Here is a 60,948-nt window from a genome sequence, read left to right as displayed (position 1 = left end):
GAGAGAGCAGGCTTCTGTTGGGGCTTTGTCTGTGTATTGGCATTTCCAGGTTGCTGGCTTCTCCAGCAGCCAGCCCAGGAGATGTGACGCAGGAGGAACGTCTAAGGAATGCCCTGCAGTGGTGTTCTCCAGGTCCTGAGGATCCTAGCCAGTCTGCCTTTTTCTCTCCACCTTTCAGAGTCTTCTTATGTTTGTTTTATATATAATGTCCAAGGTTTTGGCTGTACTCAGTGGGAGGAATAGGGAGAAGCGCATGTGCTCTATCTTTCCGGAAGCAGAAGTCAGGGGTGGAGGCAGAGCTTATCTTTTTGATGCTTAAATTGTCCCATCTTTGGCCAGCGAGACAAGCTGGCTCCTTTGGACATGACTCTTATTCTTTGCTAGCTTCCCTGCACCCCAAGATGTTCCAGGCTCACTGTGTGCTCTCCCCGCCCCAGCCCTGGAATCCGTCTCTTCTACAAGGAGCCCTGGCTGACCTAAGCCAGTGCTAGGCGGCCACTTGTCTTAGTCAGCCCGGGCTGCTATAACAAAATACCATAGACTGGGTGGCTTAAACAACAGACCTTTATTTCTCATAGTTCCAGAGGCTGGGAAGTCCAAGGTCAAGAAGCCGGCAGATTCAGTTCTGGTGAGGGCCCTCTCCTGCCTTGTAGACAGTCGTCTTCCTGCCATGTTCTCATGTGGCCTTTTCTTGGTACATGCTTATGCAGAGTCTCTCCATCTTTCTCTTCTTATAAGGGCACTAATCCAGTCATGACAATACCACTCTCATGACCTCATCTAAACCTAATTACTTCCAAAGGTTCCACCACCTAAAACCATCTCACTGGGGGGTTAGGGCTTCCAACATATGAATTCTGGGGGGCACAGAAACACTCCATCCATAACCCTATTCCTCTTGCCAATGACTGGTTCAGGCATAGGCCCTTCTCTCTTCCTAAAGGTGATGACAGGAAGACAAGGGCGCTCCCCTTTCTCTACTTGGGGCATCTAGCACTGAGGCCACCCACTTGCTGCCAGCCTAAGGACAAGGCCAGTACAGAGAGGGCAGAGCCAAGAGCATCAGAGGACAGGAAGCTAGAACCCTGATTTTCCTGTCTACAGACAAGCTGTTTCACTTTGGTCCTCAGTCTGCCTCACCCCTGACCTGCCTCAATCAGCAGCTGAGAAAATGAGTAGATGGGGCAGGGAGGTCCATGTGTCATTTCATCTCTCTCACAAAAACCTTTGATCTAAACCCAAAAAGAAACCCATGCACACACTCCTCTACACTTCTGTTTATTCTTCCTGCTTGTTAAAATCACTGACAAGTGCCCTTCATGGGGAAGGGAAGGCAATACTGGGCAAGTCGTCAGGATCCCGATGCTGAGTTCTTAAGTGGGAACCTAGGAAGCCAGAGGTCTGAGGCCAGGCCCTTAGGGTCCTGGAGCTGGGGCCACCACCTGAAGAGAAGTTCGGAGGGCAGCGACAGGGATAGGGCAGCTCCACATGGGCCCCAAACACTCTCCTCCTCAGCCCAGGGAGCTCATCAGGGTCTGGGCCTGCTTCAGTTCTGCAGGGGGAGAGGTAGGCAGTCAAGTATAATCTGGGAGGGCCCCTTACACCTCTAGGGACAGCTCAGCCTCACCTGCCAGCAGGACTTGGAACTTGTCTGCTGAGAGAGACATGGCAACAGGCTGGGCCGGGGCACCCGGGACAGCTGCCACCTCCAGCCGCAGGTGGACCATGGGCTCATCCACGGACTGCAGCAGGCTGGAGCTCAGGGTGTAGTCCACCCGCCAGCCCACACCTGCCAGCCTGTTCACTGCGAGACAAGCCAGGGAGGTCCTCTCAGAATCACAGCAGGAGAGCCAGGCAGCCTTGGCCCCCACCCTGGCTCAGCCCTCAGCCCTTCAAGGCTGCGTGGCCTTTGAGAAGCTCTCATCTCTCTGACCCAGGGCAGGTGGCAATAATCGGGTGGTCAGGCTATCCAGAGCAGATCTCAGAGGAAAGAAACCTGGCTGGAGTCAGGAGCCCCCACTCTGCGACTGCTTGCCATGTGACCATGGCCAAGTCTCCTGAGGACAAGCACCTCCCATGCTGCATGTACCTTCTAGGATGGAGCCCAGACCCAACCCTGGCCCGCCACTCACTCACCACGCAGGCTGCTGGCCCGCAGGTGCTCCTGCAGGGGGCTTTGCTTCTCCTCATAACAGCGACACAGGCTGGCTGCATGCTCTGGGGGCAGAATGGAGGTGCCCTGAGGCAGCAGGTTGGGACTGGGGCTGGGGCTGCTCAGAAGGCGGGTCTCAGACTCCTGGCCCAGAAAGGGCAGGGCGCATCTTAGGGTCACACGTGTGTGGCCTGGCCTGCTGTCCAGCAGCTGCTTGGCCCACAGGTTACCCAGCGGCCACCCACATGCCCATACCTTTGGGCAGCCCTAGCTGCTGCAGTTCGCTGGACAAGGACTCGCCATCCACACTGTGCTTGGCCGCGCTCGAGAGGATGAAGCTCAACACTGCCACCGTGGCCTTCACATCGCCCGACTCTGGAGGGAGCCATGGGTGGGGTAGGGGGGGCGTCAGTGTGGCCCCAGCCACCTCCTTGTTGCCCCACTATCTTCAGCTCAGGGGCCCCAGGCCTCCTTGAGCCAAGAGCACTGCTGCTGCTGGCAGAGGACACGGGGTGGGACTGTGGATGTCTTTCTTCCCCTCATGTTCCTCCACTGAGGAAGGCAGAGTAGGGCAGGCTGCTGCGAGGGAGGGCCTCTGTGCCAGGCCTCAGGATGAGTACTCAGGGTCATCCCAAGATCTGTGGGTCAGTGAGGTACTCACCAAACCTGGCGTCAGCAGTGAGCTTCAGGATCTTTTCGTACTATGGGGAAAGGAGGCCTCAGGGGGTGCCAGGCCCTTGCCCACCAGCCCCCCGCCTCCCAGCCTGGATGCTGTGGTAAGGATGGGAGGGATCCAGGGAGTGTGGGAAGCAGATCCCCCACCTCCCTGGGCCTGGTGCAGTTTCAGGGCAGTGGGGTCACAGTTTCGTGGGACAGTGGGGAGCTGTGCCCTGCACTCACATCAATCCCCTGTCCCAGAAGCTCCTTCAGCACCTGGCTACACAGCAGCCGCAGCTTCACCGAAGACTGGAGGGAGAGGCCTCACATCAGCCAGACTGGCCCACCCCCCACGCCAGGGGGTGGGGGGTGCTGGCTCAGAGAGGGCTGGCCATGTGATCAAAGTCACACAGCATGCTAGGACAGGCTGAGAGCACTGAGGCCCCAACACCAGTAATCTCACCATCCTCCACCACCACAGCCCCCCTCCCCAGCCCCTCCCTTCCCCCTCCCCCCAAGTAGACCCTGTGCACTCAACAATCTTGGCCAGCGTGCTGATCTCTGCCAGGACCCAGTCGGGACAGTCCAGATCACCACAGAACCGGAACCTCTGCACAGGAGTGAGGCAGGCAGTCAGGCTGGAGGACGGAGGTGTGGCCAGGATCTGTCTATGTCTCCCTACTATTGCTCCTCAGGGAGCAAGAAGGATGCCCTCTGGCCACCTGTTCTCCCCTATTACCAGGCTGATAGAGGATAGAAATCCCTCTCCCTGACCCACCCTGCCACCACCCTCGTTCTGATGGCAGGCATTCATCTGCTCAGCAAACATCGCCTGGGCACCTTCTCTGTGGGAGATCCCATTCCAAGTGCTGTGGGTACAGCACAGAACTAAACAAAGTCCCTGGTCTCATGACACATGTCACCTCTCTCATGGGCTCCAGCCACACTGGCCCCCTTGCTGTTCCTCAGTTACATCAGTACACTCTCACTGGTGTCCTTGCTGTCCCCTCTGTGGATTGCTCTCTCTCACTTCATTCAGGTCTCTGCTCAAGTGACAACTCTTCCAATGGGCCTTCCCTGACTACATCTTTTTTTTCTTGGTGAGGAAGATTGGCCCTGAGCTAACACCTGTGCCAATCCTCCTCTTTTTGCTTGAGGAAGATTAGCCCTGTGCTAACATCTGTGCCAATCTTCCTCTATTTTATATGTGGGACACCGCCACAACATGGCTTGATGTCTGCAATCAGGATCCGAACCTGCAAACCCAGGCCGCCGAAGCAGAGTGCATGAACTTAACTACTATGCCACCAGGCCGGCCCCACCACACTTTCTAAAATAGCCCCTTGCACAAGGAAATTTTGGGAACCAGTGGATACATTCACTACCTTGATCATGGTGATGTTTTCATGAATATATACATGTCAAAACTTATTGAATGTTGATTATATTTCAATAAAGCTGGTTTTTTACTATTATTATTATTATTTTTCCTTCTTCTCCCCAAAGCCCCCCAGTAAATAGCTCTATATTTTAGTTGTGGCACATGGGACGCTGCCTCAGCATGGCCTGATGAGTGGTGCTAGGTCTGCGCCCAGGATCTGAACTGGCAAAACCCTGGGCCACTGAAGTGGAGCATGTGAACTTAACCACTTGGCCATGAGGCCGGCCCTTCAATAAAGGTGTTTAAAAAAATAAAGCAGCTCTTTACCATCATGCTCTAGCCCCTGGGCCTTCCTTCTTGATCTCCTTAGCACTGGTCACAGCATACATCATGTTTCATCATTTATTCAAGGTCTGTTTCCTCTGTTTGAGTGCAAACCCCCCGTCAACAATGTCTTACCAAAATCCTCCATTCCCCTGATCAACTGTCCTTTGTCCTGTTTGCCTGGAAAAGCTCCAACCCACAGCAATACACACGTCCATTTTCCCACACCTCAATCTGGGCTGCTTACAGATGCTGGGAAGAAAACCCCACAAACCGAGGACATGGCACATCCAGGTTCTCCCGATCCTGCCCTCACTGCAGCCTGGCAATGCCAGCCCTCTACTCGGCCCCACATTCACCGTATCAGCCACTTCAGACCCGCCCCAGGACCAACCCTCATGCTCCTTTTCACCTGCCACTCCCCACACCCCCTGATCACATCCGACCCCACTGCACTGGGGCTTCTACGTGGGCCTCCAATGAAGTCCTCTAGCCATGGTCACAAATGGCTCTCTTGTCACTAAATCCAGTTTTCCTCTTCCTTAACTCCTCAGCAGCATCTGACACAAACCCATTCTTTTTCTTGAAGCACCATACTCTTCTTGACTTCTCCCTCTGGCCTGGCCTTGGTCTCATTTGCTGGCTCACTCTCCTTTCTTCAATCCCCAAACGGTCGTCTCTGCAGACCACCTGCTGTCACGACTCTGGGCCAGGGGACTGAGGTGACGGCGGTGTTAAGGACAGTCTTGCACTTCTTTCTCTATTTCAGGAGGTTTTAACTTTTTTGTGCCATGAACTCATTTGACATCTGGTCAAGTATATAGGCCTTTCTTAAAACAATGTTCTTAAATGCATAAAATATATAGGATTGCAAAGGAAACTAATTAAAAGTTATCAAAATATTCAATACAAATTGGTGATATGGTATACGTTTCAAGTCTAATAACCATAATTTAGAAATGATGAGCATAAACAATGCCAACAGCTGTCATGTGATATGAAATATCTCTGATTTCTATTAGTGACACAGTTGGAGGTGCTGCTAATAATACTGGGGTTTGTTGCCAATATCCATGATGGAAGGAAATTCTAAATTTCAGTTAGAAGTCAGAGAAATTTAAGATGTCAGATGTTTCCTAAGTTTATGGGCCCCTTCTCCCCCATGGAAGTCTTCTACCATCTGTATTATTTACATATTTTACCACAAGAATGTGTTCCTTGTGTAATTTCTTAAAACACTAGCATTTTCTCTAGGCTCTGTTCTAGGCCCTCTCTTCCCAACTCACACTGTCACGGAAGAGGTCACACATTTTTAGGGTTCACTGATCATCTTTGTGCTGATGACTCTCAAATTTTTAACTGCCACTGTAGAGTCTCTTCCGAGCTCCAGACCCTTAAATCTCGACTGTCTTGCAGCCAGCTGCACCGGCGGCTCCCACACACCTCACTCAGGCTGTATCACAGCAGCTGGTGCTCTTCCCACTGAAACCTGCTCCCCGTCCTGGGCTTCCCACCCTCTGAGCACCACCACCTGGGAACCGAGCCCAGACGCCTGCCTCGCCTTTTTCCCTCCCGCATTTAGCCCCTGAGCCTTGCGGATTTCCCTCACTTCTACCTCCACTCTCTCTACCCTAACTCAGGTGACACCATCTGCTGGGAGTCTGCTGCCCCAGCCTGGGCTCTCGGCTCCCCTCTTGCTCCCTCTACAAGTCAGCCGGAAGGATCTTTCTAGCTTCCCAGTGCCCTTTTCCTAAAGTCCAAACGCCTTTATGTGCCTCTCAACACCCAGCAAGATTTGCTCTTTGCTTACCTGTTCAGCCTCATCTTTCACTAACCTCCAGTCTATACTCTTCCAGCTAGGTGAAACGCATTCCTTCCCAGGCAGCCCTGCTCTCTCTCATCTGAAGTCTGTGAATATGCTGTTCCCTGTCTGAAGATACGGCATCCCTCACCCGGCCCCCATGCCTCCCGACCCCTGGTACACAAACTGCGCTGCACCCAGCCAGCTTTCTTCCCCGCCCCAGGCCCTCCGGTTGATGCCGTCCTCAGGAAGCCTTCCTAAGCTATGCACAAGGTGCAGTCAGGTCCTTCCCCTCAAGTCTGGACTAGGACCGCCAGTCCAAGCCTCCAGCTTTGCCCTTCCCTCCTGCCACTGCAGTCCCAGCGCGTGGCACAGTGCACAGTATGTAGAGAGACACTCAAATCTGCTGAAGGAATGAACGGATGGGTGAATTGGAAAGTCCCAATCCAAAAACTCCTCCTTTCCGGCTCTGAGAAGAGCGAAGGGGCTTCCTAAGAGTGCGGAAGGCTGGACCGAATTCTAAGCCAGTTCTTCTCCCAGTCCCGCAGGAGGGCTGGGAAGTGGGCACCCTCGGGAGGTCCTCTTGGGGCAGGGGAAGGCCCGGCAGGGCTCCTGCTCCCGACCAGCCCCGCTTCCTGCGTCAGGGGACGGGGGCCCTTCTTTCCTGCCAAGGAAGCACCGGGACTCCAAGCCGGCGGGCCGGCCTGCACTGCCTGCAGGGGAGGCCGGGAGGGGGCTCTTCTCTACCGGACCCCCGGCCCTCGGGACGGCACCCAAGGCGTTTGCTGAAGGGACAGCGCAGGCTCTCCACCTCCTCGCACCCGGCGCCCCGCGCTTCCTGCAGCGGCAGCAGGGAGATTTGGGGGATCCTACCCTGCCCGCCCAGCATCCCCCGCCTCGCATCGCCCAGCATCCCTCACCATCGCGCCAGGAGGCCCGGACCAGGGAGCCGCTCCTTCCGGTCGCGCCTGGTCAGCTGACCCCGCGGGTACGTGACGCCGGGCGGGGCCGCCTCGGCGTGGGGGCGTGGCCGGCGGCGGCCTCCCGAGCCGCCAGGGGCGGAAGGCGGGGGTCGTGCGTCGTCCTCAGAGCGCTTCCCCGGGCGCGACCGGCGCCGACCCCCAGGTAACGGAGCACACATCCAAAGCGGGAGGAAAGAAGGAGTGGAAGCCATTTAACTTGTTCAACTTAAGGGAGCAGGAGCTCTGGCGCCCTGACTGGCCTTTAAAGTAATTCCCTTGTGAGAGGGTGTTGGGGTCATTTCCGTGTTTTCCACCAGTAAGCGATGGCATTGTTTATAGCTGTGGGCTGTGGCAAAAGACCTATTTTTAAAACTCTATTAAAAGATAATACGCATACAGAAAACTGTACGTATTGTAAATAGGAAGCTGAATGAATTTTCATAAACTGTACATACACCCTATGTAACCAGCACCCATATAAGGAAACAATGTTACCAGCACCCCAGATGTTTCCTTCAAGGGTATTTGATTTCATTTTGATGAATCTCCTTAGTTGCCCAGCAAAAAGGACTATTAAAATTGACGTGCACGTTCAGAACTGTTTCCCTATGGCTTTGCCAACGTTAGATGTTTATCTTAATTTTTCCCAGTCTAATGTGAGAAAAATAGGTTGTCTTAAATTGCATTAGTTTGCTTACTGCTAAGTTGAGCAAGTGGATGGTCTAGAAAAACGAAATTTCCACTATTCACGTGAAGAGGTAAAAACAAACACAAAACAGCAACAACAAAAATACACTAGAGAAGAGACTAATAAACGAAGACGACATTGAGCAGTTTGAGATGGTTCCTCGGTTCTCTCCCCTCCTCCCCGTACACCAGGCCCAGCTGGTTTTGTTGTTGTGGCCTTGCAAGCTTTGAAGGACAGATAGAGCCTATGACAATTAAAGTCCTCCATAAATAGAGCTGGAAAACTTCCCAATTCGTGCTAAAATTGATCTCATGTGTAAAGAGCTTTTTAAAAATGGTAAATGTCAGCGTGTTGAAGTCAATAGTGTGTTAAAATACTACACTGTGTCAAAGAAAAATTTTATTTTAGGAATATAAGAGGGCCGGCTCCGTGGCAGAATGGTTAAGTTCGCGCGCTCCGCTGACCTGGGAGCGGACATGGCACCGCTCGTCAGACCACGTTGAGGCAGCGTCCCACGTCCCCCAACTAGCAGGACCTGCAACTAAGATATACAACTGTGTACAGGCGGGGTTTGGGGAGATAAGGCAGAAGAAAAAAAAAAAAAGATTGGCAACAGTTGTTAGCCCAGGTGCCAATCTTTAAGAAAGAAAGAAAAAAAAGAATATAAGAATGATTCAACTTGTATTTCATCATATCACTAGGTTAAAGAAGAAAAAAATTGATAGATTTGGAAAACCACTTTTTATTAAAAGGGAGAAAAAAGAAAAATTAGGAATAGATGAAAACTGCCTTAAGTTGGTAGAGTATTTGAAAAACAAAATAGTAACCAACAAACTTAACAGGCACATTATTTAAATTTGGAAATAAGGAAAAAGGTGGGTGGCATGTCTGTTTAATGTCATTCTGGAGCGTTGTCTCACTGATTTGTTCCATAAATACAGGTTATTTAGAGTGGTGGTTCTCAAACTTTAGAGAGCATCAGCGTCGCCTGCAGGGCTTGTTAAAGCAGAGTGCTGCCCCCACCCCGGCCCCGAGGCTTCTCATAACATGGACCTGGGATAGGACCTGAAAATTGGCATTTTCAACAAGTTCCAGGTGAAGCTGATGCTTTCAGTTTGGGGACTATACTTTGAAAACCAGTAATGTAAGAAAATGTACCTGAGAAGTTGTATGTTAACGTATAGACTTCTGTCCAGTAGAAAAGATCACCCGAAAGATTGCAGTTTTATTGCAGTATAGGGCATGAACAGGTTCGTCTCTAACTCAGCACGTGCTTCAGAATGTCTTTCCTGCTTCACTAGAAATACTCTTTCTCAAAATGTTCCTTGAACGAGCTTTATCATCTTACTGAGTCCCTCATTAATTAAAATATTTGACACACATTCCTTCATTATTTGTGTGAAAATCATGTTTTTCATTTTTTGTGAATTAAACTTGGACACAGTATACAAGTGTACTAGCCAGGACAGGAGCACACAGATCCTAGCATACTTTCATACTAGGCGTATTCCCAGTCAAGTCAGGAGCAGGAGTAATGTGCTATCATTACTGTGACCCAATACTGTTCTGTGTTAAGGCCAGCAGTTCTCAACTGAGGGGGATTCTGCCACCGAGGGGATATTTGGCCGTGTCTGAGATGTTTTTAGCCGTCATGACTAGGAAGTGCTACTAGCACCTCGAGGGCAGAGGCCAGCGGTGCTGCTAAGCATCCTGCGATGCACAGGACAGTCCTCCATGACAAAGAATTATAGCCAAAAATGTCAATAGTGCTGCTTTTGAGAAACTCTATTCTAGATAAATAAGACATGGGAAAACTTTTAGCATGAATGTTGAAAAATAATAAACTAGTATTTGTAGATGACAGTCTATCTAGAAAATCTAAGAGAACCACCTGAAGAACAATTAGAAGTCACAGAATGCCAGGAGGCCAGTGGGGACTGTACTTTGGAGTGGAGTGGAGCACTGCGCGTAGACCAGGCTCTCCAGGTTCCCCTGGGGCAGAGGTATCAGAGACCCGCAGGTGAGCACCTGCTTGTCCTCGTCTCACAGGGGGAGACGGGGAGGCTTCACAAGGAGGTGGAGGCAAGCAGGGGAGGCCAGGCCACGTCTGTTGGATCCCCTGCCAGCCTGAGAGAAAGCCAGAGGTCAGAGCTGGGAGGTCTTGAGAGCCCTGGCCCAGCCCTGGTTTCACTGATGGAAGTGAGGCTCAGGGAGGGGAAGGGTTAACCCAAGTCACCGAGCCTGTAAGGGGAGGGCCCAGACGACAACCCAAGAACCCTGGGCTAGTTGAAGACCCTATCATTTTGCCCTGCAGATCGTGGCTGGAGTCCAGTCCATCCTCTGGTCAGGATGTGATTTTTTGGCCTCTGACACCAAGGCCCACCTCACCTGTCCCTCTTCTCACTTGCAGATGGCTGCCACACTCGGGCAGCCCCACATCGCAGTCGAGCATCTCCTGAGGGGGTCTGAGGGGCTGGGTCCCAGGGTCAGTTCCTCAGGCAGGACCAGGTGGCCGGTCCCAAACAAGTCCCTGTGCACCTTCCCCATCAGCTGGGCCTTCCTGCACTGCACAGCCCTGGGGGATGGATGTGGGGGGATTCTAAGGACGAGCCCTCCCTGAGACTGGCCACCTCCTTGCAGCCCCCACAGCAACACTGCCACCCCTAGACCTACCCACAAGTCCCATGTCCATCTAGTCTGCCTCCCCAGGCTTCAGAAACACTGGGCTTTGTACCCACCCCACTCCTCACACTTGGTTCCCGGCCTAGCAGGCTGCTCAAAGGGGGACTGGTTCCACCTGTTGGAGAAAGGTCTTCAGAAATCACCTTTTTCAGGATTATTTTCTCCTTCATTCATTCCTTTACTCACCAAATACCCACTGCCCACATCTCTATGCCACGCTCCGCGGGGTGATAGGTCAAGCAGAGTGCTCGTCCCAAGGAGTTCCCCTGTTTAGACACAGACAGACAGGCAGGCGCTCAGACCATGGTGTCCTCTGGTCGAGTGGGCACCCGGAGCTGGGGGGAAAGGGAAGGCCTCACTCATAGGAAGTGATGGTGGGTGTGAATGTGGAGGGGGTGGGCGCGGGTATCCAGGCAGAGGTCCCAGCTTGTGAAACGGGGGTGGGGGCATGGCCTGCTCTGTCTGGAAGGCTTCCTGACCCTGCCACTGTAGGCCCTGGCTGGACAGGTCAAGGCTTCATGTTGACTTTTTAAATGATATTTAACACATTTTAATTGTATAACTAAACATGATTATTGTACTAAAAATCACAAAATACAGAGAAGTTAAAAAATATCAGTAAACCCCTTCTGTCCCCAAATAACTTCTCCAACAGCTCTTTCTGATTTTTTTCCATGCATATGCAGCTGTGACATAATAAACATGTATTTGGTCTCTGCCCTCAGTTCCTGAAATGGAGCTCCTAAATCTGTTGGAGTTCCCTGGGTGATAGGAGTGTCTTTTGTTCTAATGAGGTGACTCTGAGTGGGCTCCTGCATGGCTCCTGGATGGGAGCCGGTCACCAGGAAGACCAAGCCATGATTAGATCTTGGGAGGGGCTGCAGATTGAATTAGCAATCCATCACGCCTACAGGATGAAGCCTCCATAAAAATCCCTGATCCTCAGAGAGCTTCGGGGTCAGCGACTACATCCGTGTACTGGGAGGGTGCTGCGCCCTACTCCATGGGACAGAAGCTCCTGCATTCAAGACCCCACCAGATCTCACCCTATGTATCTCTTCATCTGCTGCTCATCTGTATCCTTTATTACTGAGCATAAGTGTTTCTTTAACTTCTGTGAGCTGTTATAGCAAATTCTCTAACCTGAGGAGTGGGTTGTGAGGACCCTGATTTGTAGCCAAGTTGGACAGAAGTGTGGGTAACTGGGAGACCCACTGCTTGCAACTGCCATCTGAAGTGGGAGCAGTCTTGGGGGACTGAGCCCTTAACCTGCGGGGTCTGGTGCTAACTCTAGGTATGTAGTATCAGAATTGAATTGAAGTGTAGGACACTCAGCTGGTGTCAGAGGATTGGCTGGTGTGCGGGGAAAATACCCCATACGGGGACCGGCCCTGTGGCCGAATGGTTAAGTTCCTGCTCTCAGCTTCGGCAGCCCAGGTCCTCACTGGTTCGGATCCTGGGCGTGGACATGGCACTGCTCATCAAGCCATGCTGAGGCAACGTCCCACATGCCACAACTAGAAGGACCCACAACTAAAAGTATACAACTATGTACTGGGGGGGGGGGTGTGTGGGGAACAAAAGGAAAAATAAAATCTTTAAAAAAAACCCCATACATTTGATGTCAGAGTATTCAGTGAATAAAGGAATAGAATTTTTCCTTTTAGGGATTACAAATATAAATTTCATAAAATGGTATCCTCTCCTACGTTCTGTATTGGAATCTAATTTGTCACTCAGCAGTGACTAGGGGCAGGCTCTGAACAGGTTAGGAATTGTGTGGGCCCTGCCCTGGCTCCCAGCAGGGGTGAGAGCACTGGAAGAGGAGTCTAACTATGTTGCTGGTGACCTTGGACAAGTCTCTACCCTCCTCAGAGCCTCACTTTCCTTAGTCAAATTAAGGGCAAGAAGGGGTGCAGGTAGGACTAGATCAGTGGCTGAAAGTCAGAACCGCCACACAAAGCTGTGTGGACTGTGAACTGCACAACTCCAGGGGAGGTGTGTTCTCATCATAATCTGTGTGAATGGAGCCCCCAGAGCTGGGCAACAAGTGCACTCTGCCCAAAATGTGGTGTGTGAACCTGTTGGTACACAAGATGATTGAAGTGGATACAGACGCATTTATTTTTACAGTTACCTTCTATTTATAGTAAATGAGACTGATTTTCCCCTTATGGTATATCAGGATCCCCTGAAGGGCTTGTTAAACCACAGATTGCTGAGCCTCACTCCCCAGAGTTTCTGATTCAGTAGATCTGGGGTGAAGCCTGAGAATTGCATTTCTAGCGAGTTCCCAGGTAATGCTGATGCTGCTGATTCATGGACCATACTTTGAGAACCACTAATCAAGTTGCCTTTTCAAATACATTTGTTTAGGCTTTAAAAAGGAGTTGATTTAAAGCACTTGAATAGATATTTAACATCACTAACCATTAGGGAAATGCAAATTAAGACCCTGGTAAGAGATCACTACATAGCTATTAGAATAGCTGAACTAAAAAGTAGTGACAATATCCAATCCTGATGAGGATGTAGATAAGACTGGATCTGTCATACATTGCTAGTGGGAATAGAGAATGGTGCAGACACTCTGGAAAATAGTTTAGCAGTTTCTTTAAAAACTAAACATATACCTTCTATACAACCCAGCAATTGTACTTCTGGGCATTTATTCTAGAAAAATGAAAACTTATGTCTGCACCAAAACCTGTAAATGGCTGTTCGTGGAAGATTTATTTGTAATAGCCCCAAACTGAAAACAACCAAATATTGCTCAAATGGTGAATAGTTAAGCAAACTGTTCTACATCCATACTATGAAATACTGTTCAGCAATAAAAAAGGAACAAGCTATTGATACATGCAACAACTTGCATGGGTCTCAAGGGTATTATGCTGAGTGGGAAAAAAAGGCCAATCTCAAAAGGTCACTTAGTATGTGTTTCCATTTATATAACTGTATTTTGTTTTTTTTTTTAAAGATTGGCCCTGAGCCAACGTCTGTTGCCAATCTTTTTCTTCTTCTTCTTCTTCTTCTTCTTCTCCCCAGAGTCCCCCGGTACATAGTTGTATATTCTAGTTGTGGGTCCTTCTGGTTGTGCTCTGTGGGATGCCACCTCAGCATGGCTGGATGAGCGGTGCTAGGTCTGCACCCAGGATCTGAACCGGTGAAACCCTGGGCAGAGTGCATGAACTTAACCACCCAGCCATGGGGCTGGCCCCTATATAACAGTCTTGAAATCACAAAATTGTAGAGATGGAAAGCAGATCAGTGGTTGCCAGGGGATAGGGAGGGAGGAGCAGGTGTGAGTACGAAGGAGCAGCAGAGGGAGCTCTTTGTGGTGGGGGAACAGTTTTGTATCTTGATTATAGGTGGTTACATGAATTTACATATGTGATAAAATGACATAGAACTATACGTTTGGCATTGTTTTGATATTGTACTATACTATGTCGAATGTAATCATTAGAGGAAACAGAGTGAAGGGTACATGGAACCTCTCTGCACTATCTTTGAAATCTCCTCTGAATCTATAATGATTTCAAAATAAAAAGTTAAATTAAAAAATGAAGAATTGGTTTCAATGGAAATATTAAGTAAAAAATAATACTTGACAGTATCGAGATCTGCATATACAGTATGCAGGTCTGGCAAAAATTTTGATATAGTAAACAACTAAGGATCTCTGATGCATCTAACACACAACTCCCCCAATCCAGGCCCTGCGCGAAGCCAGGCCACTTGCAGGAGGCTGGGGCTTTGGACTCTGCTTCCATCTTGACAGAGGGGTAGGGTTGCCACATAAAGTACAGGATGCCCAGTGAAATTTAGATGTCTGGTAAGCAAGGAAGAATATTTTTAGTATAAACATGTCCCATTCATTATTTGGGACATACTAAAAAAATTATTCCTCTAACTTATTTAATATATTTAGTGTTGTTATTTTTTTAAGCCCTTGTCTGCTATTTCTAATATCTGAGCCATTTATGGGTCTGCTTGTGTTGACTGGTTCTTCTCTTAATTTTAGGATTTTTTTTTTTTTTTTTTTTTTTTTTGCTTCTTTACACATCTAGCAAATATTTTTTGATATGGTGAACATGCATTGTTATGATTTGGATTATGTTATCTTATGCTAAATAGTGTTGAGTTTTGTTCTGGCAGGCAATTAAATTACTGATGGCTTCACTTGATTGTGTATGTCAAGTCTTGGTTTTAGGTTTTCTTAGCATCTGTCTTTTTTCATTTTGCCCCTCTTCCTAGGGAATCTTCCTTACTCCCAAAGCATAGCCTTTTAGGCCCTCATGTGAATGTCTGGGATGTTCACTGAGGCCTCTCTATTCTGACTGGGTCAGGACTCCAGTGTCTCGCTGGCATTCTGTGACCTCTGAAATAGCTCAGCTCCCCAGCAGCTGTTCTCTGCTAGGTCTTGCAGAGTCTCAGTCTGCACATTCATAGTTTAGGGTTTGACCAAGGACCTGAGGAGAACCTCTATGAGATTTCTGGGGCTCCTTCTCTGTCAACTCCATCCTTCCTGGTACTCTACCATGCAAGTTTTATTAGCCCTGAACTCCAATCTTCATTTCCTCCACCAAGCAAGATTGATGCTCTCTACTTGAACTCCACTTCCTTGTGCCATCATTAGAGGCTTGGAAATGTCTCCCAGGCAGAAAGACGTGAAACTCACTTCATATGATTCCCTTCTCTCAGATGTTGTAAACTTGCACTGTCTATTGCCCAATGACTGAAGACAATTTTTTCATTCATTCTGTTTAGTTTTTTAGTTTTATGATGGGAGGTGATAATCAATACAGGTACTCCACCATGGGCACAATCAGAAGTGCTATTATTATTTATTCTATTCTAAAAGTAGAGAAAACAAAGACCAACTATTCTAAGAAAATGGGAAAGATATATGAAATTTCAAATAAAAAGAAATGCAAATGCTTCTGACACATACAAAAAGATGTTCAACCTCAGTGGTAATAAGAAAGATACAAATTAAAACTACACGGAGAAACTCCTACTTACGGAGTAACAGGGACCAGATTCACCTCCCCCCTTGAACAACAAAACTGGACAGAATATATAAAACAACAATTTTCAGACATTGGACAATAGCTAGACCAGAACTGTGATCACTAAAAGAAGATGAACCTTACGGTTTCCTCAGTTTACTTCTGGGAGCAGTTTACAGGCTGAAATACAGGGAAGGGAATCCAAACAAAGCCCAGTTGTCCTACTGAGTTGAAGAGATAGAGATGGGAGTTTAGGAAGATGAAAGTGGATAGAATTTGTGAGGCAGAGTACCAAAGAGGAGGGAGCTTCAGAGAGAGAGCGTGAGTGAGCACAATCTGGAGAACTGCAGAAGTTTCCTCAAGTCTTTGGCTCAGTACTAACATATACATGTGTGAGAGGAAACTACAAGTGTGGGGAAAAAACTACCAGAAAGCAGAAGACTAAACAATTCCCAGAGCTTGCAGGAGACTAGAAACGATTCCTATTTTTACTAGCCAGAATAGAAACACCTCCTGGGGCCGGCCCAGTGGTGTAGCGGTTAAGTTCACATGTTCCGCTTCTCAGCAGCCCAGGGTCACCAGTTCGGATCCCGAGTGCAGACATGGCACCGCTTGGCAAAAGCCATGCTGTGGCAGGTGTGCCACATATAAAGTAGAGGAAGATGGGCACAGATGTTAGCCCAGGGCCAGTCTTCCTCAGCAAAACGAGAAGGATTGGCAGTAGTTAGCTCAGGGCTAATCTTCCTCAAAAAAAGAAAAGAAAAGAAAAAAGAAACACCTCCTAAAACACAGGACATTGAATAGAATCTTTAGAAAAGCATTGCCTCAACAGTTGGGCTCAAATAGCACTAGACTAAAGGCTGCTCTGAAACTGTCCTAACAAAGCTTGAAAGCAAGCCTTGAATGGATCCAGTTTATTTCAAGTAACTTAAATTGCACTGGAACAAAGTCTGAAACTATTTAAAAGAAAACAGCAAAATCCAGCATCTACAACATAAAAATCACATCTATTACCCAGTCAAAAATTGCCAGGAATGCAAAGAGGGAGGAAAATAGGAATTACAACCAGCAGAAAAATCAATCAATGGAAATAGACCCTGAAATAACAAAGATGATGTAAATATCAGATAGGAACATATAAAAATAGCTGCTATAAATATGCTGCATATGTTTAAGAGGGTAGAGAAAAACTTGAACATGAGAAAAGATAAATGGAAGATATAAAAAAACCCAAATGAATAAAAAAGTCAACAATGCATGGGATTAACAGGAGATTAGTCACTGCAGAAAAAAAGAGGAGTGAATCTGAAGGCAATGAACTTGAATAGAAGCTATTGAAAATGAAAGGTAGAAAAAAGACTGAAAAAGATGAAGAGAACATCTGTGATTTATGAGTCAATATCAAGTGGTTTAACATACGTGTAATTGGAATCCCAGAAAGGGAAGAGAGAGGGTCCGGAAAAATATTCAAAGAAGTCATGGCCATGGGGGCTGGCCACGTGGCTGAGTGGTTAAGTTCACGTGCTCCGCCTCGGTGGCCCAGGATTTTGCTGGTTTGGATCCTGGGCGCAGACATGGCACCACTCATCAGGCCATGCTGAGGCAGTGACCCACATGCCACAACTAGAAGGACCCATAACTAAAATATACAACTATGTACCAGGAGACTTTGGGGAGAAAAAGGAAAAATAAAAAAATCCTAAAGAAAAAAAAGAAGTCATGGCCAAAAATGTTCCAAATTTGATGAAAACTGAAATCCTGCAGATCCAATATACCCCAAGGAGAAGAAAACCACACCAAGGCATATCATAATAAAATTGCTTAAAAAAAAGGGATAAAGAAAATCTCTTCAAAGAAGGCAGAGAATAAAGGCCCATTATGCACAGAGAAACAAGGATGACACCAAACTTCTCAGAAACTATGTAAACCAATCGATAACTGCATGTTATCTCTAAGGTGCTGAAAGAAAAAATCCCCCTAGAATTCTATATTCAGGAAGAAAATCTGTAAAAAATTAAGGCAAAATAAAGACGTTTTCACACAAACAGAAGCTGAGATAATTAATCACCAGCAGATCTGCATACAAGAAACATTAAAAGAAGTCCTTTAGTCAGAAGAAAGATGATACCAGATGGAAATTTGGATCTACACAAAGGAATGAAGAGCATTGACATGATAAATTTAAGAGTTTTTTTCTCATTTTCTATTTCTTTAAAAATGTCAGTGGGGCCAGCCTGGTGGTGTAGTGGTTAAGTTTGTGTGCTCCACTTTGGCAGCCTGGAGTTCGTGGGTTCAGATGCCAGGCATGGACCTACACACCACTCATCAGGACAGGCTGTGGCAGCATCCCACATACAAAACAGAGGAAGATTGGCACAGATGTTACCTCAGGGCCAATCTTCCTTGCCAAAATAAATAAATAACTATAAATAAATAAAAACTCCTTAAAAAATATTGATAGTTTAAACCAAAAGTAATAATATATTGTGGGGTTTATAACAAATGTAGAAGTAAAATGATGGCAAGAGGGGCTGGCCCCGTGGCAGAGTGGTTAAGTTTGCGCACTCCGCTTCAGTGGTGTGGCCCAGGGTTCTGCTGGCTCAGATCCTGGGCATGGACGTGGCACGGCTCATCAGGCCATGTTGAGGCGGTGTCCCACATGGCACAACCAGAAGCACTCATGACTAGAATATACAACTATGTACCGGGGGCTTTGGGGAGAAAAAGAAAAAAAAAGATCGGCAACCGATGTTAGCGCAGATGCCATTCTTAAAAAAAATGATGACAAGAATAGCACAAGGACAAGAGCGGGGAATGAAAGTCCACTGTTGAGAGTGGCCGTAATCTCTGCATTTCTGCCGGGAATACTTCCTGCTCCTGGCAATGGGAGGGGGCAGTCTCCGAGCTTTCCACTTGGCCCTTTCTGCTATAATGGCTCATATACACAGGTTAGGGAATAAATGTGAGAGCTCTGTTAGCTGCTAAGCATACTTATCTCAATTACATGTTTAGGGAGAAGAAAGGTGACAACAGGGCGGGCTACGGCCCTAGTGGATGCGTGAGCAGATTGTCTTCATCCAGGGCTTCATTTATTACCTAGCCTCCACATGTCTACTCTTACTGGGGGGCACGATGGCATTGTGAGTCTCATGGTGCCAGTGTCAGCTCTGATCTTATATTAAAGCCCTCAAGGGGCCGGCCTGGTGGCACAGTGGTTAAGCGCGCACGTTCCGCTTTGGTGGCCCGGGGTTCACTGGTTCGGATCCCGGGTGCAGACATGGCACCGTTGGCAAGCCATGCTGTGGTAGGCGGCCCACGTATAAAGTGGAGGAAGATGGGCACGGATGTGAGCTCAAGGCCAGTCTTCCTCAGCAAAAAGAGGAGGATTGGCGGTAGGTGTTAGCTCAGGGCTAATCTTCCTCAAAAAAAGTAAATAAAAATAAAGCCCTCAAAAGGTTCAGATGTACCCTTTTTCACCAGATATAGTTACTTTGGTAAATGACCACAGATCTCTTTGGGGAAGGATTGAGGTAATATTTATTGAATATACTTGTGGTAATGTTGCAGGATCTTTTCTCAAGAATACCCAGCTTCCTCTAGATCTCAATTGTCTCGGTCTGGAAACTAGGCAAGGGATTGCAATTTTTTGTTGCAGCCTTCTGCTTGCCAGATCTTGGTTTGGTTTTGTTTTTCAAGTCAAGAAATGCCTCTGGAATATCATCAGTTTTTGGCCAATGCCACAGGTCCCTGACGATCAAGGCACTCTGGTTCTTACTCCAGCCTTGCTGCCAATTAAGTTTATACATCCACCTTTTCATTAATGGTTAACTCTCACCACCTGGCTTCTGTTATTCCGGCATCCCACCATCCCTGCAGACACTAAGGCGGCTGGATTCACAGCAGCATCTCCTACTGTCAAGCCTGGCCTACAAAGAGCTAGTGCCATTGAGTCTCGAAGATTCAGGTGCTCCTCACTGGTGCCATCATTGTTAACTTAGGGGCATTCTTCTGAGCCCTCCAAGGGGACATAGTTGAGCGATGGATTCTCTGCTTGCATATGCTGTAATAAAACCATTCTAGGGGCCGGCCCCGTGGCTGAGTGGTTAAGTTCACGCGCTCTGCTTCGGCGGCCCAGGGTTTTGCCGGTTCGGATCCTGGGTGCAGACATGGCACCACTCATCAGGCCACGCTGAGGCAGCATCCCACATAGCACAACCAGAGGCACTCACACCTAGGATATACAACTATGTTGGCGGGGGAGGGGGTTGGCTTTGCGGAGAAGAAGGAAAAAAAAGATTGGCAACAGATGTTAGCTCAGGTGCCAATCTTTAAAAGAAAAAACCCGACAATTCTAACATTCCTATCTCCCTGAACCTTCGGACTCCTTTTGGGATACTTTGGGAAAGCAGCTGTACAATCTCCACCTACTTTAACTGCTGTAACCGTCCTGTCTATGCTTCAAGGAGCCATTCCAGCAGTGTGTCAGAGCTCCAGGTGTCCTTGCCAGGACATTAAATCCTTAGTCACAGGAGAGTCTTCCCAGGTCAATAAATTCTCATATATGCAACCTTTTATTCTACCCTTTGTCCAACAACCTCGTCTTCCCCTACACCACCTCGCCCAGATTCCTCCAGTACATACGGGACAGCTCCTGCAACTCTTTTGGTGACTAAATCATTTCACTCAGAGCAGGATTGTCCTTGCGACCTTGGGTCATGATGAGGACTGACTCTAGTTATTGGTCTGGTGGCAACGTGGGGAGGCAACGAGGAGAACACACATCATGGTTCTGTAAGGATCCAGCTCAGGGAAGTTTTTGCCTAGTCTGCAGGCAGGGGAGGCTGCTCTCCTCTAGCAAGAGGCGGCGCTGCTCCTTGCCTAGACCACTCAGGGGAAACTGGAGGCTCAAGGTTCTCGGGTGCATCCACTCAAACTCCCCCGTCCCAGGGATCAGGATCCCAGGACTTTCCCATCAGGATGGGAGACCCTCTACCATTGACCCTTCAGTCTCCGAAGTTCTGCTGTCCTTGTGACTCAGCTCTGTGTCTGATTTTGTGCCCATTCTACTCTCCAGGGGCAGGAGAAGAGAGTTTCTTTAAATCTTGTCTTTGGCTTTGAAGAGCCTTTTGCTGGCCAAAAATAGAATATTTCAAGTATCAGAAAAAACCCTGCAATGAATTGAAATACATCAAATATTTTAGCAGTCTGAGTGCTCTGAGTCGACCGTTGGCTAAGTCAAGCCTGCTGTTCTGTTTATTTAGAAGAAAATAAGTTGATCACCTTTGGAGGATGCTATTGGATGAAATTTTAGTCTAAAAACTCTTAAGTAATGGAAAAGAATCAAGTATTTTTCTGCCTTTCTTACACAAACTATACTTTAGTGTTACCAAATATAAGAGTTGATGAAGGAAAACTCTTTTTTTTAATTGAACACCTGTAATGTGTCAGGCACTGCCGTAAGCACTTGCTTTTTTCTTTTGGTGAGGAAGATTGGCCCTGAGCTAACATCTGTTGTCAATCTTCCTCTGTTTTTTTTTCTCCCCAAAGCCCAGTACATAGTTGTACATCCTACTTGTAAGTCCTTCTAGTTCTTCTATGAGGGATGCCACCACAGCATGGCTTGATGAGCAATGTGTCCAGGATTTGAACTGGTAAACCCCTTTTGGGGACACTTACCCTACATCCCTCATGACACTCTTATCCTGTTGGCCAGAACTAAGTCACATGGTCACACCCACCTACAAGGGAGACTGGCAAATATAGTCTTTATTCTGGACCACCTTATGCCCAGCTAAAAATACGGGATAGTATTACTAATGAAGAATGCGAGGAGGAGTATTCCGGGACAACTGGTGGGCTCTGCTCATGCCCTCCCCTTTCCTATCCTGTCCTACTGTCCTCCAGGAAGCCTTCCCTGACACCCCAGTACTTACGAAGCCCCTCTTCCTCTGACCACTGTAAGGAAATTTTGAATAAGAAAAAAGTAATTGAATGTTTCCACTGGAAAACTACGCATTGTTTTGATTAGAACACACCTTTCTGGTGCTCTGTATATTTTTTTTCCGCAACCCTTTTTTACAACTATGTATGTTGTAGATGACAGCAATGCAAAATAATACTTGTCTATAATCATGCGAATAAGTTGCCCACTGGAGATTCAATTGACTCCCCCTGCCAATGGACAAAGCCAATTTTACATGTGTACATTGATTTCAACATTTCTTTAGTCCACATAAATTTATGCTTCTTCAGCTTCTCTTTGAACTGGTTGTAACATCTGCCTGGTTCCCTCATTCATAGTGAGTTAAACACAGTCTTTTTTTTTTTTTTTCTGCTTTTTCTCCCCAAATGCCCCCAGCATGTAGTTGTATATTTTTAGTAGTGGGTCCTTCTAGTTGTGGCATGTGGGACACCACCTCAGCGTGGTCTGACGAGTGGTGCTATGATGTCCATGCCCAGGATCCAAACCGGTGAAACCCTGGGCTGCCAAAGTGGAGCATGTGAACTTAACCGCTTGGCCACAGGGCCGGCCCCTAAACACAGTCTTTAACGTGTGTTCATTTTTTATCTATATGAGAATCATGATTTTCCTCTTTTTTTTTAAAACTATCTTGCGGCAACACTTACAGCCTGACTGGTAAGGGGAGAATCCAGCCAGAGGTTCCAGCAGGACAGATGCCAGCCTGGGCAGAAAAGCCGGGGAAGGAGTGGCATTGGGGGTCAGGCCCCTGACCAGGAAGGAAGTGCCTTAGGAGATAAAGGGCAGGTCTGGGGCCAGGTTTCCTACTTGGGGCACCATCATTCCCAGTGGAGAGGGACAGGCAGCAGGTGGGGCCTGAGGCAGAGCAGGGAGGCAGTCGCTCTGCCTAATTCAGCAAGGAGATTTACTTGTCCTTGCCCCTGACAGGGGCTCACAGAATGATTCTGACCCTGTCGACCTGCTTGGAAGATGTGGGGTAATATCCTGGATACCTGGGTAATGAGGAAGGGGGCAGGGCTGGATTCTGAGACTCTGAGACCCTTCCCAGACCAGGGGTAGGGGTGGGGTGGGGGGCTTGACTGGGTCCCTGAGGGAGGGAACTGGAGGCTCTGGAATGTGGCTGGAGGGTTGGGGGAGGATTCTGTCCTCCCTCCCCGTACAGGAGCTGACTCACCTGTAGATCTTTGCTAAGGCTCTTCTCTCGGCCTAGAACACCCTTCCTGGAAGCACAATGAGCCGGAAGATGCTCAGTATCCTTTCTCATGCTACCTCTCCTGTCTCTCCTCAGAGCCAGCATCTGGCCACCTTACCTAGCACAGGACGTGGGGGAGGGGAGGGAAAGGGGGCTGGAGCTGGTCTTGGGAGTGAGGCAGGACTAAGGTCAGCAAGGCAGGCCTGGTGGCACAGCGGTTAAGTGTGCATGTTCCCCTTTGGCAGCCCGGGGATTGCCAGTTCGGATCCCAGGTGCGGACATGGCACGGCTTGGCAAGCCATGCTGTGGTAGGCGTCCCACGTATATAAAGTAGAGGAAGACGGGCACGGATGGGCCCGTCTTCCTCAGCAAAAAGTGGAGGATTGGCAGCAGATGTTAGCTCAGGGCTAATCTTCCTCAAAAAAAAAAAAAAAAAAAGCAAGGCAGGCTGGAGCCAAAGGACAGAGGCCTCCAATGCCCCTAGAGAATTCTAAATTTGGCAGAGGATGTGGAGGGTCCCAGGCTTCCCCACATTCTTCTCCCTGCTCTTCCTGTGAGCACTCCATTTTGTCCTGGTCAAGTGGCCAGAGCCTCAGACCATCACTGCAACCCTTCTCTGAGAAACAAGGTAACAGATGGGAGATTAAGGTCTGGATTTCGCAGGCACTTGCCAAAGGGCTGTGGTGCCACCCCTCCTCCAATGGGGGTCAGGAGCCCAGAAGAGAGTGTCAGGAAGGGAGGCCAGCTTTGCATCCATCCCTGCAGCTGGAGAGATCTTACCTCTGGAAGGTGCATAGGCAAAGCTGAGCGTCTGCTGGCTTCACTGCCATGGATTTAGGCAAATGTCTGCCTGGTCAGCCCTGGGAGGACCTGTCTGTCCTCTTTCTCGCCTTGGGTCCCACCTTGCCCACTGCTGTCCTGCTCTCCACGTCCCACTGGGTCTCTATACACCCTCTCCTCTGGCTCTGGACTAGGGACACAAGATGGCTCCCAGTGCAGCCCCCTCTTCCTGTCCCTTGGAGTCACCATAATGAAGCCCTGCAGAAAGCCACTGCCCCCAATTATCACAGAGAGAGAGGGGGCTCCTCTCTGTACTCAGCTGTGTTGGGGGGTGGGGGCGTGGAAGGAGCAGAATTCTAACCCAGAACAGCTGGAGTGTAACCCGGTTAGACTGTGGTCCTGTCAGGGCTGTCGTGCTTGGAGGAAGAGCGGGGCACTGTCTGGGCTACATGCCAGGGAAGGTCCTGGCTGAGGGGCTGGAGCTGGTCCCTGAGAAGAGGAATATTACCCAACCCTTGGCACTGGACTCGAATCCTGTCCCGGAGGTTGTGGATCTTCTAAAAGTTCTTTTCTTGAAATCTGTCTTGATCTGAGGCTAGAGTTCCCATTCGGTTTACCTCAGATATTAGGATGGGTTATTCCAGGCGTTGGGTGGCCTCTGATGGGAGGGAGACCCATACAAGGGAGGAGCAGTGAGAGGGGCCAGGTCTCACTCAAATGCAAATTCCAGTAGTGACCCCATCATAGACTGAGCCCCAACCCTGGGCAGACCTCAGCCCTGACCTCCAGCCCTTGACTGAGCTTTCTTGTGAAGTTGTTCCTGATCAAGAGGGACTTGGTGCGGCGGCCAGCCCTGTTGCCAAGTGGTTAGGGCTCCGCTTTGGCGCCTGCCTGGGGTTCACCAGTTCGGATCCTGGGCGCAAACCTATGCACCACTCATCAAGCCATGCTGTGGTGGCATCCCACATAGAAGAACTAGAATGACTTACAACTACGTACTGGGGCTTTGGGGAGGGGGGAAAAAAAAGAGAGCCTGGGTGAGAAGAGCGAGCATATGCCTGGCTCCCACTACTGGAGCCTGATCCCAGACCCCTCACCCGTGCTGTTTCTCCCTTTAGGCGCGTTCCGACCCTCATCCCTCATCCCATCCCAGGTAACTCTGGCTTCGACCACTGCTGCTAGGCAGGCCTCAGCCCTGGGAGAATCTCTGGCAGAGGTCCAGGTCTGCTAGAGCCCTGCCCCTGGCTTTGGCTCCAGCCCACCCAGGGCTGGGGGAGCGTCGGAAGGGTGCTGTGGTGGCCAGTGTCCTGGGGCTTGAGCAGCGTTCACTCTTGGACTACAGCCATCAGAAACCAAATCTTTCTGGCCCTGAGGGAGCCTGGGAAGGGAGGGGCCCTGCCAGGCTGGGCAGGAGTTGGGCAGAGGGTGTTGCTGCTGCTCACATCCCCTCGTGTGGGACACTGACACCTCTGGAAATAGAGTCTTCCTGGCATCATCAGGTCCATCAAGTAAGACTGGGCATCCAGGCAAGGAAGACAGAATGATGGTGCCAGAGTGGGTTGGTTGGCCTGGGGGACTGTGTCATGGTCCCACAGAGTAGGGGATGCTTATGGAAGGGCTTGTGGGACAATGAGGGCAATGAAAGCCGGAGGCAGAAGTCACCAAAGATCAAAGCCTTCCTCCCTGCCCTTGGGAGGGCATCACACCCCCACTGGCCAGGCCTGGACCCTTAACCTCTTCACCCAGAAGGGGCTGGGGGGCAGACGGCAGCCTCTGGGTGTGCAGACAGAGAGGTGCAGGTTTACAGAGCAGAGGAGCCATGACTGAACAGTGGGAGAAGGGCTGGGCGGGGGAGGTTTGTCTGATCCTGGGATATATGTGTTGGGGTGGGGGCAGGTCATGGAGGAATTTTTTTCCTTAGAGAAGGGCAGCAGTTTGGGAGAAGGGGCATATGCAGGTAGAAGTTGCTGGGTGGTGGTAAGGGGCAGGAGGGGAGGGTGGAGTCTCCAGTCTGATTTCCTGCTGTGAAGGGTTCCAGGGATTATCTCCCCACCAGGGGGGTTCTGCTGCCCACCCTGAGTGACCTGGGGCAAGTCACTGACCCTCATGGAGGTCACACATAGGCCAGGAGCCTGATGGGAGAGGCTTTGGAAGAGCTGAAAACTTCCTGTGGCTCCCAGAGGTGAGGTGTGGAGCACCCCCAAGCCAGCTCCCATGAAGGCACCAGCCGTGCACCATTCCAGGCCCTCAGGCAGCTTGAAGCTTCTTAGGGCCGCCCCAGCCCTTCTGCTGTGTCTGTCGGGGTGTGGGCAGGGGAGGGAAGCAGGGTGGGAGGGAAAAAGCAGGAATGGCTGTAGCAAGGACCAAAAGGAGGCTCCCGTGGAGAGTCCACACTGTTCTGCGTCTGCCCCACCTCTTGGGCTGGATGGGAAGGACCCCTCTATCCAAAGCCCACTCAATTCCATACTCAACATCCCAAGTCTGGGTCTTTGAACAGGATTCCACAAGGGCCCGGTGTGGGTAACAAGCTGAGGGCTGTTCTCTGATCTGCCCTCCTCCACACTCCCTACCCGGCCTGATGGAATGGCACTGAACTGCCTCAGGAGCTGGGACAGGGGATGGGGTGTGGCTGCTAATGTCACTGCCTCCCACTAAGTCCCATCCCACCTGGGCCCACAGAGCTCCTGCTGTGGTTAGCACCTCCGCCATCATTACAACTCTACTGTGACTGCCCCTGTCACACAGCCACCCTACCCATCACCAGCACCACCAACACCCCCACCCCACCGGGACCATCACCACCATTGAGACTCTCGCCATCTCCATGAAGAGCACCCCAGCTCACACCTGAAGATGGGACAGGACTGGTGTGTGTTTGTTTTTTAAAGATTGGCCCTGAGCTAACATCTGTTGTCAATTTTCTTTTTTCTTCTTCTTCTCCCCAGAGCCCCCCAGTACACAGTGGTATATTCTAGTTGTAGGTCCTCCTGGTTGTGCTGTGTGGGACGCCACCTCAGCGTGGCTTAATGAGCGGTGCCATGTCCACTCCCAGGATCCGAACCTGCGAAACCCTGGGCTGTGGAAGTGGAGCACGTGAACTTAACCACTCGGCCATGGGGCCAGCCCCTAGACAGGACTTTAATTCTTCCTCAATAGGTTTCCAGGTCCATAACCTCTCAGGCCATGGGGCAGATGTAAGGTCCCCATTCAACAGGGTCTGTAGCCCAAGAGGAGGAAGTCTTTGCTGGAGGCCACTAGGCGGGTCGGCGCAGCAGGGCCTCGTGCCTGAGCTGTGCAAAGGGGCCAGGCAGAGCAGCTCAGGGGTAGCTGGGGGCTGTTGGCTAACCACAATTCACAGCTGGGCAATGATTCCTTTCTTGAAGGGGGAGCTGAGAAGGTGCATTTGCATCTGTTGCCTGATTCTGGAGGCTTGGAAGCCTGAGGAAAAGCCTTCAGCATGGGGGGCGATGGCTTACAGCTGCTCGGATTCTCCTGGCTGGTAAGTGGAGGTGGGGCAGACTGGCCTTGGGGATGTGTCCTACACTTCACCCATTCTCCTGGCGGGGTAGGGTGTTGGGGGTCCTCCTCGTCAGTGAACTCCCATGGCTTCCAGATCAGGGCTGACCTTCCTTGTCCTCACGTTAGTCTGGCTTTGGTCAGCCTGGGGATCCTGAGACAGGACCAGGATCCCCTCCTCAGTCCCCTAGGCTTTGGGCTCCCTGAGGGTACCCAGCGTCACCCATTTGGAAGAAACTGGCGTGGGGCTGGCCCTCCCAAGGGGCTCAGTGCACACTTGTAGACAGGTGTGGCATTAACCCCAAGGCTTTCAGAGATGCCCTCCCACACACGCATGCACCTCCCTCAAGAAGCATCCTGTGCTCTGGGAATGTGGTAAGGTAATAGCCTTGTTCCCTGATGGAGGGTTGAGTAGCAATTCCCAGGGCCCTTGAGCTTCCCTGGCAGAGAAGACTTCCCTTGTGGAGGAGGCCTGCAGTGGGGTGGACTGGGATGGGAGAAAAGAGGGGGACCCTTAGGTATGCCCCTTTACCCTCAAAGTCCCCCTTCCCCCTTCCTGGGTGGCAAGGCATGGTCCCCCTGTCTCTGGTGGGCTAGGACCAGAGAGGAGAGGCTTCTGCCCAGGGTAGCTCAGTGATTTGGTGGCAGAGCTGGGGCCAGGGTTTGCTTTTTTTTTTTTGAGGAAGATTAGCCCTGAGCTAACTACTGCCAGTCCTCCTCTTTTTGCTGAGGAAGAGTGGCCCTGAGCTCACATCCATGCCCATCTTCCTCTACTTTATATGTGGGACACCTACCACAGCATGGCGTGCCAAGCAGCGCCATGTCCGTACCCGGGATCCGAACAGGCGAACCCTGGGCCGCCGAGAAGCGGAACATGCGAACTTAACCGCTGCGCCACCAGGCCGGCCCCTGGGGCCAGGGTTTGGATCTCCTCAGGCCCCCTAAAGGAGGGAGGTTGCAGGGAGGCAGGTGTCTGAGAGGCTGTGGGCCAGTCCCACCCGACAGGGTGGCTGGCAGAACAAGCTTCTCCTGGTTTGCAGCTGTCCTGGTGGTCTCGGCTTCTGCCCTGCCCCTTCTTCCTGCTCACAGAGGCCTGAACGGTCTCCCTTGGCCTCTGGCACATCTGCTTTGCGAGGCAGCAGAGAGAAGATAATCCTGTCATTGAAACCCTTGGTGTCATTCCTTCTCGGAGCCTCTCCCTCAGCTGAGAGGGCAGGGGGCACTCCTGGCATAAGAACCTCCGGGGACCAGGAAGCTCCTCTAGCCTTGCCCCAGGCTTTGGGTCCCCACTCAGACCAGCCTGCCCATTTGGGAACTGCTGGGGCCTCAGGCAGGGCCACACCAAGACCAGTTGTATCATCAGTGGCCAAGCCTGCAGCCCACAGGGTCCCCAAGTCCCAGCCAGCGTCCGATGTGTCTGGACCTGCAGAGAAGATCTTGGTCCCTGGCTCTCCAGAGATTGCTGCCACAGCACTGTAGCAGGCTTCTCCTGGCCCAAGGCATCTTGGGGTTGGGCCAAAGTCCAGTGAGCTTCCTGGCTTGTCCGTGACAGTCTGTGCTCCTACCCCTGCAATCCTGAGGATATCTGTTACCTCTGGGCCAACCCGGCAGCCAGCTGCACCCACATCTGGATCCCTCAACTGCTGGCCTGGCCCATGGGCAGGCCCACCTCCAGCCCCAAGGCCTGTAAGCCATCTACATCAGCAGCAAGCACCGTCAGGCCTGGGGCTTCCACACTTCTATCTCCAAGGGCCCCAGAGAAGGCTGTGTCCTCAGCACCCCAGGGCCCACTTGTGTCTACATTGATGGATAACACGTTAGCTGCCACAGAGCCTCCTCTCTCTGTAGCTCCAGGGTGGTCAGGCTGGACACGGACTCTCAAGCCCTCACAGTGGCCTCAGGGTCACCCAGAAATAGTCTCATGTCCAGTCTGGGCCCAGGGCCCTGTGGTCCTTTAATGTTGCCATTGCCTTCTACAGCACCCTCTTCACAGTCATCATCTCTGTCACTGCCACTATTGTCCCCGCTCTCATCCCCATCACCCGCACTTCTGTGTTTGTCACCAATACCTTCCTCACCACCACCATTTCAGTCAACATCACCAGTCCTGGCCCCAATTTCCTCCTTCATCCCCAGAGCCAAAACCTCTCCGGACCCTTCTGTGTCTGTGCTCCCCACCACAGGCACAGGCCTTCTCATCAACGCTTCCAGCCTCCAACCTGCCCTGCCTCTCTAGATGGTTCCAGGTCTGGCTACTCTTCAGTGGACAGTCCAACCTGGGCCAGTGGTCCTTGCCAGCCGAACCCCCTTGACCACCCTCTCCCTCAGATGTGACTCCAGCCTTCCCTCTGGCTGTCCGAGAGTCCCTGGGGGTGCTGCCCCCGCCCAGTCTTCTTCCCTGCCTCATCCTGGCCAGGCTGCCTCCTTGCAGGATTCAGGAGACTCCTCCCCAGGACCCAATTGTGTGATCTGCTCCGTGACTTTCAGGATCAGCATTGAAGCCTTCTCCACAGTGCTCAGGAACCCTGCCTCCCTGGAGCACCAGCTGAGAGAAAACCTCTGACACCAGGCATGGGCTGCTTCCAACACCTCCTTAGGAGTCTGCCCCCAGCCTGTCCCCAGCCCGGCCTCGCCCACTCACCTTCTGAGCATGCCAGGCCTCTGGACCACCTCACATCCCCTACTCCCTCTCTGCCTGGAGAAGGCTGATTCCTCGGGGAGGCCTCCCCTGATGACTCAGACCCCTGACCTTGCAGAGTCAGCATTCCTTCCTCTGTCTTTCCCACACTGTCCTACCCGAGCCTGCCGCTCCCACCAGACCATGAGCCCTCTGAGGGCTGCTGGGCCCAGAGCTGGGAACTTACAGAGGCTCTGGGATTGTTGAATAAATAAGAGAATGACCGAACAAACACCGACCCCATGCTTCTCCTTGGATGTGGGGAGGAGCATGTGCGCTGTAAGGTAGGAATCTAAGTAGAAAACAGACCCTGGGGCCCGCCCGGTGGTGCAGTGGTTAAGTGCGTACGTTCTGCTTCGGTGGTCCGGGGTTCGCCGGTTCAGATCCCGGATGCGGACATGGCACCACTTGGCAGGCCATGCTGTGGTAGGCGGCCCACATATAAAGTGGAGGAAGATGGGCATGGATGTGAGCTCAGGGCCAGTCTTCCTCAGCAAAAAGAGGAGGATTGGCAGGAGTTAGCTCAGAGCTAATCTCCCTCAAAAAAAAAAGTAAAATTTAAAAAGAGAAAAAGAAAACAGACCCTGTGCCTTGCGTTGCTCCAGAGGAAGGGAGAGCCCAGGCAGAAATCCTTCCAGGGAGCAGGTGTGGAGAGAGGAGTCTCCTGGGGTGGAGACCTCGTCCACCCGGGAACTGAATGAGGATTCAGTGTGTGTCCGCCTGGCACCCTCTGCCGGAGCACCATCAGGGACCAACAGGCCCTCTCTGCCTGCAGAGTGATGCAGGGTCCCCGCAGCCAAAAACAACCCACCTCCAGCCTCGGAACCACGGACAGAGAACATGCCCTGGCCTCTTGCCTGTCATTCAGGGGACCACTGTATCTGAGTCTCTGTTCATTAGTTCATTCATTCATTCAGTTAATTCATTTGTTCATCCAACTAACTGAGTGCCTACTGTGCCAGACACTGTGCTGGGGGAACAACAGTGAGCAAAACAGGCATGGCCTCTGCCGGAGGAACCTGCAAGCTGGAGCGGGGGGGGAGACAGAAAGACGAATGATCCAACAAATCCAGATGGAACTGTGATGGTGACAAGGCACAGAAAGGAGATGTCACAGACAAGATAAGCAGAAGACGGATTCAATTGCTGGGGGGAGGGGAGAAAGGGGAATTTTATGTTTTTTTGGTTTTGTGTTTTTTTGGGGAAGACTGGCCCTGCGCTCACATCCATGCCCCTCTTCCTCTACTTTCTATGTGGGATGCCTACCACAGCATGGTGTGCCAAGAGGTGTGTAGGTCCGCACCCAGGATCCGAACCGGCGAACCCTGGGCTGCCAAAGCAGAGTGTGTGACCCTAACTGCTGAGCCACCGGGCCGGCCCCAGAAAGGGGAATTTTAACTGGGGTGGAGAGAAGGCGGCCAGATGAAATGGGCAGGGGCTTTCTGGGCAGAGGTGAACAGCCTGTGCAATGACCCTGAGGTGAAAAGGTGGACTGAGGCTGAGACTGAGGCCAAGGGCACGGGGGAGAGGGGTGTATGGAGAGCCACCTGAGCCAGCGGACGGAAGAATGGGAGATGGGGAGGTGGGGGGGGGGGGGCTGTCATCCAGGTGAGAGCGGATCAGCATTGGGCCAGGGTGGCAGCTGTGGGGATGCAGGACAATTGAACTGCAGAGCGATTTTCAAGAAAACAGCAGAAGGAAAGGCCAAGGAAGGCGGTGTGTTTGTGCGGCAGCTGGAGCCACGCTGCAGTTTTCAGTCGAGAGTGATTAGCAGGTGTTCTCTGGCGGCCGTGTCGGGGATCGCTTGGGCAGCCTGGGCAGTTCAGGTGGTCAGGGAGGAGGCAATTGCAGGGGCCAGGCCAGAGACACTGAGGGTGGGCGAGGGTGAGCTGATGCTGCTAAGAAGTGGGGGCACGCATGATGGCCCTCAAATGCCTCCGCCCATCCTCAGCTCCAGCCCGGCTATCACAAGGCCTCTCCAGCTTTGAGGGCGTTGGCGTCCCGCTCTTCAGGTGAGTGACCCAGGTGCTGGGGTCCAGCCCCAGCCGAACAGGGTCTCCTGAGGGATGGATGGCGTTGGCGAAGGAGGAGGCAGTGAGACAAGGAGTTTGGTGTTCAAGTCTAACTTTATTTTGTTTATGTATGATTTATATAGGGCTCAGGGTATGCAAGGATGATTTCATGAAACAGTCCCAGTACATATTTTTGGCTCGCGTAAGCAGGTTTTTGCAAGGTAGACAATAGTCCTAAGAGTAATTGATTGCAAGGTAGACAATAGTCCTAAGAGCAATTGATTGTGTGTAGGCTCAGGGGGAGTCAAGCTTCTGTAATTCTTTACTTCAAGGAGGCTACCCCCAGCGGTCTCCTGACTCAATGGGCCGTGGCAACCACCGTCCTCCCAGAGAGATCTGTGGGGGCTACAGATTTCTTTGTTCCCTCTCCACTCCCATCGCTTTACCTGACCAAAGGACGGGTCAGAATGTTCTTTTCCTAGAAGATGTTTTTCCCCAGAACTTTCCCTAGAATATTGCATTGTATCATTCTCATTCCCAGGGCCGGGCTGACTTCCCCTGAAATAACCCCAGGTGTAGAACAGAGTGAGCAGAAGCAGAAAAGTCAGAAGTACCAGGGAGACTTGTTGCAGGGGCAGCCTGGTAGAATCCCTTGAGGGTCGCCGTGCGTCCCCTCATCTCTCTCCCGGACCATGTCACAAGGCAGAGGCTTAACTTGTAAGCTGACGGCTCCCGGCACCCAGGCTCTCAGGGTCCGCCATCCGCCTGCCAGCCAGTCTGTGCCTTCTCAGCCCCCCTCAGCACTGGCCAGACCTGCCCAGCCCCCACCATGTCCAGGAGCACCTTGGAAGCCAGGAAGAGCCCTCAAGGCGGGGGCGGGAGGCCCACATCTTGTTCTGCCACTGGCTGTGTTGTGTGACCTCAGGTGACCTCCTGCCTGCTCTGAGCCCCAATTCCAGCTGCAGGATTTGGGCAGGGGTGCCAGGGTACTTCCCTGGGGCCAGGGGCCTGAAAATGACATGTTTACATGTTACAGATGCAAATCCCCTGCGGTGAGGCCCTTTCTGCTTCGAAGCCTCTGGGGATGCTGGGGGAGAACCAAAGCCAGATTTGCCAGCGAATACCAGCCCTGCAACCTCCTAAGAAAGGTTGAGAAAGTCCAAATCATCACGGACCCGGCTTGAGCTGTGAGCTCAGTGTGGACCTTGAATCCTATAGACAAATCCCTCCCAGTGTAGGAATTTAGAAGCAAGCTTGATTACTCCCAGTGATGGAGAGCTCACTGTCACTCTCTCTCCAAGCCTTGCTCCCACCTGGTTAGAAAGTTTCTTCTTTTAATGAACTGAAATCTCCTTCTATGACTTCCCTGCCCTGGGTCTGAACAGTTTTGTCTTGCCAACCCCAAGATGGCACAGGACAAAACGCACTCGGGAAGGATGACGGGAAGTGATTCTGGATCCGGAGCCTGCTTGTTTCCGGGTCTCTCCCCACAAACTCCAACTCTGTGCTGAGGCCGGGCTGCCTCCTCAGGACATGGCCAATTCGTCCATGTCCCACAGGCTTTCAGATTCCTTAGGCCTGTCACCTTCCTCTCTCCAGAGCCCCTGCTCCTTGTGATGCAGCCAAGGATGTTTTTCTCAGTCTGGCCCAGGCTGACTTCCTGAGAGCTCACAGCCAACTGCAGCCTGGCTGTGCCCCAGGCTCTCCCTGGGAAGGATTCACAGTGTTCCTTAGAGCCAACTTGTTGGGGTCTCCAAGGGGACTTGCTTTCCCTGAGCATGTGCTTTGTGCTCTGCTGGCTGTGCCATTAGTCCTCTCACAACCCTCCAGGAAAGCAGTCAGTATCCCCATTTTACTGAGGAGGTGGCTGAGGCCCAGAGGGGTGACATCACTCAGGGAATCACCCAGAGAGGCTCTTCTCTGTGTAGTCCATGGCTTCCCCAGTGAACTTCCCCCTCTCGGGACACTGCCAGGTCCCCATGGGGACCCTCCCTGCCCCCAGTGGATCCCTGATGAGGATGTGGCTCTGTCCACATGCTCTTGTTCGGCGGCCATGCCCCGGGCCCCTCTGCCTGTGAAGTCCTCTGGACTCTGTACCGTGAGGTGAAGGCCAGGGGGCAGATGTTGGGGAACCTGTCCCTGGAAGACAGCAGCCTTGCCTCTATGGTGAGTTTGTGCTCTGGCCACTCCCACCTCCTACCCCAGTGCCTCCTCGCCTGCCCATGGGGCATGCTGGGGGCTCCCTAGAGGGGCCCAACTCCTGCCCTGGCAGGACATGGTGGGTGAGGAGGCTCCTGGGGCTTCCTGAACTCCCACCCATGGCTATGCAGGGTCCGACCTAACTGACCTGGCCCTGGAGACCATCAGCATCCATGAGGCCCTTCCTGCCCCAGCTCCTCGTGCCCACCTCTGCCCTCTCTGTCCTGCTGGGAAAGCAGATCCTCCGACAGGTGGGGCAGCCTCTTGCTCTCCCTCCGAGGCCTGGGACGCTCACTTTGTCTCCCTTGACTGCAGGCCTCCACGGCTTGCGGGTGAGGGATGAGGTGGCACTCCATGGGGACAGTACCCAGCTGTGGTACTATGGAGGAAGGAAGCATGGAGGGCACACAACCCTGCCCCGTGGGCCCCCATCTGAAGCGTTATGCCTTGCCCAGGAGAGAGGGGATTGTCTGAGGGAGGTGACAGCTCTGTCCCAGGAGGCTATGGCCAGGCTCCGTAACCAGACAACCTACCCAGACACCCTATCCAGGGCCAGCACTAGGGTGAGCAAGTGAGGCACCCTGGAAGCAGTATTTAAGGAGACTCTTGCTCTCGAGGTCCTGCCTCACCCTAGGCACCTGTGCCCACCCCACCGCAGGCTGGCTCTCAGGAGAGACAGCTCCCGGCCCAGCCTGACCTCCAGGACTCCCCACAGGTCATGCCCATGGTGTCAAGATTCTCTAAGGTGCATCCCCAGGAAGGCCCCCTGATCTTCTTCAGGTGGGTCAGCTTCTCCCTCCTGCCTGGCCTGCCTGCTCCACTCCTGGAGGCTGCCCTGGGGCAGAATGGGCAGCTCCATACTGGGACCGCAAGCCAGGATATGGGAGGCAGGGGCTCAGGAGCCAACCAGGGGAGGACTTTGTACCGGTGGCTCCTGCTGGCCATGTAAAGCTCTGGCCTAGGAGGTAGGGAGCCCCATGCCTGAGGGTGTGCCAGTGGGCTGGATGCTTGCTTCTAGAAACATGTGCTGGCAGAGCCTGTGACCCCTGCACTCTCCCCGTGTACTTGCCCTAGTAATGCAGATCAGTGGGTGGGCATTTACATCGAATACAGTTCCAGACCCCCATCGGCACCCACCCTCAAGGCTTGGCCAATCACATGGCCCGAAATGTAATGGATCCCACCCTCCAGAAATCCAGCGTCATGGCCAATGGTGAGTCAGGACTGGGATTTCTGTGTCTTTGGCCAGCAGCCTCTTAATCTCTCTGGGCCTCAGTGTTCCTCTTCTGGAGAATAGATAGAATTTCATTTCAACAACAAATGCTCATGAGCCAGGGCCACAGAGAGAAATTGGATATGCAGCCTTGGTTGGGGAGCTAAATAGAGATGAGAAGCTGGGATCAGAGAGACAAGATGGTCCAGCCAACTCTTACTGCCCAGGATCTCGGTTAATCTTCACATAAGTAACAAGATCTGTCTCAAGTCAGGGGCAAAAGTGCTCAGCTCTACCCGCCGTGCCAGAGCTGCAGGAAGCCCAGTATCTCCTCTTGGGACCTCCCCCCATAGGAAGACTTATGCAGGATTGTGCAACCCAAAAAGGACATCAGGTCCACAACACCCTACTCAGGAGAGTTCTGGGTCCAAGCAGTCCACGCCCGTGACGCAGCCTGGAGCTGCTCTTGGGAGCCCAGTCAGCTACAGAAGGCGATAGTCCACCTACCGTGCTGAATCCCAGCCCTGCCGTGGTCCCTGCAGCCTCTCCAGGGGGCTCGGTGCTGCAGACTCTGCCCCATGCCCCATACACAGCTGTCCCTGGGTGCCAGCCATCCAGGGTACAGTGGGATTGGTTTGGGCCTCTGCCCTCTGCAGGCTCAAATCACTCTCCCTCCACTTTCCCAGGGATCCAGCCCCCAGCCCTGGGGCATGTTTCCTCTTGAACCTTCAAAGCTCAGAGGGCCTGTCCTGCCCCTGTTAGCGGACCCTAGAGCTGCCCACTGGCCCTCTGAAGGAGGACTGCGATGTTTATGTCCACGAGCCCCTACAATGACCCCTGCCACAGCACGGTTTTCTTACACTTCTCCCACGAGAGCAGGGAAAGGTAAAAATAAAAACCCAGAAGACGTAAGTCGAATTATCAGCTCCTGCTTCACTTACACCAACTCTGGGAGGGAGCAGGCTGGGTATCATCATCCCATTAGATAGAGCAGAGCAGGGCGGCATGCTTTGTGTGTGGGGGCCAGATAGGAAACATTTTAGGCTCTGTGGGCCCTAGGATTGCTGTCACCTCTACTCAGCTCCTCCCTCGTAGCAAGAAAGCAGCCACAGGCAACACGTAACCAGATGAGCGTGGCTGTGTCCATGCACAACTTGATGGATATGGGAATTTGTATATCACAACTTTCATGGGTCACAAAATATTATTCTACTCGATGTTTTTCAACCATTTAGAAATGTAAAAACCATTCTTAGCTCACGGGCCATACAAGAACAGGGAGTAGGCTGGACTGAGCCCCAGACTGGATTTGACCGACCACTGGCCGAGAGCATTAAAGCCTGGGGTTGCAGCCACTGGGCAGAGCTTGGTCCTATCCCAAGGCTCCCCGAAGAGGGGGGGCCTAGGCAGGTAACCCCCATCACTCTAGGGGAGAAGGCAGAGCTGGTGCTGTATGAGATGTGGCTGCAGATCCTGGACCAATCCTTCACCAAGGCCTTGAAGGACAAAACCAGCCCTGAGGCCCAGGAACTTCAGGGGATGCTAACGAGATGGGTGAGGTGGTGGGTGAAGAGGAGAAAGGAGCAGGAGACTGGAGCCTCATGGAGGGGACCCAACAAGGCTTTGGTAGAGCTGTGACCCTCTTTGTCCTCTCCTGACCACCAGGTGATTACTGTCCTCAGACCTCTACAGAGCTTTGGCCAAGTCATGGTAGAAGGGTTCCAGTAAGTCCATGGGGCTCAGGGCTGGACACCGGGGGTGGGGCAGGAGGCTGGCAAAGACAGCCTCCCCGAGTCCCCCCAGCTTGTCCAGCTCCCTGACACCCTTGATGATCTTCCTGCCAGGCCAGACTCACTGACTTCCAGGGTGAGTGCCGCCTTCTTCAGGGCTGCGCCTGCCCAGGCCCTCGTGCTCCAGGGTCTGCACATCCTGTAGGAAGCTGAGGGCCTCTCAGTGGAGATGGTCTTCCCAGACCTTGGCCAGACCTCTCCCTCTTTCCCTCTGCAGGCCCCTTCCCTGTGTCTGTGTCCTCTATCTGCCTCCTCCCTCAGGCTCGGTTCCTTGCTGCGCCTGCCTGCCCTGCGTCTGAAGCCTGCCTCCCCTGCCTGCCCTCTCTTCTTCCTGGACTAGCCCCCAGTTGGCTGCCCTTCAAGACCCAGGCCTGGCCCTGCCTCCTGGGAGCCCGTCATGGTGGCCCCAGCTCCCGTGTTCTGTTCCTGCTATGCCTTCTGGGCCAGGACCCCATGCCGGGACTTCTCTGCAGGCCTAGCTTTGCTTTCTCAGAGGTCTGTGATCTGGGAGGATGGGAACCCATCCCGTTCTGCTCAAAGTACCCTCAGCTCCAAAGCCTTGGGTCAGCCTGACACCCCCACCTCCAGCTATGCTGTGGCTCTCACCATCCTGGCCTCCTGCTTATTTTCCTCACCCTTGTCCTGCTGAGTGCCTGGCTGGGCCAGGTGCTCCTTCCTGGAGGGCAGGCGGGACCTTTGACCCTCTGAGTCAAGCTGAGGGGTCAGCTGGCCCCTTTATGACTCACTCCTCACCTGAACCCATCAGCCGCAATTGAGGGGTTTCTAGCCAGGTGGGCTTGGCCTGACCCAAGTGATCCCCACCCTTCCTGTCCCAGGTGCTAAAGTGGAGGGACTGCTTTGGAGCATTTGGCCTGGGGACCCTGAAGCCCTGCCTTCGGCCTAGCCACGCACGGCAAGGCCCGAGGACCCTCTCCAGAAAGGCGCTTGGAGTGGATCCTTCCTGCTCCCCTGGGGGCTGCCCTGCCCTGCCCCCCCCCACCCAGGCCCCCGGCCCTGTGCAAACATTTCCCAGTGGGTGTTAGCAGAGCCTGGGTGGTGCAGTCAGTATGCCCAAAAAGCTCACCTCCTTTGCCCTAGGGCACGACCCAGGAGTGGTCAGGCAGAATCCTCCAAACCGGCCCCACTTAGCCCCAGTCCAGTCCTGGCTGCCCTCCCACAACCCTCAGAAATGATGCTGGGGGCAGAAGTGGGGTGACAGAGACCGAACTTAGGACCCAAATGGCAGGGAACCAGGAAGGGGAAATGGAGACCCACAGAGGGGACCTTGCCTCCCCCACCGCCCCCAGGCCCTGGAAGAGGTGGGGACATATGTGGCCCTAACTCAGTTACCTTGATGACCCCAGGGCCAGGTGGATGTGGGGGAGGGCAGGCAGCACTGTTCTGGGTGCACACAGACAGTTCTTCCTGACTCCTGGCTTTTGCCCCTTTTCTCTACCCCCAGGTGACCCCTCATGCTACTGCTCCCTCCACTGCAACCCAAACTCCAAACCTCTCCTTCTCTGCCAAACTTGCCCTCAGCCTTCCAGACAGTGCCTCAACCCAAGAAGTGAATCCAGAGCCAGAGAGGGCAAGGCACCAGCCCGAAGTCACACAGCAAAGGGGGCTTCTTCCCTCCTAGGACACCCAAGGACCTTGTCACCCACATCAGGGAGGTCAGCTGAGCTTTAACCACAGGCTCCCCCCACTCCCCAATGTGCATAAAGTCTCACTGCCCTTTCCATACTCACTCCAGGCCAGGTCTCCGCCAAAGGCTTCACACACACATTTCTCCACCTCATTTACAGACAAGGAAACTGAGGCACACACAGCTAGACAGTGATAGAACAAGAACTTAGGCCCAGGTGAGAAGCCCCAGTCTCTGCTTCCCCTCTGCTACGTTCTCACCCTGCAGTGACAGGAACCATGCTCAGGGAGGAGGAGGAATGAGAGTCAGGGCTCCCCCGTGGGGCACAGAGGTTCAGAGAAGGGAGCGGGCGGAGGAGGAAGGCGCGTGGGTCCAACGCTACACCTACCTGCCCACAAGGACTCCCCACAAGGCAGGCGCTCAGGTCAGGCCCGGGGATTGCCTGGCACCGGGGCCTCTGGAGCAGAACATGGCAAGGCAGTGGTCTGGCCTCCCTCCTCTAGAGCTGTGCGGGGACCCACATCCCCACAGAGCATGCAGGAAGGAGAACAGCTCCAGCTCCCTCAGGAGGACTGGGGATGAGGCACCCTATGCCTGGCCCGGCACGGTGGGGTTGGGGGCACTATGGGTCTAAGGAAGAGGAACCAATCTTCTGGGGTATGGAAAATTCAACGACAAGGAGCAGGTGGGAATTGATATCACAAAGTTTTTGTTTCTAGACGCTCATTTAGACAATCACGCAGCATGAGGACAGCAGAGAGGCCTAGAGTAGAGCCTACAGGAGGAGGTCAGGGCAGAAGACTGACAGGGTCAAGTGTGGGAATGGGGGCTTCTGGGGGCAAGGCCCAGCCCCAGACCAGAAGGCTTGGGTGCTGGTGGCCAAAGCGAGGCCTGGCTGCTACACAGCAACTCAGAGCCACTGGATGTGCGGGCTTCGCCAGGAACAGTGTGGGGCCGTACGGGCAAGCCAGGCTCAGGGAGGTCTGGCAGCGAGGCCAACCCTGACAGCATCCTATTGGTCTGAGGGTGGGAGGCAGGCTTGGCAATCTCCTGGATACCCCAGGTAGGCAAAGGCCTTGACCCACAAAACTAGCAGCTTCTGAGCCCACCAGGACACAAGAAAGATTTGGTAGCAGTGGTGCAGGGGGATGGTGGGGACTCAGGTGTAGTCTTGCCCTAAAGTCTCCCCCACCTGCAGGAAAGCCAGCAGGCCCAGTGGGACCCAGGAGCCCAGGGCCCAGACCGCAGGCTTACCCAGTAAGATGCCAAAGAGGGTCGGCAGGAAGGTCACCACGTAGGGGTTGACGGTAGCTGGTGGTAGGTTCCTCTGCACTTCTGTAATATGCAACCTCTCATTCATACCCCTGAGGGACTCCTGCCCCACAAGGCTCTACCCCAGCACCCTGAAGACCACCTTGATATATGCACATATGCCAGGTCAGTCCCCACTCTCCCTGAACCCATAACTTCTGACTAAAGGGCTAGGGCAGGCCAGGGTGGAGAAGGGGGCCCTGGAAGATGCTCCCCTGACTGCCATGATGCCTAAAACAGGAGGAAAGATTGTGCCCACCTTGTTCTCTCAAACTACCTCCATGAGCTTGGGAGCTCTGGTAGGTGACATGGGAGAGGAGGCGGCGGGATGAAGGGGGACAGAGCCTGAGGGTGAGCTCTGGGCCCCTCCTTTCTTTGGGATCTGCTTCCCTGGCCCTCCACAAACCAGGCTGTGTCGTGCCTTGTGTGAGGCCTTGCACCAAGACATAGTTTACACACATCTGGTGAACACGGTGGGTTTAGGGAGGTGGCGTAACCCTCAGAGGGGGTAAAGGGAAGGAAACCCACACACCTAGTGTGGCCTTTCTGGAGGTGACACGACAGTACCTGCAACATATAAGGAGAAAGAGTTCACTTGGAAAGATGAGCCAGCCAGATGGCCATCAGGCTGGACGGCCACCACCAGGGTCTGCAGGACTGTGGGGAGGCCCCGGCCCCAGGGCCCCAGAGCCAGGAATACCAGCTTCCCCATCCTGATAAGTGAGTCTTTCCTAAGGAATTTTCCCTATGGGCAGGGTGGGGTGTGCAGGACACTCTTCCCACAGGCCCCACCAGCATTATACAGATTTAATTCTCACAGCAACCCCAGAGCTGAGCAGCCCCGTTCTCCAGATGAACAAACAAAGGCTCAGAGGGATGAAGATGCAATGCTGTCCCCTCCTCCAGAACTCAGCGCATGTTAACAAGCAAGTACTTCTCAAGTACCCAGGAAACAGGCACTGGTACCCCATCTTATAGCTGAGGAAAGGGAAGCACAGAGGTTAAATGACCAAGTGACAGGGCTGGGCTCAAAACCCTGCTGTCTGACTCCACAGTCTGTGTTCTTGACCACATCCCACGGCAGGAGCTTAACCAGGATCTGAACCTGGAAGGCAAAACTCTGCTTCTTCCTTCCACTACCCGGGGACAGGGCATGCAGCCCCAGGTCTTGGGAGACAGCTGTGTGAGATACAAGCCAGCCCAGCCCAGGCCCTGTTGGTTTCCCAGGGCCTGAAGGCCAGAGAGAATGCTTTGAGGCCACCCCCACTACCCTCCTGGGATCCTCAAATCAGCCCCTGCAGGAGGGGGAGGCAGGCAGGGGTGGGCTCCAACAAGCCTTGGGGGGAGGGGTGCAGGAACAGACCACCTGCCTGACCTTCCTGCCCCAAACCCCGTCCAGGTACCCTGCAGGGGAGAAGGGGCAGCTGCCCACCAGGCCATTGTTCACTGGAAAAGGACTGATGGGAGGCCCTGGGACTCGATCCCAGCAGGAGAGCATGACCCCTGGCTACCTCCAGCCTGACCCAGGCTTACCAAGGTGAGCCTCGTAGACAGATGTGATGCCCCCAAGTGGCTCTATAAACTTCCTGTTGAGGATAGTCAAGGAATTAGGCAAGACAGTCTTGTTCAGCTGAGAGCATGGCAGGCACAGGAGGGGCCAGAAGCAGACAGAGGTCAGCTGGGCCCAGGCAGGCTGGGGAGGGAGCCCAGGTCCACGGCTGGTTGGCTGGGGCTGTCAGCCCCTGGGGAACGTTGCCAAGCCTGGCTTTGCACTTGGGCTTCTTCCTGGAACTATACATGCCTTGACACCGGCCTGAGGGAGAGGAGGCACTTGTAGCTATACGCAGGTACCTAAACATGGGGGGCATCATGCCCAAAGACCACAGGGGCAAAGAGCTTGAGGAGACGCACACCATTGACAAACCCCTGTCCACTCACACCAGACCATATCCCTGCCCTGAGCCCACTGTCTTGTTGAGGCTTGACAAACAAATGTCGGTGCTGTGGGGAGGGGGCCTAGCCCAGCCCAGGACACCCAACAAAGCTGTCTTAAAGAATCTGCCAAGGAGATTCATCCAGGACAGGACTCACAGGTCCACGGCCCAGGAGCTACAGGCTGGGTGTATCCATGTGCTGGCGTGCCTTGGCTGCCGCTGTGCACAAGATGTCTGAACTGGTGGGTGATTGGGGCGGGGTAGGAGACGTGGAGAAAACTGCCTTCTTTGAGGGCAACAGAGAAGGGAAGATAAGTAGGGAGGAGCCCCCAGACATCCTGCCTCAGGCCTTCTTCCACCCACCCACAAAGCAGGCCTCTCCCTACGTAGTCCGGGTGGCACTATTCTCCTTACTGTCAGCAACTTCCCAGCTGAGTTGGCAGAAGCTAACAGAGCCCAGATTCATCAGGAACGTTGCACAGGTGACATGCATAGAACAGAATAGAGGAGCATGGGAGCCCTGTCAGGCCTGGGGCCTCCAACAAGGTAGCTGCCCTAGCCATGGGCACGCTGTGTGGGAACCTGACACAGGCCTCCAACACGAAGGTATCCAAGTTCCAGGGCTGGAGCCAGACTCCCCTCAGGAGCAGGGGATACAGTGGGATGGGACATCGGTCACCTAGACATCACAGGGGCTTTGAGGCCACTGGCTAGCTGGAAAAACAAACACAGGAGCCCTGCTTGAGGGTACGACTGGGCCTGGACTACTCAGACCTGCCTCTGACAGGGGCAGTCCCATCCTTCTGGTCAGATTCCAGAGCTGGGAGCCCACCCACACAAGGGTGGGGAAGAGGGGAGCTGTAGTCTCCCCAGAGTCTCTCACCCAAGTGCACCCCATAAGAAGGGACACAAACACTGGATATTGCCCCCAGCAGGCTGTGGCCTCCTGGCTTGGTCTCCATGTCCCCCGGTTGAGTGGGGATGGGGTTCCTAGCAGCTAAGGTGGGAGAGCAGCAGGGTCCCCAGGGTGGGATAGGAACATAACAGGAATTATGAGCGCTGGGGTTCAAGGAAGGCCACTGCAAGATGTGCTACTCTGGCATGCGGATTATTTTGAGCTGAAGATAATAAAGGCTCAGAAGACACAGGAAGAACATTTGACCTTCCCCCAAACTACCTAAAAGAATTTAACATAGAAGGCCTGTTCCTGGAAGGAGCTAATACCATAAGGTAACTATAGTATAATGTAAAATAGGTGTGATAGAAAGGCACCAGGCAGCCCATTTTTGGCCCAGCAGAAACTTGTTCAACAAATATTTGCATTTCCACTTCCGTGTGAATTGCCTTCCTCCCTTCTGAAATCCCAAACCACTACCAACATCCACCTGTCTTTAACTGAAGATGGTATTTAAGGTGGCAGCTTTGGCCATTTTGGCGAGTCACTCAGTTTTCCAGGGTTTCTCCCATATATGCATGTAATTAAACTTTTATTTTCTTCTGCTAACCTGCCTTATGTCACTTTATTTGACCAGTCATAAGATCCAGAAGGAAAGGTGGGGGATTCTCCCTCTTCCCCTACACAAGCCTCAGGTGATTCAAACTCTTGGCACTTCACATGGACCACACCCTCTGTTCTCCAGCTTGCAGGACTGAATGAGTTGCATTGGATTTTGAGCCATTTTTTCTGGCCCTGTCCCCTCCCCCTCCTCCGGCTAGTTCCCCGCACTCCAGCCACACCTGGGTATTTCCCTTTTCCAAACATACCCATAGGCCCTTGCACATGCTGTTCACCTGGCTCAGATGGCACTCAACACTTGTTTTTACCTACTTCTTCCTACTTGTCTTCAAGGCTCACCCATTTCACACAGCACCTCTTGGGACCCAAGGACACCTACTCATCCCCAGGCAAGACAGGCCCCTCCTGAGTTTCCAGTGCCCTTCTCTCAGGTTCTGTGGCTGCAGTGACCATAATATGTTGGAGTTGCCCATCTCCTGGCCTGTCCCTTTCACAAGCCAGGGACCTCTTCTGGCCCATATGCATACAATACTGGGACAATGGCAGCTGCACTCTAGATCCTGCCCCATGCAAGGCCACGCTCCAGCTGTTGGGAGGCACAGGAGGAAAAGCGTCACTGGGCTCAGTGAAACCCACAAAGATTAGGGTCAATGCCAGGCAGGTCTGACCAGCCCTAGCGGACTGGCTCCTGGCCCAGATGGAATGTGAAACCACATCCAGGAAGCCACCTCAGCAGACCTGAGAACAAACCTCTGTGGGAAAAGAGCCCAGCAGGCATAGGGTGTCTGCAGGGGTCCTTAGCCCAGCTAATGTGTGGGAGGGGCCGTCCCTTGTTGGGATGCAGTCACCAACATGGGTAGGGGGGAACAGCTTCTGTTCTACCTAGACTTTGGCGGGCACACCCTTGGTCCTGGGAGAGGGGCATGTGCTGGGGCCTGGTGACTGGGCAGTGGCCTAAGGCCAAGAAAGGGGGGCACTTTCCCTGAGCAGGTAACTGGCTACCCCGTGGGCATGTGACAAGGGCCCACCTGGCCAGAGCCAGCTGGCATAGGGTGTGGAGAGCCCCAGCATCTTCGGGGGCAGGAACAGGGAGAGCTGCAGCCTGTGGGCAGAGGGCTAGGCACCTGGTGATGACCAGACCAAGCTGACCCTGACCCACCTCCTCCAACACAGCCAAGCCCCAGGTCCAACAACAACCCCAATGCTTTAATGTTTAATGGCCTGCCTCCAGGGCCCACAGCCTTATTACAAAACCTTAAATGGGCCAAAGGCCCAGTTTGCAAGCCTCCAGCTGTTCAGCACTCTGCAAGGAGGTAAGCCACAGCAGGCTGGCTGATGGGGTTCTGGCTTGGGGAGTGCCAGGGTCTTCAGTACATCTCTTCAGAGACTTCCCAGAACTGAGGGGTTGCGCAGCCTGTCCCTTCTAGTCCCTGAGTCCCTGCAGCTGCTTGGCTTCCAGCAAACACACAACTTTCTCAGGATAATGCACCATGTGGCAGAGGCAGCTCAGGAAAATCACTGGTGTCAATTCAGGACAGGCCTGGGGCCTCCTGAGTTGAGAGCAGCAGGCCCAGGACAAGGATGCCAGCCCCAGGCTGTATCCTTGTGCCCCCTGTCATGGGGAAGGGGAGGGGTAGGCTCCCTCAGGGAGCTCCCAGCTGGGGGTTGGGGCCCAACCCCAAATGCTGGGGCTATGGCCCTAGGCTTTCTGGGGGATGACCCTAGAAAGTGTGAATCACACACACGTACAATGTACCACTCTGAGAAAACCAAGTCCTATGACATACACAGACTTTCTAGAGGAAGGTTCTGCTTGCCTCAGCCTCACATTCTAGACCCTGGCTGAGATCTAGGCCCCTGTCCTGGGCAGGGAGCAGAGAGCAAACCATAATGGGTGTGTTAGGCATTACCCCCACAACACCCTGCGAGGTAGGCTGCGTTGTCCTATTTTACAAATGGGGAACAGAGGGTTCAAGAGAGGAGGTGACCTGCCCAGTTACACAGCAAGGAACACAGGAGCCAGGACTCAAAACCACATCTGTTGGACTCCAAAGCCCACATTTTCTCTAAGGAAGAAATAGGAAGGAGTCCTTTCTAACAAAGGCCTTCAAGTTAAAAGCTCAGGGGCTCTCAGCCCAACCTGGGGGTGGGGGTGCAGGGTGAGAGCTGGAGGAACTCCAAGGGCATGTCCACTCCTGACCCCAGGCAGCCGAAGAAGGGAGGGGGAGGGAGCGTGACTCCCAGACAGCACCCGTGACCAATGCTACAGGTGGTGGCTCTGGCTGCCCAACAGCTGTGGGTGGGGCGTGGGCCGGTCTGGTCCTGAGGTTTTGTGGCCCCAAGTGGGCAGTGCCAGGCCATTGAGCCAGGCAGTTTCCAGCAGGCTACGGAAGCGGGCCCTCAGTGTGGGGCCGGGTGGGCTGGCACTGGCAGCAGGAGTAGGTGAGGCACCATGGGACGCTCCCCCAGCAGTTGCCTCTGCTTTCTCTGGGCCAGGGGTTGATGGCTTCCTTCCCAGCTTCCTGGCCTTGGGGACAGGTGACTTCCAAGCCAGGGCTAGGTTCTCTGGCTCATCTCTGGCCATGGTGGGTTCTGAGGAGGGTACAGTTCCAGCCTCAGTGTCCAAGTCACCTGGAAAATGAACACAGTCAGGTTACAGACCTTGAGACCCTCAGGTCCCATTTCCTGGCCTCCAAAGCTGTCTACACCAGTGGTTCTGCTCTGTCCTGGGCCAGGACAGTCCAGGTAGGGTCACAGACATCAGGACCCTTCCCCGCATGTAACCACTAGCCAGAGACCGTCAAGCCAAAAGGGGGGGTGCTTCTCCCCAGGTGACACCAGAACTCTGTCTAATGAGGGCACTGCTCAGAAGCTGTTTGGGTGCAAGGACAAGAGGAAAGAGGCCAAACAGGCCAGATCTGATCCAAAGACCCACTGTACAGGTGGGGAAATCGAGGCATGGAGAAAAAGTGGCCTGCCACACATTAGAGTACCATCATTTTTCGGCCACTCCAGCCCCAGAGCTGGAGCAGGAGCCAGAGCCCAGGCAGGGACTGGCCTGAAGGCAACGCCCAGAGGGAGAGGGGTGGAGGAAGAGGCGGAGGGGATGGGAGAGGGCTCCTGATCAAGAGCACGCCTGCTTGGAAGGGAGGCTGCCAGGGGATTACTGTCTAAGGACAGTACAGAGGGCAGCCCCCCAAGGAAGCGGGGAGGACCCACAGCTGAGGGAGGGAGGGGGAGAAGGTACCAAACTCCAGCCAGTGGCAGGAAGCTGGGCCCCAGTCACTTCCTTATCAGGCCCCAGACTCTTGCAGACTTGGAGCAGGAGGGGACTGTGAAGTGCCAGGGCCCCACAGCCCAGCAGGCAGCCCAGGAGAAGGAGAAATGGACCTGTCCCTCTCTGGGCCCAGACCACCCAAATGTACGGGGAGGAGATTGGGCTGGGGGGCCCTCTGAGTGACACCTGACACACCCCCACACTTTCTTACTCAGGAAGGGAATGCTCACACTTGCATTTTCTTTGCACCTCATTGGGACAAATGCCCCAACTTAAGTGCTCAGAGGGCAGCAATGCTGTCCTCCAGACCTCAAGCTCCACATCTGCACTCACTACCTCGGGCCCCTTCTCCACCCCAACCTGGAACCTGGACACGGGGAGAGCCCAGGGCAAGGCTGCCAGGAGGGGAGGGGACAAGAAACACTACGGAGACAGCCTGGACAGAGGCTTGGTGGTGGGAAGGCTGGGGGGCGGGGAGAGAAAGACTACAGGGCGGGCCTTGGGCCTCGATGCCAGGTGTTCTAACACAGCAGAGGCAGTGACGGACACCACCTGGCACCATCAGCAAAGTCCTGGCTGAAGAAGTGAGATTGTCCACACCACGAAACACTGCAGCCATTCCTGAGAGCAAGGTCAGGCTAACTGAGCCGACGGAGACAATGCTCCAGGCCATAAAAAGAGCACGCTGGAGAACGATATGCACAAGACATCATTTAGTGCCACAAAACAACATTCCGACTTACGGGCACACTTCAGGGAATGTAAATCCCTGGGAGGATTGTGCACATTCACAAGGTAACAGTGTGTGGGGGGGGACCCCTGCCAGGGTTCAGGAATGAGGCACTGGGTGAGTGGGTGCCATTCACTGAGATGGGAAAGACTGGATGGAAGTGAAGCTTAAGGGAAAGCCCAGGAGTATGGTTTGGGAGGAGTTAAGGGTCAGAGAGACACCAGGTACAAAAAGCCCAGCAAGCAGTCAGTTATTTGGGGCTCAAGCTCAGAAGAGGGGAGACACAGACACAGGGGGAAATGATCTCAGGTGGAGAAGACCGTACCAAAGACGGAGAAGGCACAGCAGAGGAGGAGAGGGACTCTGGGAAGGTGCAGGGCCAGGGAAGGTCAAGAGTTTCCAAGGAGACAGAGCAGTTGGAATGTTCAGAGGCTTACAGAGGGGACTTTGAAGGCTCTTAGTGATGCTGGGGGCAAAGAGCGATGGGGATCCATAGAGCCCACCCTGGGAGGCCAGCCCCTCCCCTGACACCAGTTCTTGGGCCTCCCCTGCCCTTTCCAGAGGCCCTGGAATCCCTTAGCTGTGACCACTCACACATCTGTCACGAGCTCACACAGCTCCGGTGGCTACTGGGGCTGCCCCATGCTCACCCAGCTGGCGGCGTACACAGTCACGCCACTGCAGGCCCAGCAGGTCAGGGTAGATGTCAGGCAGCTGGCGCAGCGCCAGCAACTTCAGCATGCGTGAGGTGCAGCCGTGCAGGGCCCGCTCCCGCAGTGCCCGCTCCTCCGACAGCGTGGTAGGACGCAGCTCCACGCGATGCTCCTGCAGCACATGGTCCACGGAAGCAGGCGGCAGCCGAGGGAAGAGCCGCTCCTTTACCAGGTGGATGGGCACAAAGATGGCGCCGGCCCGCACCACATGGGGGAAGGGGCACTGCTGTGTGCACACGAAGCTCTGCAGCTGGGATAGCAGCTTGCCCAGCAGCCCCTGCACACCCTGGCAGTCCTGCCATGCTGCCTGGCCCCAGGGCCCAGCCATCTCAAGCCACTCACGCAGCTTCTCAGGTGGAGAGTGGGCCACTGAACCTGAGATGGCGTCACATAGGGACGCATGCAGTCCTGCAAAGTGTTGCTCTGGGGAGTCTGCTGTGGTGGGGGTAGAAGCTGGAGCAGGGCCTGCAAGTGGAGCCGGAGCTGGAGCAGGGCCTGCAAGTGGAGCCGGAGCTGGAGCAGGTGACGGAGCTGGAGCAGGGGTTGGGGAGGCCATGGCTACAGCTGGAGGGCTGGGCAGTGCCAGGTTGAAGCAGGCCACAGGCAAGGGCTGGGTGAGAATCTGTAGTCCAATGGGCACAGATGCAGGGGTGGGTGCAGGCTGTGCAGGCTCAGGGGCTGAGGTGGGTGCAGATGGGACCACAGCTGCAGGCAAGGGTGCTGGCCGGAGGATCTTGAATTTCCGGAACATGAAGGCAACGGAGCTATGGAAGTTGGTCCTCGGGGTGGCCTCTGTGGTCACTGGCATCCCAGGTAGCCCAGGTGCTTCTGTGACTGTCTTTTTCAGGCCTGGCGGATCCGGGACTGTGCTCCCCATACCTGGCATGTCTGAGACTGTGTTCCCTGTGCCCGGCACATCCACAGCTACAGTGGGCTTGGCATGCACCACAGGACTAGGGACATTGAGAGGAGGAGCCTCTGCCACTGGCTTCTTCACACTCAAGTCCAGTGCCATCTCCTCCCTAAGTGAGCAGTGCGCCCTGGAGGGGGCCTCCTGGGCAGGCAGGGTTCCCTTGCAGTCTTTGTCATGGCTCTCACTGGGGGCTGGGGCTGGGGCTGGGTCAGGCTCAGCTGTGGCCTCAGGTGCCTGCACATCCAGGTAGTCACGGTAGGGGGCCAGGCTGAAGACATTGTCGATAATAGGCATGGGTGGAGAGCTGGGTGGCAGCATGCCCTCATTCTGTGGAAGAGATTGGCGCTCCTCAGCACAGGGAGGGAGAGCTGGTGGGGTGCAGGGAACAGGACTGTCTCCGATGACAATGGGTGCCCCCAGGTGCTCATCAAGCTGGGGCTGGAGCTGCTCTTTCCTGCAGCTGGGCAGCCATATCTTCTCCTCGGCTTCCTGTACTGGTTTCTCCGTAGGCCTCATAGGCTCTGAGCACGGCTGGCGGGCAGGTAGAGGCTGGCACGCCCGCTGGAAGGCACTGGGCTGTGGAACAGCCTGCATACTGTTCTGGGAAGGTGGTGTCCCTCCAAGCCCTGGGGATGCTCCATAGAGAGAGAGATCATCCCGCGCATAAGGAAAGCCCAGTGTCTGGGGGGCAAAGTCCAGTGGGCAGCGTGGAGCGAGAGGTGGCTCCAGCTTGAGGCCTGGTGAGGGTGCTGGGACGGGTGCAGAGGGGTAGGAATAAGTGTCCAGCCCCACTGGGGGCATATAGGGTGTCTGGGCTGCCTGCTGCCTCAGGTAGGGGCTGCTCAGTCCACCAGCTGGGTACCCAGCCCCCTTGTGAGCTCCCAGAGGCTGCACTGGGAGCACTGAGCTATAGCTGCCCTGCTTCTCTGGGTGGCGACAGGCTGGAGGGCAAGGCAGGGCCTGCGGGGGGTGAGGCAGCAGGCAGTGGGTCGGCACTGCATCCTGGCAGGCTGGTCCCAGGGGTTGGGCCAGCTGGGTCCAAGGACTCGGGGGTCCCTCGGACAATGCCTGCTTGGAGTCCCCAGAGTAAGGACCTGCATACTTGGAGGCCAGGAAGCCAGTGCTGTGGATGGTCCGATACTTCTCTAGGAATGCTTGGCATGGAGAGAAGCTCACTGAGGAGTCTTTGCCAGATCCCCCAGCTGGCACCCCACGCAAGAAAGAGCCATCCAGGGATTGGCCCTTTCCAGGAGCTGGGGTCAGAGAACAAGGGGAATTGGCCGAGGGTAAGAGGGGCCCAGTCACCAGCGTCCAATCAACATCTAGTGGTCTCTTCGGTGGCCCTTCCCCCAGGCAAGGGGAAAGCCCATAACACAGAGGGTTGCGGTAGACAGGTTTGGGTGCAGCCAGTGGTGGGCCTGGGTAGGAATGAGCCTGGGGACTGAAAGGCAGGAGCTCAACAGGGCCAGAGTCTTGTACCTTCTCAGAGCTTTCTGCTGGTGGGCGGTAGAGCAGGCAGTTGCTCAAGAGACTGTCTGTCCGAAGTGGGGGTCCTGCCATGCTGGTAGGGTACAAGGGTGGGTATGGGGTCCAGGAAGCGAACCGTTCTGACCCTGCCTTGGGAGCACCCCCCACGGGACAAGAGAAGTAGGCACCCTTGTAGCTGCAGGGGTCCTGGTTACCAGCAGAGGTGGGCAGGCTGTGCCCAGGCCCGGAGTCTGCCTCTAGGCGGGGCAGCTTGCCATACATCACAGGCCCCAGCGTCCCCAGTGGCCTCTTCTCCGCCATCACTGTGAAGGCTTCAAGCCCTCCGCGGCCCCAGCTACTCAACTGCCGACCTGGGAAAGAGAGGGAGAGAGGCAGGGGCTGTCAGAAGAGGCTATAGGCAAACAGGGCTGCTACTCTCACGGGCTCACTGTCACACCTAAGAGCTGGGCACTTTGCAGGTGCTCGATAAAGACAGTACGAATGAATCAAGGCACGAGCCAACAACGCAGAGCTTCCCAAGTCCATTTCTGAAGCTGCAGAACCTTTGTTTGACAAATTCTTGTGTTGCAGTCCTATACATACCCTCCACACCCACTCCAGGAGCTCCTTCTGTTCAGATTTCCTCCACATGATTCCTAAGACCCCTCCCTTGGGGTTTCAGACTGCAGGGCAGTCAGGCTCACTTCACTTGGCTATCTCCATATACAGGTGAGGAAACCCATTCACCTCAAACTCACTGATGAAACAGATGGGCCGGGAGGCAGGCTCCCCACTTCCCACCACAAGCTCTTATTCCAAGATGCCACAGAGACCTCAAGATGCCCACTGCAGCCAAGATGTGGACTCAGCATGGTCATAAATTCCGACTTCCTGTGGCCCTCTAGATCTCTCTGATTTGCCGGTCTTTTTAAAAACGGCAGAGCCAGGCCTAGAACCCAGGTCCCAGGAGTGATACTGATGCAGGGCTTGGTTCGGAGGGCGGCTTCCAAGGTGAAGTGGCTGGAGGCAGTGCATCCTTCAAGCCCCACCCCCAGCAGGAGAGCCAAGGCCGTCCAGCAGATGGTGCTGTGGCCCTGCAGGAAGATCCCAAAAGTGTCTGGTAGGAGAGCCTGTGTCCCTTCCAGCCCTTCAGCTGCAGTTGGCTATTCCAGGCCCAGCACCAGGGACAAGCAGGTGGGGAGGTGGGAGGATGTGAATACCAGTGAAGGAAACCCCAGGGCCACAGAGCTGGCAACTACCCTCACTGTACTGATGGAAAAACTGAGTGCCAGAGAAAGACGGAGGCCCTGAAACAAGGCCAAGCAAGGTCTGGGACCCAGGCCTAGAGAGGTCAAGTGTGGGTTTCCTCAAGGCAGCAGGCACCCAATGACTCATAAGGGGTCATCTGAGGCCAGTCTGCCAGGGCCACATTGACCTGCCCTCTACTTCCTCAGCACCCTGTTCCCCAAAACCCTCAGGTGGCTTAGAAAGGATGAATCAGCTCAATCTTGCTATGATTAGGCCACGGGCCAGGTGTCCCAGGTTTCCATCACCAACAAGCCAAGACCAGCCCACCCTTGGAGCCCCTCCTCCTTTCTGGTTGGTGGCCAGCAACAGCCACAGGCTGAGTTAGACAGCACATTCTGGGGACAGGAAAAGCCAAGGGTAGTATGGGGGCCAATGTCTACTCCCAGCCCAGCCTAACTACACTAAGGAAGCCAGGCAGGACCCTCAGAAAGAAAGTTGGCTCATCTTCTGGTCAGAATCTGACACCTCAGGTCAGCCTAGAGCAGGGGATGTTCCGGAGAAGACAGGAAGGGGCATCAGGGCATGCCCTATGGCAGGGACCCTACATTCCAGAGGGAAAGCCCCCAGCCTGCTGAAAGCAACTTTGCAAGAAGGGGTTGTATGGCTCTGAGGTGCTGAGCCCCCGCCTCTGTCTTCAGGGAGCTCTGGATTAATTAAGTGCTGGCGCTCGTCTCCCCTCCCCCACATGCTCCTTGGGGCCTGCTCCATAGCCACCTCCAGCCCCGGGAGTCCTTCTCTCCTGGGCTCTGCTCATTGTGTGCCCTTTGCCCCAGAGACTTCCTGAGACACGCCCCAGGACCCAGCCAATAGAGGTGAGGCCACCTGGGACCCTCAGGATTCTTTGGGGGAGAGATGGGGGCTCCAGGGAGCAGCAGAAGACTATGAAGGGTATGAGGGTGACCTTACCACCTGCCAGTAGGAGATGCAGAGCCTATTATACACTCCCTCACGTGAGGTCCCTCCCCACCCAAGACAGTAGCCAAAATGTAGGTGCCTCTTTCCCTGACACACACACATACTGAGGAGGGAAGCAATGGCTTGGAGAAGGGCAGGACCCCAGGGAACACGGTCACATCACCCTCTGGGCCACCAAGTTGTCCCCTGGCTGGGCTAGGAGGACCAACCTCGGCCAGAGCCCAGGGCAGGGTACAGGAGAAAAGCCCACCACCGCTGTCCTAGCCCTTCCCTAAGCAGCAGGGGAAGATGCAGCCCCTGGCCCAATTCCCTGTCCACCTCCTGGTGGGTCTCCAGATGACACTGGGAAAGACCAGGAAGAAGAGAGTGATCCTGCCCAGCTGTGGCCAGCGTCTGGACTCTCCTGGCTGAACCGGGCCCCCTCCCTGTGTTCTCACACCTCCCCCAGCTGAGGTTCTGGGTCCTGCAGACGCCACAACCAAACCAAGGGCAGCCCAGGCTCCAGTGGAGGGGGAAGGGTCGCGCGGTCGGCCTCTACCCCCTTTCCTCTACCTGCCCCGCCCATAACTCTCGTGCCTGGGGCCCTCAGTCGAGCTGGCTTGGGGGCTGCCGCCGCAGCCGACCCCGCGGGCTTCCGGGTGTCCCCATGCGCTGCCCGCAGGCGCTGGGGCGCACGTGCACCCCGGCAGGCTGAACACAGGCCGCCGCCACGCATGCAAACCCGTGCCTGCAAGTACGTGCATGGCCCACGTCTGCACACACCCCCCTCCAGAACTGCGTTCTCCCCTCGCTCGGGCCCCTGCACACGTGTGCACGCAGGTAGGCCCGCGCACCGAGCCCCACGGACCGACACCCAAAGACTGGCGGGAGGTCCGGAGCAGGGGGCGGCCGGCCCCTGAGTCCAGGCAGCCACCGCCTCAGGGCGATCCCGCCAGCCTGGGCTGCAGCCAGAGGGTGAGTCAAGCCGTAGCGAGGAAACCGCAGGGCCGTCCCGTCCCAACAGGGCGCGTCCAGGGCCCCGCGGCGCCTCAGCGCCCGCCGCCCCCCAGGCCCAGCTCCCCCGCCCCCTCCTCTCCGCGCGGGCAGTCCACGTGAGCCGGGCCCCGCGGGAGGCCCGAGGGCTCGGCCTGAGCTCCTTCTCGCCAGCCCGGTGCCGGGGCCCCGGCGGAGCTCCAGAGCGCTCCCGGGCCCCGGGAGCCTCGAAGTCCGAGGGAAGTTAGGGCAGCGTCGCGACCCCTACCCGGCAGCCCGCCCGCCAGGGGCCGGCGGCAGTTAGGAGCCACACCACCTCGACCGAGGCCCGGCGCGCTCCATCCCCGGGCCGGCCGGTAGGGGCGCCCTGGAGCAGCGCCACCCGCCCCTTCTCCACGCGTCGCCCGCAAACTCGGCCCAAGTTTCCGCGCCCGCCGAGCGGGCGAGCGCCTACCTGCAGGGCGCCAGGCTTCCCGCTGTGGCTGCCCGGGGCCGCAGCCGCATCCTCCAGCGCCGCCCAGGCTGCGGGTCCTTGTCCGGCCGGGCCCTGCGCGGGAAGTCGCGGTGAGCAACAAGCCCGGAGCCACCCTCCTCGCTGCCGTTCGCGCCGCCGCCGGGCGCCGTCTGCGGTCCCAGGCGGGGCGGGCTGGGGGCGGGGCGGGGGCGGGGCGGCCTGCGCGGCGGGGGCAGAGCTCGCCGGCGCTCTGGGAGCCTGCTCTCCCCTGGGCCCAGGGGTGCCGAGGACCGGCTTGGGCCCGCCCTCCCCGACCGGGTCCCGGGCGCTGTGCACTGTGTCTGTACCCACTGCACTCCGCGAACCATTGCCCGGCGCGCCCATCCACGCCTCCATTCAGTCACTCCCTTAGATCATTCATTCATTGCCACTTTCTAACTCTGTTACCTTGTGCGTGCCACTTGACCTCATGGAGCTTCAGTCTCCTTATTTTGGTAGAACTGGAATTATATCATAGTGGTGGTGTTATAGGGCTTAGAAGAGGTCGTATCTGACACACAGTAGGTGCTCTGGCTCCCTTGGCCAGTAGGGGGCTGGAGAAGGGCTCTTTAGTCTGTCCCCTCATCTCTGTGCAGCCAGTGAGGGCAAATTCCAGACGAATGTATCTCAGCCACTGTTAGGGCACCACATCTGTCTGAAGAAGGGGTGATTCCCCCATCCCTGGAGTGAGCCAGGAATGAGGGTGCTGGGGGGTTTGCTAAGTGGCCTCACTGGCTACCTCTGAACTTTTTTGGCAAATCTCCTTCAAAAAGACAGGCCTGAGCACGTGTAGCCTGCGAGGTGGGAGGGGTGGAACATTCCCAACCAGGGATGGTATGTTGCCAAGAGAGGGGTTGGAGAGCTGTCTCCATTTGCCCTGACTCTCTGGGCCATCTGATTTTGGATGAGAAGCCCCTCGGTGCTGCTCCCTTCTCAGAAGAAAACTGGTCCCTCACAATTCCTGAGCTGCCCAAAGACTGGGGACAGATGTGTGCAGTGGAGGAGGGGGGAAGGTCAGAGCAAGTTCATGGGGCAAAACCACCCAGGCCATCTGCTCAGATCCCAAAGGTCAGAGCTGCCTGAGTCAGAGGGCAGAGCAGGCCTGAGGCCACAGATTCCAAGGGTCAGGAAGCAGCTGGAGCAGCAGGAGCTGAGGAGGAGGTGCTGGACACTGCAGGTAGGAAGTGGAGGTCAGCTGGGGGGAGGACAGAGGGTATCACTTAGTTGGGAGCTGGAGGGTCCTTAGAAATGGAGTCTGGAAAGATCTGGGGAGCAGAGAATCAGAGAGTTGGGGCTTCCCCAAGGTCACACGGCAGGCTGGGATAAAAACTCAGATCTCCTGGCTCCCAGCCTGGGGATCTTCCTGCTGCCACACCTTAGCATCAGGGAAGTTCATTTGTGTGCTGACAACTAGGGGCCATGGCCCAAGACTCAGGTCACAGGCTGTTCTTCTCTCTTGCTACTTACCAACTCTGCCCTCCCATCCCCCTCCTCCAGCATAATACCCACTCCCCCACCTCTGCTCTGCTAGTTGGGGTGAGGAAGCCTGGTAGGGTGGAGGACTCCCAGGTGGTGTGCTTAGGCGGCCCAGTGTTCTCTCCAGTCTGCGAGTCCAGGAGGAGCCTAGGGACCAGTGTTCTGCGGCCCCATGGAGTCTAGTCTTAATTCAGGGACACTTCACAAAGAGAGCAGCCCCCTCAGTCGGGGTCTTGTCCATTCCTTTTTGGCACCACTTTAACACCTTGGACTACAGAAGAAAGGACATAGGGTGGGGGACTTGGGAGCCACTTTGTAACTTTCTGAGCCTCAACTTCCTCATCTGTAAAATGGGAACCCTGAGACCTACCTCATAGATCAAGGTGAGTGTTGGAGAAAATCAGTGTGGGAAATTGCTTGTAAACTGTACAGAGCTCTGGAGTGTCAACTGACTTTGAGCTCCAGGAGGTCCTGACCTTGTCCTTTTTCTCTCTACCCCGAGGGTCATGTGCAGAGAGGTGGCCATCAAGCCTTTGCTGGATGAAGGAAAGTAATCAATATAAGGTGACCGCCTTTGGAGCCTGCATGTGTTTATTAGGCTGTGGTCTTGGAGAGGAGAAATAGTGTTGGGGCTGGAAGGAACAGTGTGAACAAAAGTAGAGAAGGGAATAGTGTGTCCTGTGTGGGCTTCCTGGGTGGAGTTAACAAAAGTGGTATGCGAAGCCTGGGAGGAGGTTTCCCACTCACCACCACACCAGGTCTGCACCAGCTCCACAGGCACACGCTCCTCCTCTGTCCCACCCTAGATGCTGGTTACTCCTCCTGGCTCCCTGGGAACGTGAGGTAAAAGGTCAGCTCCCTGAACCTCAGCTGTTACCTACGTGGTTACTAATAACAACGTCACTCCCTCTAATGAGGCCAAACCTCCTATTTACAAATCTCTTTCCTTCCTCTGGGGAGCTCCTCCTCATCCCAGAGGAGGGAGATGTGGCGCTGACAGCCACCCTACAGGCAGAGAAACAGAGAAGTGTGGCACCTGTCCCCAAGGCACGCAGCAATGCTCTCCCCAACCCTTTCAGACCCAGCTATAGATATTGCTTCCTCCAGGGAGGCCCCTGACTGACCCCTGTTACAGCACTCTCTACCCTCTCGACTTCCTCATCCTTCCCCTGCTCCCACCCAGCAGAGGGGTATCTCAGTGTTGGTGAGTGGGCAAGGCAAGGAGCTCTGACTTGGAGCGTGGACCTGTGCCAGTCACTTGATAGACATTATCTCGTTTAATTCTTACAGCCACATGAGACAGGAGTTTGAAAAACAAGCAAACTGAGGTTTGACCTACTGATCTGTGTGGCCTTAGGCAAGCCCCTTAACCTCTCAGTTTGCCTATCAGTCAAATGGGCATGACTAGAACATGTCACAGGGCTCCTGCGGATCCAACGAGTTCACAGCTTGCTTTATAGTAAGCCCTCAACCAGTGGTACCCCGGGGCGGTGCCGGGGGTGGGGGCAGCTTGCCCTCAAAGCCACGAAACGGAGGAGGTGGGATTCCCTTACAGGACTGTGTGGCCCCAAACCCTTCTGAGAGGAAGCTCAAGCACTGTTGGTGGTCAGGAACCCTCTGCCACCCAAGCACGCAGAGCCTGAGGGTTGAGCTGTACCAGTGGGCTGTCAGCCTGGGCTCAGAGCATCTTAGGGGATCTAGGTTGGATAGGACCTGGGGGTGGGGTCGGTCAAGGGATCTGAGCAGAGTGAGGTGTCCTGGCAAGCTTCCTCCTGCAGGGAAGACCAGGGAGGCATTAACCTGCTGCTCTGCCGGAATGAACAAGGAGTGGGGAGCCCCCGGACTCTTAAGGAGCCCCACCCCACCTCCAGAGGAAATCAGAGTCTCTCAGAAGGGGATCCCAGAGACCGAGAAAGGGGGATGCACTTTCTCTGGGCCCCCCTGGAGGATTGTGCCTGCCAGCCTACTGGCTAGAAAAAAGGCCCACACACAATAATTTGGGGACTTTATTGCAGGGGCAGGGGGAGCTTTTGGATTAATTCACAGCCAAGGTGGATTGCCTGTCCTTTCCATCCTTCCTTCCACCAAATATTGAGATCCCTGCACTTTATGCTGGCAGTGAATGGGCCCCAGGTGCAGTGAGAGAGACAGACGTGAAACAGACCATGGCACTCAGTGTGATGTGTGCTTGTGGGGATGGGGCTGCCATGGCCCGAGAGAGGCCTGAGGAATAGGGTCTGTGGCCTTGAGTCAGGGGAGGGTCCCCCATTCTGGCTGTGCCGGAGCCCAGCCACTGGGAGATCTGGCTCGGTGCTGGAAGCAGTGGGAAGCATTCCGTCCCCATCTCCAGAGAGGTCTTTCTAACGCCCACATCTGTCCCTGACACCTCCCAGCTTGGAACCTTCCATGGCTCCCCAGGGCCCTCAGGATGTAGGTCCCCACTCAGGCTTCTGCCTGCCTCCTGATTGACCATCTCTAACTGGCTTGCCATTGCGGTCCCCAGAGTCAGCCAAAGTTCCTTGCTGGGTCACACCTCCATGCTTTGGAATATGCTCTCCCACAGCCTTGCCTGCTTGTCCGGCTCTTTCTTTGCTAACTCCTGTTGGTCTTCAAGACTCAGCTTAGGTTCCCTCCCCCAGGAAGCCTTCCAGAGCTCCAGGATAGGTTTGGTCGCCTCCTCTGAGACCTCATAGTACTCATCTTCATGCTAACCGCAGCTTCCCATGTTAAAATTGCCTGGTTACAAGCCTGGCTCTCCTACTAGACTGGGGAGGGACCTCCTGCAGGGCAGGACCTGGGTCTGCCTGATGCTTGGACTCCAGTGCCCAGCATGGGGCTGAGCCGGGCGGTGATTACTGTGTGAAGAGTTAATGGTGAAGGAGGACTCTGTACTTCTGAAAGGGGAGAAAGGCATAAAGACATCTCCAGGCCCAGAGATGAGAGCCTGAAAGGAGCCTTTGCTGCCAAAAGCTCCCCCAAAGCCCCTGTGCGCCCCGTCTCAGACTCTCAGGACCCAGGACACCAAACCTCAGACCAGCAACAGCCCACTGCCAACCCCCATTTCAACATGGGAAAACTGAGCCCCAGAGAGGGCCAACCATGTTCCCAGGGCCTGGGGCAGGCCTGTGTAGAACCCAGGTCTCCTGAAGGCCTGTCCAGTCTGTACACCAGCTTCCTTCTTGTTCTGACACTGCCTTTCCCTCCCCATCGCACCCCCAGACCTGGGACAGAAAAACACCTGGCTGAGCTCCACCTGCAGGCCTCACACTGCCTGAGGCCCCCTCCTTGGAGGGCCCCAGCCTAGGGCTGGGGCGGGGGGAAGGGAGGGGGGAGCTCCCGTGCAAAGGGGAGAGGCTGATGCATTTGGTCCTCAGTGTTGCAGGAGGCTGCTCCCGCTACCCGCGGCCTGGACTGCTGCCAGCCTCCCTAATTGCCTCCTTTCCTTTCCCCATCCAGGGCCTCTCCCTCGGGATCCCCTCCCCCGGCCTCTGTGTCCTGGGCAGAGCAGCACGGCTGTTTCCAGGATGGTAGTTTGGGCCTGGGCAGGCTGTACCCACAACCCTGACTCCTGCCCAATGCCCACCTTGCTTCAGTAGGACATTGGCCTCTATGTGGAATCACCTTCCTCCAGCTCCCCAGTTCAAAGGTCTTGAGGGGCTGCCAACCCAGCTCCTCCTGGCCCTGCCTGGGCCCCCTCCACCAGTGCCAGAACACCCTCCCCTCCTATTGTGGGCAGGCCAGGTGGCCTGTCCATGGAAGCCTTCCTAAGGCTGGCTGGGGCAGTGGGGTCTGGGCCAGGTGGTTGGTGCTGTCCCCTCGTTAGTGGCCTGCTGGGGTTTCTGTCACTTAGGGCTGGTTACTAGGCAGCAGCATCCGAGAGCTCAGCTCTGGTTTCGGGCTGGCACAGCAGCTGCTGCTGATGGGGGAGGTGTGCAGCCAGGCCAGCTGAGGCCAGGGTCATGGTCAGGAGGCCTCAAGCTCCCAGGAGGGGAGGGGGTGGTGCCTCAACTCTGCAGCCTCCGAAACTCATTGTCATCTCAGCTCACACTCACAGCCCTGCCCCAGTAAAGGGGTTCCCAGGATCCTCCACACAAACACCTGTTCCGAGCCCACAGGTTTCTGGGAGGTTGAGGGGGGGCTGAACGGGAGGAGAGAGGGGCACTTTTCCCTCTTTAGGGACTGGGGGTGTGGCTCTTTGGCCTTACTGACCACCACCCCATGGCCTGAGGTGGGGGACACAAGGCGTCAGGTTTCCACTGTGCAAGGCTTGGGCCCTGGGTCTAAACCCTGCACGGCTGTCAATAGTTGTTGACCCTGGACACGCGGGTAGAATGGGACAATGACCCCCGTCTCACAGGCAGAGCGCAGTACATACAACGCTCAGGGCAGCGCCTGGCACGCAGCCTCCCCTGCACACCTGTTCACCCGCTTCTTCCAAGCCCAGCTGTGTGCTCAGCCCCAAGCTTCCCGCATTGCAGATGGGCAGGACTGCAAACCTTACAGATGCTGACAGCCCACACACAGGCCACCCAGCATTGCCAGGTGACCCAGGAACATGCCATCTTCATGGCTAAGAATAGCCTCGTGCCCCCACCTGCCCCTTGCTCCCTGCCATCCCTGCTGACTTGTATTTTTAAAGATTTTTATTTTTTACTTTTTCTCCCCAAAGCCCCCCGGTACACCGTTGTGTATTCTTTGTTGTGGGTTCTTCTAGTTGTGGCATGTGGGACGCTGCCTCAGCGTGGTCTGATGAGCAGTGCCATGTCTGCACCCAGGATTCGAACTAACGAAACACTGGGCCGCCTGCAGCGGAGCGCACGAACTTAACCACTCGGCCACGGGGCCAGCCCCTGACTTGTATTTTTAATTTAACACCCATATAGCCTTTTATGTACTAGGCACTCTTTTAAAGCTTTACAAATGTTAACTAACATGTTTCAGTTCTTTAATCCATTTAATGGATTAAGTCACTTAATCTGTGTATTTTATTAATCCATTTAATGGATTAAATGAGGTAATGCTGAGGTGGACCCTGGGACCCGTGGTGGGACAGGGACCCAGCCACATCTCTCTCCAATGCAGGAGTGGCTTTGGCTGTGCTGCCGAGTTGGACGCCAGTCCTGCCTCTTGCCACAAAGCCGGGCTGGGCTGGTGTAACTGCCTGCAGGTCAGAGTTTCAGGAAGAGCAGTGATGGCTAATTAAAACTTTGGCTCAGGGAGGCCCCCTTGGGGCAGGGATTGCCTCAGTCAGCTCCCT

General features: G+C 54.3%; 2 protein-coding genes and 1 long non-coding RNA gene across 7 annotated transcripts; 1 reads left to right on the top strand and 2 right to left on the bottom strand.

Annotated features, from left to right (window-relative positions):
* Nucleotides 1–1,262: 1,262 nt before the first annotated feature.
* On the bottom strand, nucleotides 1,263–7,295 carry LOC124236311 (COMM domain-containing protein 4). Of its 2 annotated transcripts, none has more exons than XM_046655206.1 (8): nucleotides 7,236–7,295; nucleotides 3,348–3,419; nucleotides 3,053–3,118; nucleotides 2,814–2,853; nucleotides 2,408–2,527; nucleotides 2,137–2,217; nucleotides 1,628–1,804; nucleotides 1,263–1,552 (listed from the first exon to the last, which is right to left on the bottom strand). In XM_046655206.1, the coding sequence occupies exons 1-8, from the start codon at nucleotides 7,236–7,238 to the stop codon at nucleotides 1,512–1,514; spliced, it is 600 nt and encodes a 199-aa protein (XP_046511162.1). In that variant the 5' UTR covers nucleotides 7,239–7,295; the 3' UTR covers nucleotides 1,263–1,511. The 2 variants fall into 2 exon arrangements, with proteins under 2 accessions (XP_046511162.1, XP_046511161.1); XM_046655205.1 differs by lacking the exon at nucleotides 7,236–7,295 and adding an exon at nucleotides 4,518–4,871.
* A 50-nt stretch (nucleotides 7,296–7,345) lies between these two features.
* On the top strand, nucleotides 7,346–30,000 carry LOC124234812 (uncharacterized). 3 transcript variants are annotated; one of them, XR_006887415.1, is made up of 3 exons: nucleotides 7,346–7,440; nucleotides 26,998–27,113; nucleotides 28,171–29,348. It is a non-coding gene; the product is annotated as an uncharacterized LOC124234812 (long non-coding RNA). The 3 variants fall into 3 exon arrangements; XR_006887413.1 differs by lacking the exons at nucleotides 7,346–7,440; nucleotides 28,171–29,348 and adding exons at nucleotides 26,018–26,481; nucleotides 29,618–30,000; XR_006887414.1 differs by lacking the exon at nucleotides 7,346–7,440 and adding an exon at nucleotides 26,018–26,481.
* Nucleotides 30,001–39,421: 9,421 nt separating this feature from the next.
* On the bottom strand, nucleotides 39,422–54,339 carry LOC124236162 (uncharacterized protein C15orf39-like). 2 transcript variants are annotated; one of them, XM_046654907.1, is made up of 3 exons: nucleotides 54,177–54,339; nucleotides 48,085–50,898; nucleotides 39,422–46,058 (listed from the first exon to the last, which is right to left on the bottom strand). In XM_046654907.1, the coding sequence occupies exons 2-3, from the start codon at nucleotides 50,846–50,848 to the stop codon at nucleotides 45,691–45,693; spliced, it is 3,132 nt and encodes a 1,043-aa protein (XP_046510863.1). In that variant the 5' UTR covers nucleotides 50,849–50,898; nucleotides 54,177–54,339; the 3' UTR covers nucleotides 39,422–45,690. The 2 variants fall into 2 exon arrangements, with proteins under 2 accessions (XP_046510863.1, XP_046510865.1); XM_046654909.1 differs by having other exon boundaries at nucleotides 45,920–46,058; nucleotides 48,029–50,898.
* Between the last annotated feature and the right edge of the window lie 6,609 nt (nucleotides 54,340–60,948).

Source organism: Equus quagga, chromosome 2, assembly GCF_021613505.1.
Source record: "Equus quagga isolate Etosha38 chromosome 2, UCLA_HA_Equagga_1.0, whole genome shotgun sequence".
Classification (NCBI taxonomy): domain Eukaryota; kingdom Metazoa; phylum Chordata; class Mammalia; order Perissodactyla; family Equidae; genus Equus; species Equus quagga.
Note: the sequence above shows the minus strand (reverse complement) of the source record. Positions and strands in the feature narration are given on the sequence as shown.

Bases quoted from the DNA above. Each gene is read 5' to 3' on its own strand.
- LOC124236162 (XM_046654907.1), bottom strand. From the start codon at position 50,848: ATGGCGGAGAAGAGGCCACTGGGGACGCTGGGGCCTGTGATGTATGGC. The intron at 46,059-48,084 runs GTGAGCATGGGG...TTCATTTTCCAG, and splicing joins CTGTGTACGCCGCCAGCTGG to GTGACTTGGACACTGAGGCT.
- LOC124236311 (XM_046655205.1), bottom strand. The intron at 2,854-3,052 runs GTGAGTGCAGGG...CTTTCCCCATAG, and splicing joins TTCTGGGACAGGGGATTGAT to TACGAAAAGATCCTGAAGCT. The intron at 1,553-1,627 runs GTGAGGCTGAGC...CTCCCCCTGCAG, and splicing joins GTTCCAAGTCCTGCTGGCAG to AACTGAAGCAGGCCCAGACC.